This window comes from Channa argus, chromosome 19, assembly GCF_033026475.1.
Source record: "Channa argus isolate prfri chromosome 19, Channa argus male v1.0, whole genome shotgun sequence".
Taxonomy (NCBI): Eukaryota; Metazoa; Chordata; class Actinopteri; order Anabantiformes; family Channidae; genus Channa; species Channa argus.
The window spans coordinates 10,152,215-10,223,270 of record NC_090215.1 but is presented as its reverse complement, the minus strand read 5'-3'; the positions used below and the strand labels follow the sequence as shown (position 1 = coordinate 10,223,270).

The following is a 71,056-nucleotide window of genomic DNA, read 5'->3' as shown; positions in this document are numbered from 1 at the left end:
TCTGGACTAGAACTGGGATTCAGCACAACTTGAAAGAAATTGTGATCTAAAAAGAAAAAAATATTAGTTCACAAATCATCTTATGGTACCAAGAAGGCCTTCATGTAACCTTAGTGATGGGTTCAGAAGGATTCATTGAAAAACTCTTAATAATTCATTTAAGTAAAATCTTAAAGTAAATGTCATCCACCTTGGCCTCACATCCCTGAGGAGAAGGACAAAAAAACCTTTCTCCTTCTTAACTTTCCATTGAAAAAAAACATTGACAATTTCCTTTTGAAAGGAAGTTGTCCTCTTGTTTGTGCGCGTTGATGGTACTCCAGGTCGAGGTTGCATGTTCTGTCCTCTTGAGGCGCAGACTGATGAAGAGGCTGTGTAGTGTTTAATAGCTCTGTGGGGCAGTGGTTCCACATCAACCATTCAACCAGTGACCACAGACACCCTGTTCTTCTTTAATGGGAGAGCATCACTTCTACACACTCCAACCTTGACTGTGCCAGCACACAGCTTGGAATTCACCACCCACGACAGTCAGTGCAGTCTTTGCAATGCACACTCAGTCCTCTCTGTCTCACTTTTTTATCGTCTCTTTCCTGTCTCTCTCCTGTTGTGTCTGCATCTCTTTCCATCTCCCACACTTTGGCTTTATACCTCGTCTGTTCTACCTTTCTGTTTTTTTGGATCAGTCTCAAACATACATAAACACACTGCTTCCCCCTCCTCTCTCTGTCTCTCTCAGGCCATACATGCCAAGGTCAGTCAAAGTGATCAGCTGCCAATCATCCCAACATCACAAGAGGGTGAGGAGGAATTTGCATAAATGTATGTGTATATGAGATTCAGGGAGGGGGTGGTGTGTGTATGTGTGTGTGAGGGCGGAGTCTCCCAGTGTGAGGCCTAAAAATGAGACAGAAACGTCCTAGTGCTGGTGGGGGTGACCTTGCGACACAATAGCAACATCTGAGAGGCTATGAAGTCAAAAAGCAACATGAGACTAAGAGTGAACACACAAGTTTAGGGGAGGTATGAAAGTACTCCCACAGCCGAATGTTTGTAAAAAGGTTCATGTCTGGTAACTTTTGCAGCTGCTGTGTGTAAAGTGTAAAAAGCAGTATCTATAAATACACTCCCACAACACAAACACAAATTAACATATTGCTTTCTTTGAGAACTTTCATTGCTGCTACACTGTCCTTAAGTATTCTGAAAATGCCTCAACTAAATAATTTACAGTCAAGCTAGAAACTATTTCTAAAATGTTTGAGCAACTTTTTCTGTGCTTTAGTCTGACTAGATAATAAAATATGACCTCTACAACTCAGTTAAAGGTTGGTTTGCACTTATCATTGTTTTGACAATCTCTTTTAATTGACAATTAAGTTCATGGCCTATCATGGACTTTAAAATGAAGTTGAGAGCTCAATATGTGGCTCTCTGTCATACACATTTCTGAAAGGGGTACCAGTGTCTAAGCACCAGGCCCTGATTGGAGAGGAGAGGTCAATGTCTCTGATACCATCTGTCCTCAGCTCCTTGCTGATTGCACCAACCGAGGTTGCTGTGCTTTAACAGGCTGTGCTATAACAATGAAAGCAAAAAGGCATGGCGATATGTTGAAAAATGCACATATGTACAGTTTTTGAACTAATGCCAGCAGCATCGGGTGGGTGAATATACTGTAGGACCAGCAAAAGTGTGGAGGAGCAGCTGTTTACACCAGTTGCCCATCTCACTTGAACTAAGGACGGAGGGTCATGAGCTCAAAATATTTTAAATATTTCATGGCTCAGCGAAGTAAGCAGTAAGACCCCTCTTTAACTTTCAGTGGAGTCACTGCAGGTATTGGAAAGATCCCAAGAAAAATAAAAACCAGGTAAACCACAGAGAATCTGTTTAGGCTTCACAGCTCTGTTGTTGCTCATATGAGCAGCAGATACAGGAAGGCTGTGAAAGACAAACAGGACAATGCTGCCCTCCTAGCTAAGTTTATTCTTCTCTTCCGAAAGCTAGACATTGCCTTTAGAAGCCATAATGAAGATAGCTCAAGCAACCTCAGGATTTTTTTTTAAATTGAATTTAGTAATTTATTTTGTGAAGGTGAAAATTCATTGCTAAACCAGATGTATAGTTTTGGCAATGATTCTTTTATTATTATCTCCCACACCACAAACCCTTAAAATGAGCCCGTCGGATATGGTGCCGGGTGGAATCGTTAGTATCAATTGAATGGCTTTTTGCAACTATTGTTGATGAAGCATGCAGCTTCATTTCAGAGCAAATGACTGTGTACGCTTCACTCACAACATGGAAATGCATGAACATCTCCTTGGATTTGTTGATTGCGCTGAGATGGCTGATGTAGAGGGCATTAAAGAGTTCCAAAATGAGCGTGGTATATCCATGCCTGTGATTGTGTGAAGTTGTTGTTATGGCTGGGAAACTGGGCTGGTGCGGAGTAGTGGATGCACAAAGATAACCCAGCAGCACATAAGCTAAATTGTTTGTTAGTTGAAGCTTTGCAAAGTGAACAGAACAGCATCTGTTTTTTCTCATCATGTCTTTCACCAGATGCAGAAGCAGCTGGGATGCAAATGGACCTGTCAGCCTTGAGTGACACAAGATGGGCATGTAGCTAACATGGTAGCTACGAGGAAGTCAGAGTTTTATTATGATGACTCTCTCTGAGTTTACAGTTTCTGCTTCACAGTGTGACACTAGAACTGTGTGTGTGTGTGTGTGTGTGTGTGTGTGTGTGTGTGTGTGTGTGTGTGTGTGTGTGTGTGTGTGTGTGTGTGTGTGTGTGTGTGTGTGTGTGTGTGTGTGTGACTGTGTTGTACCACAGTCTGAGTCATCCATGCTGCATTCCAGACACTCCAAAAAGAAACTGTTCTTCAGACTTGCAGTGTTAATGCCTTTGATGCAGAGAGACCAAAAGACAGGTGGCTACACATCTCTCTTATCCCATAACTGATACACACACGCATGTACTAAACAAGTTGGCAAATGTAAATTCCAAGAAGTGTAGATGCTGTCCTAAAATATGTAATTTGATGTGGATCATGCTGCAAGACTGTGCAAACCATTTTTCCCCAACCATCTCCACCAGTGCTAACCTGGCTCGTGCTGAAATAGCACAGAAGCTACAGATGAACTGAAGTGAACTGAGATTGTTAAAAAACTGAATGACTCAATGGGCTTTTCCGTCGCTGTGTTCTTATATCTATTCTTATTCTCTGTATAAGCCCATCAGGTACAGGAAAAGGCCGATCCAGTGGTGAGGGACAGAGCAAGCAAGACATACAGTAGACAGATGGAGTGGGGGAGTAAGCTGGTGAGGGGAAACAAAAAGTGTGAAAGAAGCATGTGGAGCATTTTTTAATGAAATTCCTGGGACCTCTAGCTCCCCCAAATATAATGACCTGGCACTGCCTATGGTGTCACCTCATCATTGTTTGTTTGCCTTTATTGCATTCAGTCCTCCATGGGATATATGTACTGAATACACCGTGTTAGGCAAGAAGGAAATGAAGCACTTTATCTTTTTTCTCTTCTTCTTACACACACATAAACACATACACAGACACACACAAAGAGAAATCAGTTGTCATGGGGCATTACAGTGGATATCAGTGTTAACACAAGTAATTGCCTTCCACGTCCGGGGCTTTTGAGTGTTAATCCAGCTTGACAAAGTTTGCTGTTGAGTGCATGACTCAGAGCATAGTGTTTTCTCTGCTCTCATGGTTTCTGCTCCTTCCAGGACTGCATCCATTGGGTGGAAACAGTTCCAGGTACAAAGCTGTTGTTGTGACTACAAATTGTGATTCGAGCATTTGAGAGTCGTATGTCGTATGTGCATTTATCATTTAATATTTAGCTTTTGATTGTTCTTTGTAACAAGTTCAGATGGATCCAGATGTTTTGCTCCTACCCACATAAGAAAAAAAAATAATAAAGATCTATGAGTGAGTAGTTTTTTGTGTCCATATATTCAGACACAGGTTTGTGTTTTTTTTACAGTTATTAATCTTAAAAGGAAAACATGTAAATAACATTTGCACGATTCCCACTCCACACACATCAGTGACATGCACTGTATTTATGTTATAGCGAATAGCACTACTGAGGGCAACTCACTCCAAAAATGAAGTGAATTTATCATCTTTGGGATTAGAGAAGTGAAAAAGGAGTCCCAAAACGGCTGCTATTGAGACAAATTCTTCCTCTAGTATGTGAGATAAGGAATATAAAATCCAAATTTCATCAAATAAATACATTATCACATTTCCCTGTTGGAAGACGACAATGGTGGAATTACTATTCCTACAGCAGCTGTGGGGTTTCTTATCTTTAATCATTATGATAAGATAAAACATTCTCATTTCCTTTGTTTTACATTTCACACTTTGGAGACAAGGTGATCTCTCTTGGAGGTGTGAGCACCCATGTTAAGCAGCCTGTTAATGAAGGAAAGACGTCATTCATTATGAAAAATGCTTAATGAGATCCTACCCGATACCACCTTGTGATTTGAAAGTAGACCATGCTGCCTCTGAATTTTTAATGGCGATATTAAATATTTAAGATATGAATAAAGACTGAGTTGACAAAGCAATTAGATATTGACTGACCTTTTCAGTGTGTTTAGTATTCTGTATCACTCACTCAAGATTCATTTTACAGCCACGCTGAGAGGTGAGGAGAGGAAGCAGTGGTAAATGTGCTACAGATCTATTCCAATCAATCAGTGCCTGAGGAGTCTGGGGGACAGTCTCAAAGTTTTCATGTGACAGGCAAAGCTTATGCAATGAGACAGGGTGATATGAGATGGAGTTATGCTACCTATGAAAAGTAATAGAAGGACAATTTCTGCACTGCTGAAGTGGAAAAGATGGTGCCAGGTAATTTTGAATAAGAACACTCTCAACATAAATTTCAAAGCACCTCAGTGTTAGAGGCTGGAGGGAAAATTCCAGCCTGATTATTTCACACATCTTCATCACACCATATAACTAAGACAATGACAATGGTGTGAATTTCATCAGGTTCCAGCTTTGGACTAAAAAGGTTGCAATAGCAGGAAAAAGAAAATAATACCTCCCTGCCAGACTAAAAACTTCCATGGCTTTAAACCAAATTATTGGAATATATATATATATATATATATATATATATATATATATATATATATATATATATATATATATATGCACATACACACACACCGACAGAGAGAGAGATATTTTGTCATGTGAAGTATTCCTACAGATTTACTGCAGGGTTCTTGAAATCATATGAGTAACTGCGTAGCCTCTCAGTGCATGTCTGTGATTTTTTATTGTCTCATAGTGTTTTTGTAGCATTATTTTCACTTACAGTCAATGTAAGAGACAAATCTTATTGTCTAACAAAGGTGAACCACGTCCATCCCAGTCTATGCTACTGACAACCTTTGACTGATGGGCTTCCAGACATTGGAAGCCATTACATTGGTTTCATCACCTCCTCCACTGTGTAGATGAGGAGCAGAAGGGGAACAAATCACCAAAGCCTTATTTATGTCTGAAGGTCTTCAAACAACAGCTAATCCCCTTTTTCTGCACCCAAGGTCTCATGAGGAGTGGCCCAACACAAATGGTTTTTCACCTGGTCGCAGCTGAGATCTTGATAAGTCAGGCAGACAAGGGATCAGGGGGCAGATCTATTATCCAATACTCAAGCCTCTTTAACATGCACTAGAATCCTGATCTTCTCCAGATTTTACCCAGTAGCGATGTATGTTAGACGTTCCCGATGTTACCCTCTGAGCCCCAAGTACAAAGTCCGGATTATGTGCGTGAGCCCGTGCCTGGATACAGCACAAATCTGTCTTAGTGAGCGAATAGGTGTGCTGACAGCATTTTCATCAGGCCACTGCCACAGCATCTCTTTTTTGTTCTTTTTTTCCAAGGCATGTCCTCGGTGTGCTTTAAACAACACACTGTTCCCCACAGAATACTTTTTCATTATCATGTCGTGTCTCCTGTACATGTTGGCCAGGTACCACTCCCCACCGAAATCAAGCCGAGTTTTTCCTGTGAGATCCTTCTGACTCATACAATCTCTCACTCTGTGTTATATGTGTAAAATCATGTGAAAGACTCCTCAAGTCAGGCCTGCTGCCTCTATCTCAAGCTGAACCCAAAGCTGAGCTTTCTCATGCAGAGACTTGCTGAGCATGTGACATTTTGCCAGCACAAATAACAAACCACCAGTAATAGTAGCCTGTAAAATACCTTTTCGTACCTATTGTGAGCCCACGTCCAAAGAGCCCACTGTTTTAGCCAAAGAACTGCTGCAAGCACTTTTCCCCAGTGAGGTGAAGAATGAATACAAGTGTCCTGCTCTGAACACTCTACTCCAACAGCTCCAAATGTCCTTCAGTTCTGCCTTTGCATAGCACTGCTCTGAGCATGCAGTTTGGCTGGTGACTCAAGAGAACACAAAGATCACTCAGCATCTTAGCTGATGTTAAGGCCACCACTGTCCCCTCAGACAACAGAATGAGGGGGAATCAGTTGAGGATTTTTAAAAGGATATATATAGGAAGGCCTCGAGGACTACAGGCGGCTTCCAATGTGAGGTCGCTGCATATGTCACTGATCCTAACTACCCGAATCCTTGCGGGAAGATTTTAGCTGTAGACCCTCTGCTCAACATAACCAGGAAAGAGATGACTGAAGCTCATTTTTTGCAACACTAGGTTTTTGCTGTGCAACATGAACATGGTACATCTTTCTGCACTGACACACAATTCCCCGTGGAAAAACTGGTCAAACCAACTCATCTGTTAAAGAGGCCCTATAACTTAAAGTAGGGCTTATCTTTTATTCAGTGCCTCTATTAAAGAAATGATTTGAATTCTGAAATGGTTTGTTTCAGCTCCTGTGTCATTAAGCCCCCCACCCCGAGCCCAGTCTGTTCTCACTGGCCAGCTTGCTCAAGTTTTTCTTTTGGTGTACTTAGTGGGTGTGGAAAGCTGAAGACTTGTCTTCCGGGACAGTTGTACATCCTATGCTCCAGTGTGTAGAAATAACCTGATCAGACACAAGCCAATAGGGCAAACTGGAAGGCTTTTCACTTACAGCGAACACATAAACACTTATTAACCTCAAGCCTTGGGCCTTTGACTTAGATGTGTAATAATGACCCCCAACTTTGCAGAAATAAATATTTTACACCAGATATTAAAAAGCAAAGTATGGCCTCCTTAAAGAGAGAGGCAGCATGTGCCATTAGCATAAATGAATGACGGTGATGTTGGCACTGAAGGCAAGTTAGCTTTCTGCTACACTGCATCTTACAACCCTATTATAGTGCATAATGGTAGGGAAAGGGTGATAAATTATTGACTCATAGGGAGCTATGGATACGTGTGACAGAATGGAAGACATGCTGTGAACCTGAGGGCTTTGTGTGTCTATGCTATGCTTTGTAATAAACTGTAAACTGCACTAAATGCTGTTTATAGTCTATATACAAGCAGCGCTAATAAGGTATAAGGCTGGATTTTTCTTTGTTAAAGTGACAATATAAATGCATACCTGCTGAAAGGCCGTTGGCAAGACTCTTGTCTTCTCTGTCTCTTTCATACACAGCCACACATTCCCACACACATTGCTATGGCATGTGAAAGTAGAAAGGCCAGTGACACTGGTGGCTAATTAGTGACTTGCCTCATTAGTCGCCTAGTCTCCATCTCTGGCCCCAGCAATTATCCCTCTCTGGACCACAGCAAGGAAAGTATCCCTGTCTTCATCTCTCTCTCTAGCTTTCTCTCATACGCACCCACACCCACACCCACACACACACACATAGACAGAGAGATAGAAAAAGACACACAGACTTACAGTACCACTCAACGCTTTGGATTCACTCTATAAGACAATACATGTTTTCATAAGTATAGTAAATTGTCTGATAATATAGTGCTTTACATTGCTGCTTCCCATTCACCTGTTCACACACAAACTTGCACACCGATGACAGCAGCTGCAATGCAAGGTGCAAACGTGACCCATAGGGATCATCAAGGGTAATAACAAACCAAAAGGTTGTTATATTTATTACATATTTTATAGTTTCTTCGAAGTAGCCACCCTTTGCATTATTTACTGCTTTACACACTCTTCACATACAGTCAGCTCATCGCAGACTATCTTAACTGACTTTAGGTCATGTGACTGTGGAGGCATGGCCGCGTGATGCCGTAATCCATCACTCATTGTCATGGTCATTATTGACTTTACACAGCTTGGAGATTTATTTTGGGTCATTGTCCTGCTGAAAGCAAATGATGGTCCCACTAAGCATAAACCAGATGGGATGGCGTATTGCTGCAGAATGCTGTGCTGGCTCTGCTGGTTAAAAGCGTGTCTTGAATTCTGAATAAATCCCCAACAGTGTCACCAGCAGGGCACTCCTACACCATTTCACCTCCTACTTCTTCTCCGAGCTGGAACCACACATGCCCTTACTAATTGTTTATTTCCAGCAATTCAACCAACAGCCTGATTATTGCCGTCTTCTCCATACAGCTGATCATTTTTGTATTTGTACTTTTAGTTCTTCCAAATACAAATGTTTTTGTATTGACATTGTTGTATTAAAGTAATAATGGGCCATCATCTGTCTTTATTTTGTTGAGACATTCGTGCCGCCTGAGCACAAAACAACACGTTATGCAAGAAGACAGAAAATTCCTCCAATAAATTTTGGTTAATGTACACCTGACACACCAGACTTAAAACTAGTCCAGATGACTACCCCACGAAATTGGTTGAGATAATGCTAATAGTGGGCAAAACAGCAGCTATTTTGAGGATTAAAAAATACAAAACTTACTACATAATTACATGTGCTGTCTTGATGTTTTGATATTGGCAACAAAGAAAAATCAGTGGATAAGGATGTAGGTCACCCTTAACAAACAATACTGTGGCAGTATGTGTGGCATGGTGTCTTCTTACAGATGTTCAGGTGCAGTCTACAGCTGACAAGTAAGCCAGACTTTTATTTTGTTCACTGTATGTTTTTGTAATTTATTTCCCATCCTTGCTCCTATTCTTGGCAGGTGGTCGAACACAGATTTCTTTTTTCTTTTTTCCAGAAAAATACAACTGAGCTCATTCTGCTGTACATGTGTGAAACACGTTTGCAAGCTGAAGCCATTAATGGCCCCTTAGAACTACAAAAAGCCACTTCTCCCATTCAAGTGAATGGAAAATGTTTCCACAACACAGTGAGATGTCATGTGGCCATCATGTGCATACAAGCGCATGCCTAGGGTGGATTGTCTTGTCACATGCATGTCATACTGTCTGACTTGTTAACTTGAAATCGTCCAAACTAAAGATAAAAATAGCTGCTGGTGAGATAACTTTCGAGGTTCAAATCCAGTCCGTGATTGTTGTAAGAGAAGGTCCTGTGATTTGGCATCGAACAAGCCATTTAAAAACACCCTCCATCCTTCCAGGTGGACTTCCCACACAGTTCTAATGGTCCACTGTATGAACACAGCCTGCAAGCATTAACCAAACTTTGTCTTACAGTTGGTTCATTTTTGCCAGAACTGTGTGTCATTCCTGTACATCTGCACCTATTCAAAGGTATAAACAATGATCAAGTAAAATCTTGCAGCACTTATCTTACAGATGAGGAGGGAATTGGAAATATGGCAATGCTTCAATCAAACGCATTGGGGGGAGCAAGATATCAAACACATACTGCAGAAGTGGCTTCGCAGAAGAGCATCAATAAAATGCCATCACTCTGATTAAGTAGACACGAGGGTCAATTTAGGTTATTCAACCTTCACTGTAAGAGGTATGTCTTTCATTTCATTTCAAGTTGGAGTCTTCTTCAAGTGCAGATTAATTACTGGAATATTGCCCCCCCCAAAAAACACATTACACATTATGTAACAGGCCACAATCAATCATTAGACCTAATTGCAAACATTAAACTTGTGGTATTTTTTTCATTCCTTTTCCTGTGAATCTTGATACCTTTATTCCTCATTAAAACCCACAGTCGACACATGTTCACCAATCTTGTAAGTTTGGAAGCCGAAGAAGAATATTTATGTTTGCAGCTGTCTGTTGTCCTCCTTCCTCCCTATGATCAAAGTAAAGCTGGATTTTAAAGCAAACTATGAAATGGGCCACTGGGGTGGTCCAAGTTTTAGGTATTTGAGTTGCATATTATTTGGATATCACTGTGTGCATATCTGCCCTCCCATCTTATCCGCTTCACCACCCAGAGGAATTCATAATTAGCCGTCTCTGCTCTGCATGCTTTGTGGATCAGCAGCAGCAACTCACACAGGGTTAGATTAGGTCTATCGGTATCGGCTAGTTCCGAGCCCAAAGTAACTATACTTAGAGAGCTCCCCCCGGCCTTCCACAATCAGCAGCGAAACTGGTGTAGTGTCGATTCCCAACTTCTCCTTCCTGATGCTTGACTCATCTTTCAGCTTACAACTTTTTCACTTTACTTGTTATGAGGCTCAAGATATTTGTCTAAAGATATGAAACTATGTTGACGGTGCTCCGTTGCTGTGAGAAAACTGTTTGTTAGCAGTGGGACATGTCAAACCTCCAGGTGCGCAGTATGCGAGACAAATCAAGAAATGAGATGTGCTGCTGATTCCTTGCACGCAGTCAGGTGGAGCAATTTTCCCTGCTGCTGTGTCACTCTAGACTTTTATATGTGAGACTTGTTTGCTTTGATAAATAATTGTGATCCAAAACTGCATGCTTTGAAAGACACATTAGAGATTTGCAAGTAGGCAGAAGAGCTGCCTCTTATCTAAAATATGTGCTCTGAAGTTATTAGTGAGCGCCTGGACATTTTTACAAGCTGCTGCTCTATTAAGAAACACATTCTGGAAAACCCAAGGAAATATGTTATAAAAGCTTTGGCTGCATGCAATACCAAGTACATAGAGCAGGACGACTCAACCCTGGTTTTCAAGGCCCACTGCCCTGCCTGCTTTACAACCTACCCACTGCTTATTGCCTGAGTCAGGTGTGTTCAGTCAATTAGAAGCTGGACTGCACCGTTGTAAATGAGGTTGGAGTAGGGGAAGACAATGTGAACACACCGGACCCAGGTAGTCAGCAGTGCGTAGGTTGGACAACAAGCAGTGCAGTGAACCTTTGAGAAGCAGGTTGTAGGACCTTTGACGGCTTCACATGTGTGGTACTTAAGACATCCGTAAGCCTCAATTAACAAGTTTATTTTTTTTAAACGGGGAAACCTGACCTTTCTTCCACACTGACTGAAACAAAGGTCGAATGAAGCTTTTCTGTAACTTCAAGAGACAACACTAATTGCATTGTGTGGTCCCAGAGAAACAGAAATAACCTGAACAGAGGACAAGAAGCTGGATGTTCTCTCTAATTAAAACTAGAACAAAGAGAGTCAAGACCTTGATAAAGACTGTTCTTTGTCTTTATCGTGGGCTGCTTTAAAGTGCATTGCTCTGCATTTCTACATGACTGGTATGTTTTATTAATCTCCAGAATTATTATGCAAATATTTGCATAGTACTGCTGTGACATCTCTGGTACTTCAGACCAGAATAATAAAATAGTACAAAATTGCAACTGTCTTAAAAATGTAAGCAGCACTTTATCTTGTTTTAATTCCACTCAGCAGCCTTTGTACTTATTTGTAATCTTACCTCAGACTTTATTCTGTCCTACCACAATTCTCTAAGAGATGCAAGTCTTCTTCACCTTTTTTGATCTTAGTCTTGCTGTCAAGCCTCCTCTGGGTTTTGCAGGAAAATATTCTCAGCACTTAAATGTCTCACTCAGTCCCTCCTTTTCTCAGGGTGAGGTTCATGAGCTTGCATGAAACCCCAAGATATCTGTCACAGGCTGTGATTTATCGCAGAGCCGCAGCCAGTCTGCAGGTAAACTGCAAAATTTAGGCTCGAGCGGTTGTCTTGAGGTGTGTCTGCGTGTGAGTGCATGGCATACAAACATGCATACATAAGCATGTGCTTTAGTTCCCAAGGGAAATTTATTGCACACTCATTCAGCAGATGACTTTTCATTATTGTGATTACTTTTTAAAGAACGTAGGAAGACCAGTCTTCTCAATTTACTAGTTTTGATATTCTATAGTAACAATAAACAGGAGCAGTAACCTTGTATACCGAACCTCAAGGCACAGAGCCTGCTGGATTTTAGTCTAACTATCTAATCAGGGACTGATTTACACCTGGAAATACAGGTGATCACGATTAACTGCAGTTAACTAGTGAGTGGGAGAGAGATCATCAGTGCTGTGGGTGGACAGAGCTGTAATAAAGTGAGCAGCATATCACCATCGTATATTGCTGAAGTTTAGATGCTACAAAAATGCATATGAGCAAGTGGACTGAGTGTAAAGCCCCAGCCAAGGTGGTATTTTTGCATGGAGCCTGCTGCTGCTAAAAATTGGTTGCTTGTGGGCATGTTGACTAGAGAAATCAGTGTTGACTAGAGAATAAATCATCCTGATGGGCTGGATATTGCAGCTTGTATGTTGTTCCATTAAAGTATGACCCAAATATATCATCACTTGCTACACTGTTAGGTCTGTTATAGCGGCTATGGCAGAACAGCTCACACCTTTATCATTGTTATTAGTACTCAAGCAGCAGACCTTTTTGCACAGCGCATATTTTGACTTCATAGCAGACAAGGTTTTAAGCATCAAATTGTTCCATTAAGCCATGCACATTAATGGAGATGTTAACATTGCTTTACCAAAATGAAATTGAGACCTCATGAATGTAATTAGTTTCACCTGTCTGCTGTGAAAAAGGTGTGTTCCCAAAGCTCCAACCAGCTGAGATGTGTAATTAGCCAGAACAATTGGAAATACCTATGAGGAGGAACTTTAATAAGTCATCAATTAATGTGGACAAGTTAAAATGTCTGTGAAAGACACAGTAAGAGACTGAGCTATTTCTGCCAGATCCATTTATTTTTATATATATATATATATATATATATATATATATATATAGGCATATTATATATGGTTTGATATACTTTTTGAAAACAACCTTAGTAGTGCAGTTCTTGTTTGTTACAAACATACCAAATAAATGACACAAATCCCCTTTGCTGCTTTCATTTAGTAAAATTCATAATAATGCTGACTAATTATGGGGTAGACAGATGAAGTGATTGCATGCTGCTGCAGATCCAAAACATTAATCTGTGGGTTGTCTACAATTACTGATAACCTAATTTCCCTGATGAAAATACACATGGCTACCTAGATATTTTTTTTTTGGTCACGGAGATACCACTCTTAATTACTCTGAATAGCACTGTGGCTTTAAATGGATTGAAAGTGGCCCGCTGTCTATATTTTACATTTTACAGTGGCAAAGTCAAAGTAGGAAATAATCAAAGTAATGATGTCTGGGTTGCTTTTAGCCACATCTATCTCAGGCTCCTTGTGCTGTGCAGTCTTGCTAACACTATGTTATTAGTAACAACTTTGATTTTCAAAGTCAAATTGTATGCTGTAAAAATGACGGATAGCAAAGGCAACCAGGTGTTTTTATTTTTTTCTATTTGCCATATTTGCTTCAGTCAAAAATAAATTAGATTTTTTGTGAAATGTGGCAAAGTGGCACAAAATTGTGCCATTTTGGGAGAAATACTTCAGTGGTAGAAGTATTAGGTGTAGACTAATTGATAATTTTTTGTTTTATCATTGATACAGAAACGTGAAGTGCAAAAAAACAATGAGTTAACCAATGTAATACATCAGACTCTTAAAAGGTTTTCTTGGCTGCCTTGTTAAACCGCATGTTTACATTTTTTTATCCTGGATTTTTATAATAAAAATCATACAGTAAGTAAATTTTTCTGTTTAATATTTAAACAGATTTTTCTTAATTGAATGATTCATAAATGTAATATACATCAAAAACAAAATCTCTTTGATTTTGTTTGCTGTGTGTTAAGGTCATTTGAAAGATCAAATCAGCAGGTGAAAACAGCAGGTTGAAGAGCAGAGACTGTGTCTTTATCACTTATAGAATGTGCCATAGTTTATTTATTAATACCCTGAGATTTTAAAAAAAGGCTTCCGTCCAGAGCAGAGCTCCTTAGTGACTCTCTTCACTGAACTGGGGGACACACATTAGCGAAAGTCGTTTTTGTATTCCTTCATCATTACTGTCATAAGAACATCATCCTTGAGTCATGTCGTTGCCACTAATTTGAAACTAAGATCTACTGACTGCAAATAACTGAGCCCCTTTTGTATTAGTGCAATGATGAAAAGATCAAATGCTGTAGCGGTTACTTAGCAACAGTCATCGTAGTGTACTGTAGCACCACTACAACTCCTGAAGAAAACTGCCATGTTTAAGCTGTTTTTAATCACTCCAGTGTAATGGTTCTCTGGGAAAAAAAATGAAATCCTTAAGTGAGTGTGTGGGTGTGCATTTGTTTGGTCCTTTGATGTTGTAATATGATACTAACAGTTCACAAAGACAATTTTTGCCCATGACAAGTGTATCCAAGTTAAGGAGTACTGCAAATATCTTTAGGTTACTATGTACCTGTGTATTTCTGTATTGACAAGTTCAAACACCTTAGATTATACCTGGGCTGAGTTTAGATTAAAGGTGCACAAACGATTTTTTTACATGAACATCAGATCAAAAGGATGGCTGTAATATGAAAGGTGCCCAGAGGGTATTGTCACCCAATGTCCACTTACTGGCCATTTTATTAGATACACCTGTTTAACTGATTGTTAATGCGAACTAATCTAATCTAATCTAATCTGCCAATCACGTGGCAGCAATTCATTGCATTTAGGCAGATGAACGTAACCATGGTCAAAACGATCTGCTGAAGTTCGGGAAGAAAGGTTAGTTAAGTGACTGTGAACGTGGCACGGTGGGTTTTGCCAGATGTTCCGGTCTGAGTCTTTCAGAAACTGCTGTTCTACTGGGATTATCGCACGCAACGATCTCTAGGGTTTACAGAGAATGGTCTGAAAAATGTAAAATATGAGCATTTACTAGGCGAAAATTCCCTGAATGGCCAGACTACAATTTGCGAGCGCTCGCCAAATTTAGACAATAAAAGCCAGAAAAAAGACACTGTACGATTCCATCATGCCAGTATTAGCCCACTGTTTTGTTTTGTTCCCTCATCGGTTTTGTTTACTGTCATAAAGGTTTGTTTTTAGCAAAAACTTATTTGACTTTGTAAATGTCCTCGAAGATGAATTCAATTCATAACGTGTTAGGGGCACGTTCAAGAGGTGTCTATTTGTCAGCATTGTGTTCCCAGTCACTTTTTATTTAAATTAGTATTTTTTTAGGTCAGTAAACACGACTGAATGCATATGAATGAGTACCATACCTCGTGTCTGCTATTAGATGACTTTAAATTTTCACACCGGATCTTTAAATACCTGATCTTTAAACAACCGTGAACAGGATACGCTTTTAGGCTGTGCTTTCAGAAGGGGTTTTGTATTTCTTCCTTACTGTCAGTGAGGATCATTTGACCAGATTCTCAAACATGTGAACTCCATTCAAATCCCAAAAAGCCTTTTTTTTTTATTTTTAATTCAGAAGTATCAAAAGTTTGTTTTTAATAGCACAACTGTATTTTAACCACTTTTTAATCTCCATCCTTAACATGTGTACATCTCTGCATATCAAATTAATCGGATCTAAATGAACCCAAGTCATTTTCTGTGTTGATGCATGGTTTGTCTTAACTGCTGATAAACTGCAGTACAAACAGTTTATGCTGTAACTTGTGTAATGGCTCTTCGTACATATAGATTTTTCAATATAACAGTAATTACTGAGCAAAATCCCAGCTGTCCCATTACACGCACATGGGCTGTCACTTTATGGAAAGATGATTAATCACAAAAACCGTTGCTCATTTTTAAATACATGCTTAATGCATTCTTTTGCCTCTGGGGCTATATATATCACCTATTTTCCACCTTCTGTGTTTAATGAAAGTTTTTACACAGCGTCTGGACTCTTGTTACCAAAGAGAACCAGTTTGTGGTGCATCTTTTATTAATGTCCAAAAGTTTGTGTATGTTTTTGGGTGACTCTGAGGCCATCTCTACAGGAGACAAACCTGAAAAAGGGTCAGGCGATGTTGTAACTCACCCCAGTTCACCCCCCACTGCAAAGAAAGCGCAGTAATAAATTCAGAGTCAGGGACCTCTTACATATTGCTGTTGCACCCCTACCTGTTCCAGTTGTCACTCATTATTTTATCCTCCCTTTCTGCTCAGAGGAAAATTGTTTTCATATGCCTCACTCAGTCTCTGCTCTTTCCTATATTTCACCCAATTTTCTGGCTTAACAGTCAGTCTTTCCCTTTCACAATGTCCTTCTACTTTCTGCCTCCCTTTGTTCATCACATTCCTAGTGTGGTGCAGAGAGTACAGCTGGGCATTAATCTGCAACCAATGAGCCCCACTCACCAAACGGCTCATGGCTGCTTATCAGGCATTGGGTAAGATTAGGACGGTTACTGGTGCCACGATGGAGTTTTAGCAAGAGGGCACTGAAAAGACTTTGGGTAAAACACTGTCATTACCTTTTAGATGCCTCTATAAAGACCAAAAGCTCATTCAAGTTGAAAACAATAATTGTTATTGGCAATACGGTGAGCATCCTCCAAAATGAAGCATCATTACAGTAACACTGAAAATCCTCTCTCTGACTTCTTTCTTTGAAGTTTATTTTGATGCTTTATTGTCTTTGTATTGTCTGATTGTATGAAATATCACTGTGAGATCAAACTAAACTTAAGGTGACAGTTCCCCACCACATTTCTTTACAATTTAGTCCAGCGGTATTGTACAGATACTCTATGATAGAAAAAAGCACGTGGAAAACCTGTGTGACATTCAAATTAACTTTATGTGCATGTTTAAATACCTTATTGATCAAACTTGACGCTAAGACACATTCAGCATACCACACTCAACAAATAAAGACGAACGTCAAGTGCACGCAGGTTATCCTTCCATCCTTGTTTCAATCCATCTTTAGTTGCATACGCATCTCCTTTTTTGCTGAACCGTCTCATCTCAGCACTTAACCTCCAATTTGCATAAGTCATTATGGCTGTCAGAACTGAGGAGGCCATAAATTCTGCTAAAGGTTCATTCGTCGTTGAAAGTTTAAAAATGCCTAACCAATTTTTACATTTCTTTGACTAATGGAGACAGAAAGAGCATCCATCACTGAAACATCATTAATACATTTGATGAGCCAGGCAGTTTCAACTTAATTCCTTTGGATACACAGTACCTGGCTGGTATAAGGAATATTTCTTAAACAGGTCGTATTTAATTTCAGCAATTACATATTAAAAAAGTTATCCTGACATTTTTACAGTATTTTTTTCCTTGGTCAGTTGAATCTAAAATAGAAATCTTCCTTTAAAGCCTCAGGGAGAACAATGCCTTCTTATTGAATGCTTTCTCCACCTGCCAGCATCAATTATAGCAAATGTTTCCTTTACCGAATGGGAAGTAGGGGTATCTCTGCAGCTCTATCCATAAACAGAGACCAGAACAACACTGGCATCTCACAGTGAAAACAGGAAACTCAATAGAGGCATTGCAGCCTTTTTTAGAAAAACATAGATTTTCTTCCAGCACTCCTGACAGATGCTGGAGTTAAAGTGTTTGTGCACAGCTGGGTCTCTGGAGAGCAGCGCAAACTATGGTTTTCAGCGTGTATGTGTGTGTTCAGTAGCAGGGCTGTCATCCATGCCACATCAAAGAGCTGAGTTGACATTCCTGGGTCATTGGCTGTGGACTGGGGACAGCAGAGACAGAGTGGAAGTGTCCTTTTTAATGATAAAACACAGGTGAGGCAACTTGTAGAAGATGAAGATTTCTGCTGACTGCACTAATGGAAGAAGACTCCTCCATAGCCAGTGTGGGGTTCAAACTGAACGAAATCCTCAGCCTTCTGTCAGAAAATACAATGTGAGACCTCCACAACAGAGACTTTGCGAGGAGATGCAGACGAAATATGTTGTCAACCTTTCTGCTACTCTGGTAAAGTTGTTCAGATTTTATGGAAGCTGGAACCATTCCCTGAAACTTTGATTTTGCAGCTGAACTGGAAATAATAACCGTGCCAGGCATATAAAAGAGTGCGCCCATATTGTCATTGCTACCTCAGCAGCATGCTCACACACAAGACCGAAACCTCCAGAGTTTTGTTTTACAAGACAAAAATTGGCTTCTAGTTGTTGTTTACTCCTAAAACTACCGCCGCATTGTCTGAACTGCAGTCATGTCCACAGAACTAAGCCAAATGAATTGGACATATTGTCATTTGCCTAATTAAGGCGCCCGGCTGACACAGCTCATGGAGGGAGAGTGTGGGAGGTTCCGGTTACTCTTCTCATCATCAACACTTGTACTTTCTGCACCAAGGAGCCGAATGTTAAGCAGGTCTTTCCAAAATTTCCAAGCTCATTGACATAAAGTGCATCTCCCCCACTTGGCTAACTCTACGCTTCCATAATAACAGTCATTATCTTCAGCACACATCTTTCTGCTTCATTTAAGCCATTCTTAACAAGAGGCATCTATCATGGCAGTGCTACTGGTCCACGGTCACACTGACCTCCACCGCACTGATTTATTCCTGATATTCTCCTCAGCTGTGTCTTTCACCCTCGCTGCAGGACAAAACACGCAACTGCGAACCTTTTTAATTATGGGGACATAATTTAAAACTTCATCAGTCCTGGGTAGTTGCTGGAGAGAGTGACATAAGCAGCCGACAGGCTCACAAACTCACAGTACATTTGGGGTCATTTTTTAAAATGTAGATGAGGGCATGTTAATAGGGTAGGTACATAAGGGCACTTTAGCTCAAACTATACTTTATGGTTCTGAAATTACTCACTAATAACGATCACACTCACATGTCACTTTGATGAAACTTCCCTTCTTTTACAGCATGCATTACCCAGCAACAAATTGTTGTCTTGTACCGACTGAAAACCATGTATCATTATGTGTGTATGAAATGAGATTGGTGATGCTATTAGGCCCACACAGCATCATTATTTTGATGGTGTCCTCTTCTGCTACTGTGACTTGGTGTAGCAGCAGGACACTGAGGGATGAGAGTGGACAAACACAAGGACAGCTCTACCTCCGACAACACTGTATTAAACCAATTATTCACTATCAGGGATTGTTTTCTGTGACAATGTTTTGTTTACTTGGTTCAAAAAAAAAATGTAGCGAATGGGGTGTCATCTACAGTGCAGGCCGCAGAGATTGTAAACATGTTTTTCTCTCCCCTCCCTACAAGAGGATAAATAAAAAGACTGCTGTTAGAAGATTTAATTCTGAGAAGCCTCACTCAGGGGGCTCTGTGCTGCGCTAAGAAGCCCATTGCGAAAAGCCGTCAATTAGCGGAGTACGCTTTCATCTTTTGACCAAAGTCACCTTGAACAATCAAATTATCTCTAAATTTAAAACCACAATCACTCCCAATCAATCAGGGTTCATTATCTACCAAACAATTTCCATTGCCTGTCAAACAAACTTCCAGTCTCCCTTTATACTGTAAATGCTCATCTACATACAGTAGTTAAAAGACACATGTTCTCAAATAAAAGAAAAACAGTGGACACTTTTTTTTTTGAATGTCTTTTAATTCCTGATCACACAAGGCACAGTTGTGTTTACTTTAACCACAGTTAGTGAACTTTTCAAAGTCCTGGAAAAGTGAAAATCTCCGAACTAGCAGCCAGCTGGGTATGTGGGAGTAGACAGACACAAAGAAAAATTGCTCTGTGCATTTCATTGAGATTTACACCCTGTGTAGTTAAAAGCAAATGTCCTCATCCTTAGGGACTATATTTAGAAACGTTTTTCTTTATTTTTTATTTTTTTATTATTTAGAATCACATGCCTTCATGGTGACCAAAGCAGGATAAGAAGTAAGTCTTGGCCACAGAATTTGAATTGAAATATCATGACACTTCTTGCTACTGGAGCAAACCAATCAAGCTGACTTATTTTAAAATGTAATACATATTCATTATACCAAAAAAAAACAAAGATTTCCAGCAACAGATGTAAATGATGGTGCACTGTTAGCTGGCAGGGAGCTGGTTTGGCACTTTCCAAAAGCAGAAATAACCCATAAAAAAATGATGTATTTTGTCCCTGAATGACAATAAACAATTTACTGTGTTTGTTGTTTAAGAACTGCTGATTGCTGTGTTGTTTCCATCTAGATCAGAGTGATATCCCGCTCTCAGTCTCATCAAAATCGCACCATCACAACCGACAGAAGTAAATACCTTCTCCCCTGACAGGATGAAGGGAGGAGGCTTGTCTACACTAAAAGCATTTTCACACTGCAGGACCAATCTCCAGCACTATTGCCCCGACCAAGGTCATTTCTGTTCAAACAGCAAAGCCCAAGATGATGTAGTGAACTGATATCCCCGGGTCAGCATGGTACATTCCATCTTGGTATCGCTGGGTGGTGTAAACTACCTCTGGGCTTCAGCATCCAACATTTTATGGTTCTAGAGGTTACGGCTGAGCATGCTGATTTTTTTAAGGTGAAAAAAAAAAGCTCAGCAGATGCTGCAAAATGCCCTTATCTCCTCATCCGTTGTCAGGCCCAGATGTCCTGTAAGTAGCGTCTCTCCTCTCTCAGTCCTGCCAGTCTCTTCATGGCCTCCAGTTGGTCTACCTGAATCTGTGTTTTGATCATCTCCACCAGGGTGTCATTCACGTCTTTGGCCATGTTCTTAGCATCCCTGGAGCAAGCAAAAACAGTATGCAAGTGTTAGGGAAGGGATAACACAATCAATGGACGTTTCTGAAATAAGGCTAGGTGTCTCTTAGCACCATGGCAAGCTAATATTTTGTAAAACCAGCAAGTGCTGCCAGTCCAGAGTACACCCTGAAAGGAAATTGCTGATATCTCTATCTTGCAGTTGCAGCATATTGGGAGGACATTCACCATCCAGCAGTGATATATTCTGGGTCTGAAGAATTCACACAGGTCTGATGTTTCAAAAAGTCAATTACTTAAAGGTGAGTGAAGCAGCCTGGTAGTAATAAGAGAGGAGAAAAGCTAGACAAACAATGTGATTCTTTGCAGTACATTTGTTGCAAGACTTGATGTGTCTTGTATTTTTTACTGGCAGAAACAATGTGCTGTTATATGAAAAATGCAAAGAAGTGAATGTACAGTATGCTCTATAAATGCTACAAGCCAGGAACAGTTTTAGGCGCAGGTCACCTAGGCAGTTGCCTAGGGCGCCACCAGCTGGAGGGGGGCTCTTGAACTTTATCTGTCTTTGAATGTCTGTCGTGGACCTGACAGTTGTCAGAATTGCTCCATTGTGCAAAATTAAAACACTGAAGGGTTTCTGAGCAAGTGATTCACAAATTATGTCAAAAAATAATAATAATTAAAAAAAAACAGAGTTCCAGTTTCGCTTAAATAACAGCATGATTGAGGTCTCTGCACACCTGACAGGCGCATTGAAATAGTCATAGAGTCTCATAAATAACAGCAGCAAAGAATAAAGTGACATAGCAGGTGTTTTGCATGATTTCCAATGATAATTAAAAGGTAAACACACCTCCACAGTGCTCATATTAGTTTGGCATTTTTGTTCATGCAGAGGTTAATGAGTGTCTATCTAAACCCTGCCAAGACCTTCCTATTAAGAAACTGACATCTTCTCCCGTGGTATAGACCTTAAGTGAGCAGTGAATGTTGTATAATTAAAGAAGAAAATGTGATCTTGGACAGTCTAAAATGAAACATTAGCTCCTTGGTAGAAAAATGACAAAGACTGAGTGTGATGTAGATTCATCGGTAAAAGTAACCTTGTTAGAATAATACAAAGAGCTGAATAACCATGTTATGTTCTATATCATTTCCTGAACATGGATAAAACAGGATGATAAATAACAGGAATGGAAGAAATAAAGTATTCTAAAATAAGGCGGTAAGCTAGAAAGGTCAAAAACTGTATGAAGGTCACAGTACGTTGACATGATTCTCTTCTACCCACATAGTTTAGCAAGAATGACACTTGAGCAGCTATTGTTTCCTTTTCATGAGTACGATACCTTGATCCAACACAAGGTTATTCATAAGCCAAAAGATGAATCAGTCTGGCTGCACAACAACCTTACTTCCAATGACCATGGCAGTATTTCACTTCAAGTCTTCGAACAGCCTACAGTCTCTCTCCACACACACACACACACACACACACACACACACACACACACACACACACACTTAAACTCCCTGTCTATTTACACTAATTATGAACAGGGGTCAGTATGGGCCCTCTGACAGCTGTCAATCATAGCAAGCCTTATGTTATGTTTTTCCCTTGGTGGTCCCAGCAAACCACAAGGTGGACATAATGTGGCTAAATTGAAATGCTCTTTCGAAATGGTATTAGTCCACTTTATTGGGTAGGATAATCTTCAAGAAAAGTTCTAAGTGAAGTTTAAAGAACAATATTTACAACAGAATTACTGTCTTACCCACAGACATAAAGGCAACCGTTCTGATTGAGCAGGATGTCAGTAAGGTGCTGACTGTTGAGAAGCAAGTTGTGTTGGACATATCTTGGTCTTGCTGCTGAGGTAGTGGCGTCTCCCTCCTCCTGGTTGTCTCTGGAGAAACACACCTTGAGGTGGTTGAGGGTACCACTGGACACAAAGCCCTCCAGCTCCTCTCTGGCAAAAGAAGGAGGTATGCAGAGACACATCCAAACATTTCAGGTCAATGTAAATTAAATTTCCTGCATCATAAACAGGTTGTGGTTGATTTGAGGAACTGAATGTATCCCAAACTAGAAACAGGAGATTCACTTGCTGGTCTGGAGAATAGATCATAGGATAGTGACAGGGGTGTTTGAGTTTGTAGGATAGCCCCTGTCTGTGTAAAAAAAATACACACTTTTTTTTTTATTATAATCAAGGAATAAATGTAGAAGCGGCTGACCTAATAATGCCAAGTATTCCACAGTATTTTTACTGAGTGTTTATCCTTTCACTCCCAACACTCCCTTAAGATATTTAGCAACACACAAGACATGCAACACCCCAGAACATTTCCTATGAACAAAAACACCTGTCAAACTCGATAAAACAGAACTATGATGGGCAAAAGGTCTGAGCAAAACTGTGCCAGACACCCAATTTATGTTGTTTAACAAGCAAAGTGCAAAAAATATGGATTTCTTAAGCAAGGTCGAGTCACTGGTATAAGCATCTTTTTATAATCAATCCTCCCAGCCTTGCAGTTAGGGGTAACCTTGCTCCCCGTCTGTGGTTAAGTTGCCAACTTCTTCTTCTGCCTGACTGTTTTTACAGGGCCTGGGGTGCTATTGGAAAGGAAGGAAGGAGGAGGAAGGTTGTGAGGGAGTAAGGTTTACTGTGGCTCAGAGCATCTTGTTTAAAGTTAAGCAGTTGGAATGAGCACAAACACACAGAGACAGCACCAAACAAACACAAACTCATAACAAGCCCTGGCTCCAAGATCATGGGTGAAGGTCTTTGCCTTGGGGGTCCGTGTTTTGCTGTAAACCCTAGACTAAAATAAGGCATTTTTGATATGACACTGTGGTGTGAATACTAAAGGGAGAGAGTGCTATTGTTGTATTTGTTCTATGTGAAATGTCCAGAATTCTCCTGCAATTTTTAGCATCTAAGCTTTGATTGGAGACAGAGCCATTAAAGCAATTTTATGATCTGGATCGAGATGTGGAATTCTAAAGTCTGTTTGAACATGTGGGCAACACCAATAACAACAAAAAGAGGGATTGGTGGAGTCTTCTTTGCTTGACGTCCAAAAGTGAGTCATCATCATCATCATCATCATACCACCCAACATAAACCCAGTGGGCCTCCTGGTCACGTTCCTCTAAAGCATGAAGTCACGTGCCATAAACACAAATCTGAGTGGGTGAAGAAGAGTAAGTGCGGTGGAGGGGAGGACAAGTTTGATGTGACAAACAGCCCGATTGGCATCAACCTCTCACAGGGATGTTAAGTGCTGTGGCTGATTGAGGCACATCACAAGCTTTGTTTTTGTTCCTAGAAAATTCTGAGCGAGATCAGAACTTTGGGGCACACCCCGTTTCAAGATTTCATTCTTTTTATTAGCATAAAAGCTGTTTATGCAAGATTAAATTTTGACCCTTTCAAGTGTCTTCAGCTTAACTTTTCCTTAAAAATCTGGGATTCGCAGAAAAACGCAACAAACTATGCTAAGAGGGTCTCTGCATTTCAAGGCCAGACATCAAATTGCACTTACTTTTAGAGACATCCAGCAGAGATGAATGCAGCCAGGCACTTCAACAACTGCAGGTATGTTGTTCTCATTCTGCTAACCTATTTAAATTGAGTACAACTCTTTGCGTGTGGCTCATAAAACATAGACTAATCGCTTTGGTCAACGCTGTGGGGGTGTTCATCAGAGAAACCCACACTGTGAACAAACACTGCATACTACCTGGCTGTGAGCTGGTATTTAACTAAGGGATAGAGAAAACAAAGAGGAACCAACAACATCCTCTCTGATCTATTCTTGTGTGATTAAGGATGCTAATCCATTCATACTATTTAATCCTGCAAAGGAACTCAGTCAGTGCAGCAGCACTGAGTACATGCTCACTGCTGATACTAGGAAGTCCTGATCAATAGACAGCATGGAGCCAAAGCCAACTGATCAGAGCAATGATCTACTTACAGGGGGATGCCAATTAACAAAGCCTTACTATCGCAAGAGGTCAATGAAGAAACACATGCAGTATTTATTTTAAAGAATGACCAGATACTTCTTACAGACAGAAAACACTTTGATTGGTAATTCGATATGAGAAGTTACAGGTATATAATGAAAAGAATATGTAATTCCGAAAAACTGGTCAACATTAACTTATACATTTTCACATCACTCCAAGACAAACAGACAAGAAAATACTGCCCCCCTTCGGCTCCTACCTAGAATACAGTCTTGTGCCAATGATGAGCGCTGATCCAAGACACTCTGGGTAATAAACATTGGTTCAGATGCATTTTAAAGGACTCAGCATTTTAATGAATCGAGTGGCAGATCTGATTATCATTTCCATTATGGAATCTACTAAATTAAGCTTTAACTTTCAACAACCTTAAAATAACTCAGTCATACGTTACTTCAAATTTAAGAAATGAGCATAAAATATTTCTTTTTAAATGCTTAATAAATAAATGCAATACTTCACACTTAAACCTGAGTTAACAGGTTTTTTTTGACAAAAACAAGCTAAAAGACAACATCATAAACCTATTGACAGCTGGTGTTTTACACATCTGGCCTACATACATATGAAGCTACATTTCAAGTCCAACATTTATTTTTCTTTTAGTTCCACTGACTTGACAGAAAAATATGTTCACCGGGTATTTGCTAAATTATCTGGCTGTTGTGTTGGTGCAGGGCAGATAGTGTTAAATTGGCGTTACGGCTATTCTTTTACTGAAATCAACTGCTTAGTTAGTGAAAGCAGCTAGAATGGACCCTAAAGCTCGAGCTGTTGTCTGTAAACTGAAACGACCAGAAATTATGACCTGAAAGTTAGTTATGTTAATATCTGGTACATTTTTAAAAGTGTCAAGACAAAACGTTTAATTAGAGATTTGTGAAAACTGACTTTTTTAAATCAAATTCCTCAAATTAAATCCATGTTCCTGTCTTGAGTCACAATTACGTGCCAATGCCACAAGTACCAGGAGTTCACTCACAGCAAAAGAACATATGGCCTTGGCTAATACAGCAGTACATCCTTAAGCTGAGTGCTACTCAGTCATATAAAACTCGTGTATAGAACTGAACACGGTCCTCATCGTACACACAGCAAGATGTTATGCATGTCAGGGATTTAACCATGTGATGTGGATGTGGACAGCAGTATGTCTGAGTCTCAAAAGTTACTCTGTATACATCTGTATAAAATATATGGATATTTGAGTGTATAAGATCTGTGAGAAACCACCAAAACTGAAATTATAAAAAATAGCTTACCTGAACAGGTAGTCTCTGTCTTTGTGGCGACAACCAAAGAACAACCAGGTCTCGCCAAATACAGCCACAGGGTTCTCCTGCCTTTCCTTCTCTCTGAAAGTCAAACACTGGATGTTAGCAGTCGATCAATACTAACAGACGACCAGACCAGATGGAGGAGAGAGAGTCCTTCCTCACAGCAAAGGTTAAAGAAGAGTAGTGACACCATTAAGCACTGTCTGCAATGACAATACATTGAGTGGCACAATTGCCTAATGCACGGAAACGACTGTGCATTCTGCGGCGAGGACATTATATGTATTATTAAATTTCACCCAAACAGAAGGACGGATCCCATCACTATAAACAGTTACTGAAAATGAAACTGGGGCCTGTGTTTTTTGTGTGGGTGTGCTTCTTGTACGTTTATGTGTTTCAAACTGTGCTTGAGTGCAAAAAAACTGCTCTAGCAAAAGTGATTCCTCTTGTGGCTTGGGCGTTTGGCAAAGCTCCCAGAATCCTTTGCAGGCAATGGCAACGCAGCGGCACAAAGCGGCTCTGAGGATTCTGGTATCTATGCCACACACCTGCTGCAGAAGGTGACAGCTCTCTCCCAGATAACAACAGTTGACCCCCCAACCTTTCATGATGCCATCAGTCAGTTGACTCTCTAAAGAGCTTGGTATTTTCTGTTACCGCGTTCTGCAGGGGGTGGGGGGTGGGGGGGGTGAGAAAATAGATGCGGGTGTTGAATTGACTAACCTCAACTAGTGGCTGAGAGATGCCACACAGAGGCACTGAGACTGGGCCCTTTGTACTGTGCCTTCCCTTTGCTATTCACCAACACACTGAATCATGCTTTGTGTTTTTTCGCCTGTCACAAAATTAAGATGGCAGCCAACATTTGTGCTTGTTGGAGTTGTATTGTGAATAAAAAAGTAGGTAAACACAAATTTTGTGCCAAAATGATTAGTTTGTTTAACAGAACATTAACCAGAAACTAACATATGATTAGAGACTCCCCTCTAGATATTTTTAAAAATACATTTTAAAATTTCTTTCTATAATAATTAGTGTTCAAAATTCAATTACCTTATTAAAGAGTGTAAAATACATCAGTAGCTCTTAAATTAAAAATCCAGACACTATAAATATGCAAATATTTTTCCACTTGATGTACCTATTGTCTAAGTCTCCCAATTCACTAAAAGTTCATGCTTAAAATTTAAATCTTAACATGTATTATATTTGGTTGAAAAAACGAACAGTGATGCAGCTGGGGGGGGGGGCAGCGGCTCAGTTGTTTGAGTGACCACCTCCCAACCACAGGGTCAGAGGTTTGCGCCCCCGCTCTTCCTGGCCACATGTCAAAGTGTCTCTGGGCAAGACACTGATCCCCCAACAGCCCATCCCCACCCCCAGCCGTGCAGTGTCGTTCCCAAGCCCGGTATAAATCAGGGAGGGTTGCATCAGGAAGGGCAAAAACGATGCCAAATCGACATGCGGACAGATGATCCGCTGTGGCGACCGTGAACTCACAGGATAAACCGAAAGGACAAAAAAACATTTTAAATAAATAAGGAACAGTGATGCAGCTCTGCACTAATTTGCACCAGTTGAAAAAACTAAAATCAATACAAAACTATGACAATGAGTACAAAAACAAAGCTTAACTCTCCATTAATTAAATGAAAAAAATATATAAAAATTTGTTTAAACTTTGTGTCTGTGAATGAGTCCTGGTAACAGAGCTATCTGACTGACTTGATCCAAACTCTCAGATCTCATCCATTAGCATCCTGGACGAGATTCTTCTGATCTGCAAACAGCCTCAAGTAAAGTCATTTTAGTGGGCTCGTCTCTCTCCTCTCACCGCCTGCCCTAAAGGGATCAATACCAATATGAAAAACCTGGATTCCATTCTTACCCCACCGGCGCCGTTCCCTGAATACAAATCACATCACATCACATCACCTCACTATAACAGCCTGCAATACAGTCTCAAGGGGAAGGCGGCATCTACAGAGCACTCCATTTGGGGTCAAAATCAGAGGCTGTTGCCTTTCAGCACCATGCAGATGTCTTATCTCATATCGTTCATTCATTTCCTTTGTAGTTCCATGCAAGTGGAGTTGAGTATCTTTAGCCAGTAAATGCAACAAGAACAAAAAATAAATGATAAATAAATGAAAGAACTGTAAAGGTGTAATCTTTAAAATTTACACACATATAAATTCAATGTACTATTTTCAAAATGTTTTTTAATATGGAAAGATGCTGAAAAGCAAAATGCTGTAGCCCAATTGTAATCAGACTGATAAGTGGAAGCTCAATATTTGTTCACACAAACACACAAACTTTAATACAAGTTGTCATATTGAATGTGCCAAGTATGCCTGCTGGCATACCTAAGTATTAAACTGAGCAAACAGTTTTTCTTTCCAAAAGAAAAGCTTGTTAGAGCTGGTAAGGAGATTAAGGCTAACCACTCAGTTAAAATACAATATTTGTTTAACTGTCACTGCTCCAAGCTAAATAGACAGACACTGAAAATCACAGTCTCCATAAAATCCTTCCACACAAACTACAGCAATCAATGCTAGACTACTGGGGGCCTTATTAAAATCTCCTAGTACCACCAAGTGAGTTTCTGACCTTTAGAGGCTCTTATATTTGTTATCAGTGCTGCAAACTCATACAAAGTACTTTTGAAAACAGCCATTGATTAACAGTGGGGGTCGAAAGGGGGAGATGTAGGAAGATCGAAGTGTCCCCATGATATTTTGTTGCTAACAGGACCCTTCTCAGGCCTTGAGGCAGATACGGCATCCCGTTGACAAACTGGTGATTGTTATCTCCCGTCAGAGTGCAGCGTCAGCCGCCAAGGCTTTGTTTGGACTCTGAAGTTGGATTCTGTACAATGTTGCTTGCCACGACAGGTTTTTTGCAATCCTGCAGTACAATATTCAGCTAGCAGGGGAGAGGATGGGAGACACAAACATAGAGATGGGACTGAGGAGGGAGTAGAGTTGATTAATCTGTTCATGGTGAAGTGCCTCTTGAAATAAAAACATATATATATATAATATATATATATATATACTATGAATTTTAATTAAATACATTTTTATATGAAAGTCAGCAGAACAAGATATTAATAAAACAAATGTGTATTTTAATATCTTAGAATTCAGTGAGCGATGTTTGTGCACTGCTGTAAGGATCAAAAGTGAGACTTCATATCACTGCCTTGCATCAGAGTGCTGTCCCTCTGGCTCAGCCTTGATCATTAAAAAGAGGAGTCTGGTCTGTGAGTAGAGTGACCAGGTCAGTCTGAAAACACGTGCCATCTTCAGCTCTCCTACATCCCAAAGGCGCAAACACCTCTCACCCCAAATGACCACCCATCCTCCCCAGGATCTGCTGCAAACAATCCACCAGTGCGACCACTTCAGCCAGAGCTGTGTTACCTCTCAGAGCAATCACCCACCATAACAGAGGAGACGTCCAAGGAATTTAGAGACAATTAGAGTTGACTGGGGCACAACCTCATTTATACAAAGCCACCCAAGAGTTAGACATGTCAGTCTGACTAAAACGGCTTACTCCACTTTCTAACAAGCCATGGTGGCTGTAGGCCTGGTTTAACGCAGAGGCACCAGCCCAGATAGAAAAGCTTCAGTCACATTAAATCTATCTGACAGGTCATCTTCTTGCAATCTTGATTTAGCTGTCAACTTTGTAAATTAAACAAAATGTCACATTTTTTACGTGATATTTTCCTTCAAAATGATAGCACTCCTCTGGCTTTTGATGCTTGAAAAGCATGGCGATATCTACTACATACTCAGCTAACAGTCAATAACCTCACACTACCTCATCTACAATTACAAGCAACTTACTCCAGCAATGTGGTCACCACCTACTGGACTTTTTACTTTCAAAATCAATAATGCCCCGCTTTTGGCTTCTTGCTGTTCATTACAAACCAAGTCATGGACGCGTGCATTGGAGAGGGTCTAATTTATTCCTGCTGAGACGAATGAAGCATCTAAAATAATCCCTGACGTGATCACAGCCCTCACTGCTAGATTCATTATGCCTTATGAGATGTACATGACGCTGACTTTTATCGGCTTTGAGCAAGGTCTCATTTAATCGTCTATGCAGATTACTTGAAAATGTGCGCAGATGATGTGCACTTAACATCACTTCAACATTGTGAATATTCATTATGGGGATGCAGTCTATGTCACATGGTGCACCTGTAAGCACAGCCTGCATGTTTCTGATGCTTGACATGAACATTTGATTGATCTACTTCAGCAACCTATCTTGTAACAAATACAAAACGGTCATAGGATAAAGTACATTACCACATGCACTTGAATCCTCTTGACAGAGACATTTGCAAATTGGGGGATCTCAACTTAAGCCATGTTTGCCTCACTTGTGGTGTAATATAATATCATAATGCAGTGCTGAGTTTGGTATACCTTTGCTGGAGGAAACCAATGAAGGGAGCAACTCCTGTGCCTGGTCCGACCATTATGAAGGGCACTGATGGGTCAGGAGGAGGCCGAAATGAGCAGCTGGGCCTCAAACTCAAATGGATCTAGGGTCAAAGGCCATTGGAAAGCATTTTAAACAACGAGAGTAATTACAACAATGCTGAAAGGCCACTCTGGGCTTAGCAATCTATTAACTGGTCTACCTAATATTCAAGGACATACTAATGAGAAAACTCATGAACCTTAATTGGAATCCATAGAGTATGTGGCAGAGAGGATTTACTTGCTTTAATTTAAATGAATGTTTTAATTAACCACACGCAACTTGCCCAGAGATTCAGTGTCTTACACATTCAAATCCAGAGCAGAACATGTAGAAGCAACACGCTGAATCCATAAATGCCAGACACTGCACACTTTTCTAATATTCAGCCTTGTCTTTTACTCAAGAACCTCTTGAACTGTAATATTTGAAGGAGAATGGGCAGTCTACCTCTCTTGGTATTTTATTACAAAAATCAAAACAAGGGCAAAGAGCATAGCCTGCAGAAATACATGTATTTTTTTTAACTACAAGTGAGTGTTACAACGGTTACAGCAACTGTGGATGGTTATACTCACAAATTTGAACACACATATGTCAGGCGAGACCAAGAGCCCACAAATATTCACTGTCTAGTTTCAGTCCTCTATATTCCAGTGTACTCATTACCTTTGACAGAGACGGCCTGCTGGAGGATTCGGCCATCCCAGGGAAAACCAGGCCAGGATTGCTGAGGTCAAACAGCCAACCAGTACACAAGCCTCGCCTCCCCATGGGCCGCCCAGAGCAAGCCGCTAACTCCACCACATTGAAGACAAAATGTAGTTTTCCTGGGTGTCTAAGAAGAGAGCTATAGAAATGGGACCAGGGAGATTGAGATGGAGAAACACAGAGATGGAGAGAAACAACAGTATATGAGAATGTGTGCAAGGCATCCAGACAGACAGTGACAAGCAGAGGGACACACGGATGAAATTAAAAATAATAAAATACAGAGGGGAAAAACAGATGGGCACAGAAAGGCACAAGAGAGAGGATAACTTTTCAAAAATACACAACGGTGCTCTTACAAATGATTCACACAAGATTGCCTTAAGACAAATTCCAGTTAAACAACAGGTGTATAATGTAAAAAGGATACAGGGACATGTGACGCAATGCTATTTACAGTGGGCATGACCCTGAATCGTAACATGAGATGAAGTGTAAAGCACACATTTATCTGTTACCTGGAGCTACATCTTCGGTGCTGCTGGCCACAATATTTTATTATTAACATTGAAGCTACAAAAATCCAAACAATTATTTATAAATTTTACTTTTCCACTTTTTAATCGCTTACATTTTGCTAAGAACTCCAACTCCTTTAGCCATTATCTTAAGCTGTGGTACTTTTTTTGCTATTTGTTTACCCGGTACTTTTAATATTTTAACTCTTCTGCACCAGGTAATTATTCAAAGCATTTGTACATTAATTTAATCCAAGTTCTCCAACTGCTTCACCATTATCTTCTGTTATTACCAATTCCTACATACATTTTTAACCCTATTGCATTAAGTCTACCACTTAACACAAACATATGGATGTGAGATTAGAATATTAATGGTTTTACTTCGACCTAAAAGAATACTCCCAGAGAGTTTGAGGATCTAAAAAGACATTTGTTTCATTCTAGGCCCCCCAAAAAATCTGCTCAGAGTGACAAACAAATAACTTTCTGTCCGTCTTGTTTCAATAAAACTGCCTCTGCCTCATCTTCACTCCAGCCTTCACTGCCAGCTGAAGCACTCTCCTGCTCTCTCATCCCTCACTCTCCCGTTTCTGTGGGCCACTGGAGACCTCTATTGACCACAGCATCAATAATGCAGGCCTCTAATGTCTCTGCACCATCTGATAAACTACATCCACAGTCTCTCCTGTCTATTCCCTTTGCCTGTACACAAACACACACACGCAGACACAAATGCAACTAAGTGAGGGACTAATGAGAGGAAAAAGTTGTTGAAGAGGTGAAAAAGTTCTGACATTGCATTTGATGTTGCTGTTCCACATAAGCTTTAAAGCAAAACTAATGGATGCAGGTTTAACAATAAGAGCAAATCAATGACTGGCTAAGTGAGTCAAGAATTTACAACACTTCGGCTAATTTAAACTAAGAACAATAAGCTAATTCATATGCGATTCATATGTACAGTCCCCTCCGCCTAAACCACTGAGGGGAAAGAACCTAGGCAAACAAAAACACATAAAACATGGATTACAAACGTGGTCTGACAAATGGAAAACAGATACGCACACTCAGCGATGAGAAACATCCCCATAGCGTGAAGCCGCCTGCACCACACCTCACTGGGTGATGAGCTGGACATAGTGTTTTGCCGACTCTTTTTGTGTAATCAGACCAGAATATCTTTATCCTCGTGCTCTAGAAGTCCTTACAATGCTTTTTTCAAACATGAAGTTGATATCATTTGACCATCATAAAGAGCTGCCAAATTGTCCAAACTGTCTTTCTGGCAGATTCCCGTTTCCACAGAGGACTTCAGAAATTCTGTTAGCTGTTAGTAACTGCTGGATGCTTGGTCACCTCTCTAACCAAGGTCCTTCTTGCCTGAATGCTTGATCAGAAAGAAAACTCCCGAAAGAGTCCTGGTGGCTCCAGACTTTCACAATAATCGAGGCCAATAAGGAAATGGTTTTATATCATAAATACATACAAGTAATTCCATTTGCTACAGTTAGACTTCCATTAGGTTCTACACACATCTGAAAGAAAATTAAAGAAAACAGAATGCACCTGACAATAATCAGCATTTTTACAGCAAAGGAACTTGATACTTTGGTTAATGAGCCCTTTCATTTGGTGTCTGTCTGTGTCAGCCATGAAACAGACTGACGACATGTCCAGGGTGTACTCCACCACATTTGTTCAATTACAGCTGGGATCTGCTCTATCATCCCTGTGACCATTAACAGGGTAAGCTGTTTAGATAATAAATACATTATAGCTAAGTTCACTTTCACCTTATAGGTTATTGAGTCTAAATGATGGGAAAAAGTGTGAATTTTATTAGTTTAAAATTATATGCACAAGAGGGGGCTTTATGCTTTCTGAAGCCCACTATGTATGGGCTACAGATACATTAGGTAATTGTAGATGTAGACGATGTTGTCAAAGTACTAACAGTAGTAATGTATCTGATAAAAGAACTAATTCCCAGATTCTGCAAAAATAAGCGTCAATAAAGTCTATAATAGTCTATCATAAAATCTCTCAGCTCTAAGGTCACCCTACAGCTGAACAAAGTGTTCCTTTATCTCCAAAGTTCTGGACAACTACTGAGAGTGAATAGCACTAACAAGGAAATACCAACAAATGGCTGGACTCTTTTTTTTTTTTTTTGGTACTCCAGAACTGATATGGAATGGTAATAGGAAGATATGTCCACAGGTGCAAGCCTAGTGCAGACACCTCACAGTAGCTGTTTTTCTCCAAGAAATTCCTGATTGTGCTAACTAACTAAAATTCCGAGAAAGTTTCAATTACAAGTTTCTGCCAGAAGGAGAGGCTACAATTTCTAAGTTGAGAGGTTTTGTGTTCACTCGATACATTTCTCTCCTGGTGGCAAGGTGTTGTTGACCACAATAACCACCCAAAGGCAGAGCAGAAAGCAGTGCAGTGCAAAGGTCTGCAAACGTGAAAAAAGGACAAGGACTGTGCTAAGTGACAAGTGGCTGGAAAGACAACCATGCTTCAACCCAAGACAATTCATGGTAGTCCACCCTTGATCCTGAGGGCCTAAATATTTTTATGTTTGTTCCATGTGAGTTCCCTAACGATAAGATGACTTTGTTTTAGATCATGCCAACTGTTCCATATGATATGATGCTACTCATGATGGTAAGGGAGAGCTGCAGCAAAATATTCTCTGTGTGTGTGTGTGTGTGTGTGTGTATGTATATATGGGTTTTGATGGTTTAAGATTAGAAAATGCTAAGCTTAATGAAATTCCTGGAGCTGTTTGGATGTTATGGCAAACTCTCTCAAATGTCAGGTCATTTCAAAGCTCAGTTCACTACAGTGAAGGAGTTGGCAAGCAGCTCTTCTTTGGATAGTTATGGATGTCCTTGCTGACAATAGTGCAAGATCAATATATATTTTATCATGTCTACTCCGACTGTCTTGTCCAGTAGCACCTAATAAAAAAGTATAATATATCAAGCAATATATCAGGATGCTTGCACAAAAATAAACACCAACTTTTTTAACAAAAACATATACACAAAAAATACAATTTCCCCATTCGTCTTATTCTCGGAGGTATACTGTATCCTATTAATCGTATATAAAGAATAACTTCATATGTTACATGAGCACTGACAAATTTTGAAACAGAACTATATCCCCTCCTTCTATTTGGTCATCACATTGTCATTAAGGCCAAACTCTGTCCAGCTTTCATATGTAATACATGCAATCTGAGGCTACTAAGTAAAATTAATCAGCTGTCTTATAAGAAGCATCTATATAAATGAGAGGAAGGTAAAGTCATATTTCTGTTGTAATTACCTTAATGATAAATATGTTCCATCTTCAAATAAATTATATATAAATTGTTCCCCTATTATGCCACAATGTAAATGCATTACCACTAACAATACAGGTTTTCATAACTCTAAAAACGTTTTTTGGTGTATTTCAAAACTACTTTCACATTCAGGTACTGTTCTCTGGACCACTGGATTACATGGAAACACATGCAAAGATTACATTCTTCATCTACGAAAATCCCGTTGAAATTAGGAAGAAGATTTAGACCTGCATCATTTGATAAGAATCAAAAGGACATATGGCAAATAATCATTGAGAATTGTTATTTCAAATAAATTTCATGCAATACAAAATGTATGTTCCATCCTTATTTTTGTGCCACCTTACCTGGCTGCTGAATAAAGCCTGGGCTGCAGTTTCGGCAAATGCTCTGAAAGGCAAGCACAACTGTCAATCATCTTGCTGTCTTGCTAAGATTTTGTTACAGACGCCCGTGACAGGAGACAAAATATATGAGTCTTCTCAGTCCACTAAGATGCACTACCTCCCAATCTATCCCCACTAACCCCCACCCAGGTTACAGTCTTGTTTCTAGGACACACTTCTATATTTATGAAATTACAAACTCAGGGTTATGAAATCCCAAGTGTCCAGATGTGGAGCCAGTAGGAAACAGATTGCTTATGCAGACCTTATTTCAATGCCAGCCATGAAGGTGCCCTCTTTTGGGTAATATGTAGTGTGCATTGCATCCGTGAGAAGGTGTCTGACAAATCGGGAAAATAAGAGTCAAGAAATAACTGTAAACCTTGTAGCAACGGGAAAGGCTATTGGCTGCGCTGTGCTGACCACCATGAAGTGTTGTGATTGAGAGTTGTGTGATGTAATTGTGTTGTACTTACATTTTACTTGTATGTCAGTAATGTATAGACTTGGAGAAACAAAGCTGCACTACATAACAGCTGACACACATTTTTCTGTTAAATTGCTGGGAAAGACAAACAGTTGGACTAAATCTGCTTTTTCTGGATTTCTCTGACGTATAAACAGCTCAGGGTTTTAGGAAGACAGTGCCACACTTTGATGTCCATTTATCTCTTTGAGCTGGGAATATATTTAAAAAATGGTGAAGCACTGAACATTAGTAAGTTTGAAAGAAGGTTTGTGAGCAAACATAGGCCTTGTCCTAGCAGCTCTTGTCTACTAAGAATATATCTGCATGCCATCAGCTATCCACAAAAATCCATCTGATGTGTGGCCATTCAACTTTGTAACTATACAGCATGTCAGTGTGGAGGAGGAAAAGTACGATGTGTTCAATGTGCCATCTCAGTGATATGGAAAATAACTTTCATTTTGTTTTTAGCTCTTCCCATACAAAAACAAAACCAGTTATATGGAAAAAGCCCGGGGGCTTTAAAAAAAGGCCTTTGTCAGGATAAAATTGGGGCTTGTAGCATTTGTTTTCCTTCTTGTGCTTTTACGTATTAACAACTTTTGGTTTTGTAAAGTCTATATTATCATAGACTTGTATTTGATGAGAAATGCAACTAAATGTAATTTTTTAATTATTAGATTAATACATTAATTTTTAGTTCTTATTGTTTTGTATGTACATTTTTAGAAAACAGTCAAAATACTAAAACCACTAACATTTTCTACGTAGTCTGCTTGTTCTATTGGACTAACATTTAAAACTAAAGAGTGTTTTATTTATTATAATAGATTTATGTTTGGCATTTTTGCTTTGAATATTACTTGAAAAACAAAAGAGTCACCGGTAAATGTTATCTGAGTTAACACAGAAAATCAAGCTTCAGTGAAGGAGACAATTGAAGAGAAGTTCAAATGTCTGGCTTTGAAAAATATTTAATTGGAGGAATGCTCATTTTAATAATTATAAGATTTAATAATTTTAGATTTGGACTACAAGCTGGCCCTGCTTTGTTATAATCAATTTACCTTTTCCTTAGATGCAACACACAAAATAATTTGTAAGTAAATCTGATATTATTATTATTATTATTAATATAAAAAAAGACTAAGCTACAACAGAAGTAACAAAAAACAAAGGTTTGAAATTAAGGGCAGTAAGAATAACATCTGCCAATCAACTTGGTGACCCTATATCTATCACAGAGTGAAAATCAATCTATCATCTATCACGATGATATTTTTGGTATTTACAATGACCACCTCACTTTTAAAACTTATTGTTTGTTTAGTTTGTTTTTATGTTACAGTGAGTAATTCAGTATACATCTAAAAATACATGTTTCAAAAAAGGTGTCTTTTCCAGAAAAAAATACAGTCCCCAGGATCCTGCTATATTTGTGTAAATTATCATTTTCAGGAGTATCATCGATCATTCTGCACAACAATGTAATCTATTGCATCTCAAAAGTCTCTCTGTGCTGCAATTTATATGCAGAGGTACCATTTTAGTGGGAAAAAAATTAGACGGCAATGTAGCTGAACATAAAAGTTATATTTCTTAAGATATATGGATAGTTTCTGTGGCTGCAGATGAAATTAAGGAGGTTGTTAGCATTAAAGCGTTAAGAAGAATTCTCTGTGGGAGGGTTTTTTCTTTTGTTAACAGCCTACACATGCTAATTTGAAGTTACTTCTGAGAAAAGGACTTGGTCCTGGTTTTTCCAGACTCATTTAAGGTTTTTTTTTCACCAACGTAGAAACTGGGAATATATGTGACATGCACAATTTTCTCTGTGAGCAGGACATGTTACTTCAAATAATTTTAAGCTTTTCTGAACAGGGAAGAAAAGAGCTCTTGCCTTATAATGTAGGGACAATTCTTTAAAGGCTTTATTATAAGTTATATTGTTTTATCTTTTCTAAGGGTCACAATTGAGCTTAAAAAAAAGGAGACTAAAACTGCACCCTGCTACAATTTTATTTGAGCCCTGAGATAAAGTAAATTGAAAAAGATGTTCATAGACAGCATTTGGTTCCTTGGGGCTATGACCCCAACATTTTCATCTGGCACACTGTATGAAACAATGCCCATATAAAAAGAGACCTGACTGCGAAAAGCCGGTATCATTCTCAATTTATGCCCAGTATTTACCTTTATACAGAGTGTGCACTTGGCCAAAGGCACCTGGGCCTAGTTACATCTCTCCTCATTATTTATAGTTACTGTATAACAGCATAAACAAGGATCAGCAAACCCCTCCACTTCGGTCGAGGTAATGAACGAAGAAAAGGGTAAAAAAATGCAGCAATGTACTTTAACAGTGACTCACCGAGTCAGAGTTGCCCATTGACCCATGATCTAAGCTGAACCTGTGTACTTGTGTCCTTGAAAACCTCAGTGGCTCACCAGTGAATGGCCCCATGTCCCCCAAATAACAGCTGTTGCCCTGAAGGGACTCAAACTCTACATTTTTCACAAGGGCACGATTGTCCTGATTTTTGCCAATTTCTGCATCAGTTCACCACAGAAAAAGGTGCTGTGGTTGGCAAGTAGGGCAAAAATAACTGACATTAGAGTAGGCCGAGAGCTGTGACACAGCTGTTTTAGAGGACAACTCAACTTGTATGTAAAGCTGTAGCCAAGTAATTTCACTGTCTGCTAAGTTTTGGTCACAGTTGATTAGATCTATACTGAATGACCAGCCAAGTAAGTTAATGAGTTGAGGGAAAATGTTAGTTTGTCACCAGATGTGGGTTTAAAGGGTAAAGAGAAAGTTGGTGTAGATGGCACAGCGCAAAAAAAAATAAAAAATCTCTTAACGCAAACCTACAGTATCACCATTATATTCACAGAATCTGTGACACAACTTATACTGAACCAACATGGACCTTAAAAAAAAGAGACAAGGAAATAAGTCACCCTTTGGGGGGCCCCATGTCAGACCACTCAGTATAAATGAATGCGCTGACTTAATCTGCCCTGACATTACTGCACATTCTGAACTTGATTTACTGGGACTATAGTGACCCCTACTGGACGCGAATAATGTGGACAGACAGACCTATCTGAATAATAAATACAGTAGACTTGACATAACCTGAGGTCTTTTAAAAGTGAATTAAATAGCTCTCAAGTAAACTATTCCACTGATATTTTGTACAGGTGCAGTCCACATCCCACACGTGTCAATCACTGCAATTCCCTGTTTGCGTCAGGCAACATTAAAGGCTGATTTTAATTATACACAACTCTATGATAAAAAAAAAAAAAACATTAAAGAAATATTGAAAACAGAGGTCTGTTGTCTTGTTAAGTTCTGAATATGCATAACAGTAAAGTAAAATGGAACATGAAGTAAAATATAAAAAAGATAAATATGATGTTTTATCAGATTTTGTACTTCAGAGTTGTTTTAATGCAGCCTCTTATTTAATGCATCCAGCAAACATAGCATTTACCTACTAAGCTTGATGATCATTGACTACAAGTGACATGACAGAAGGAGTTCTGACCTATGAGGAGGTTGAGTGGAGGTGAGCAGGATGGGAAGGCTGTGAGGAGCTCCAAAATACTGAGACTCGGGTCCCTCACAAACAGGTTGTAGTCTGCAGCGCCTTGTTTACTGCAGAGTTCCTGCAGTCTTCTCCTCTGCAAACGGTCCCCTGTATGCTCCACCAACGCTCTCAGAAACGCCTGCCAAGGAAAGAAGGAGAAAAAGTATATAAAGTCGCCTCGAGTTGTTCTGCACCTCTGTCAGTAATAGTGGTCATGATTTATTTTTTTTTTCCAGGTTTTCTGGTTCAGGTACCTACTCAGAACCATAAAAAGAAACAAATATTATTTATAAGCAAATAACTGTAGAGGTAGAACTTGAAACCACCCTAGTTAAGGAATTCATCCATATTAATATGCACAATACATATTAATCAGTAAAAGTGGCATTTAGGTTTTACTGCATTTTAGGTTGCCAATAAATTAGCATCGTCAAAAAGGCTTTTTTTTTTATCCTGTAGCAAATTAATCAAAACAAGGTAATATAATCATTTAATATGTTGCATTTTAAATTGTATTTCATTAACTGCTCATCACTGTCATTGTAGGCAGTGGTTTAAACAATAAGATTTAAAGGGATCATAAAGGAATATTAAAGTGCAGTTTCTGCTAAACTTTTAGAGTAATTTGACTTTATTCTGCAATCATTTATCAATTCAATTCAATAATACAAGACCTTCAAATATTTGTCATGTCTAAGTGTTCTGTTTAATTTCACTGATTCATTGCAGTCTATGAGTGTACAGAGATTAGTGGCATACTCTTGCAGCTTGCACTATTAAAACTACTATGCACACTCCCATATCCATCCAATGTAGCCAGCACTTCACCAAGATGACTAATGTTCAACTAAAAAGGCTAAAGAAAGTAACTGTATGCAATTTCATGGTATTCTGGATAAATTTGTCATGAGATGTGAACTTTTCTTCAGCAAAGCCACAGTTATCAAAAAACACAATATTTATAAACTGATAAAACACAAACAGTCATGATCTCCAATGTCTTTACTGAACAACAATATTTGTGACTCTTGTGATGATGAGATCACATTTCATGGCCAAAGTTACTGAACTGAATAATGTATTCTAATATTTGTTTCAAAAGAAAAGGGTAAGCCAGCATGTGCATATCTATCTGTATTTGACACTACTTCTAGGATCCCAAATATCAAAAGGATTCAAAAAAATTAGAGGTCTTTTAAATGCTTTAGTAAAATAGATTAACTGTTTGTATCATAGTTAGGTGTAAAATAGAACTCATACTGCCTTGTAAGGCAGCCTTGTAAATAGCAGTGTGACCTGATACAATTAACTTGTGTGAAGTTAATCATGCAGAAAAAGGAGTTTGCAAATGTAGCAGAGACAGTTTGCAATTAGGCCAGTAATAATTCCCTGATGTTTTTAAATCACTCTGACCAAATACATCTGTGCATATTATTTTTATCTTATATAGACAGTAGTATTTACATTATGGTTAAACATGGCAAAATTTTAAACAATACTCGCCCTACAAAGGGCCACCTTTGTGCCGAGCCGGATAAAATAGGAGGGTTGCAGCAAGAAGGGCAAAAACCTCATGCCAAGTCAACGTGTGGAACCTGTTCCACTGTGGCAACTCGTAAAGGGAGAAGCCAAAAGCTGTTGATCTTTGACTTGCTTTTTTGTAATCACACAGCTACTGGATGTTTGCCATACTCTGATAGTTTTAAAAATGTCTTTTATCCGTCAGTATGCTGTTTACAAAGACCGGCAAACAACCAATGCAGCTATTACCAAAAATTTATGATTTTCAATTTTGTTCAACCATAATGTTTTTATTCATTAATGAAATGAACTTATAATGGAAATCAGGAAGAGAATGTATTGCTGTGAAAAAATAATTTCAGAGATGGAAATTAGAAACAACACAAGCAGCACAGTTTTACAGCGGTCACTACATTATTAGTATTATTAAAAAAAAATGTTTTTAATTAAGTGAGCTCATGAAGGCCACATCTCCAGCCAAAAGCTAAGCACTGCCAACACTCAAAACAGTAGCCATTTGAGTTTTCCATTCACCACATGTGAGAATCTCCAATACCCCAGAGGATCTGGCACGTTTAATCATTATTTTATGCTTGGACATTGCATGAGTACATTTAGTCTTGCCCAAGTGGACAGAACCAAACTAGGGTACCATGCAAATATTTTGGATCCAGACCATGTCCTGACATAAGTACCAATTAAGTACCAGTGGGCTTGTTCAGTGAAGAAATGTGTGGAGAAAGATTTTCAAAATATAATTGCACTTTTTCCTGAAGAGCTAGACACTTTTCTCCAAGCTCTGACAGCACAAATAAAAGCAGTGTGCTCCAGCTGGAGAAAACATTACACTTACAAGTACCTTTCCTCTTATTACGCTGATATGCTACAACAACAAGTAGCATATCACATGAAAAAGTGCTTTTACTTAGACTTTGCAGAGCAATGTGTGGACATACTACCTTCTTAGGAACACTTCTCACATCTAGACACCATGTGAGCAAGTACTGCAGAGAAACGTTGGGGGGGATGAAAGATGGCACCTGGGCACCTGTAGCCAAGGAGGAAAAAATGCCATAGAATTATTGTGAAATTAGTATGAAATATATCACCATCACATAAGTCTGTCATCAATACTGTGTTCTCACTGCTGTTTTATTTTGTATAGTGTCAATGCAATGTTATAATGTTTTGAGGTTGTTTTTTTTTTAACATGGATGTTAAAATGCACTTTACTTTTTTTCTTTGTGTCCTTTTTTAGAGAAACATGAACATGATGGTCCTTCTGACTCTGAAGGCCCAGTCTAAGGAGCATGGCATCCACTTCAGAGGCCTTGTTTGGGCAGAAGATCTCAAAAGAATCCCCCGGCTGATAGATCATTTTTGGGTAAGCCTCAAGAGATAAAAGAAACATAGTTTAAACTGCGATGAAAATGTATCAGTTTACAGTAAATGAAGGTTATGCTGTCAAAACCTACAGAGATATCCAGTTCTAGTAGAAGGGCTTTCTTAACGGAGTCTTCTCTGGTCAGCTGAACTGCCCTGCATATGGGCACCTCATGCAGAGTTTCTCTGTTTAACGGTACGTCACTCTGAATAAAAAGACAAATATGAAATGAAGTATGAAGCATTGCACAAATATTAGTTTTACCAGCAGGAGCTTCCCTCACCTGCTCTACTGTGTCCACAACCTGAATAGAAACATCCAGGTAGGAAGGAGGCAGAGCAGGAACATTAAGAGAAGACTCTGACAGTGGGGGCAGAGAGACTGTCAGTGAAGCTGCCAATGCCACATGGGAAACTCCAGCATCCCCAGCATATGTCTCTGGTGCAGATGCAGTAACACTGGCACTGTCACAAGACTGGGGTGCCAACTTTGCGCTCCCTCCTAGAGAAGATGGCCCGAGATGGGAAACAGCAGTCTGTGTAGCAGAAGCTGAATAAGCAGATGCAAATTTGGAGTCTGTGTATACTGATGGTTTGACTGATTCGCAGTTCAGATGGTCAGTAAGCTTTAGGAGGTTAAGCTGGACATCTGGTATGGATGTATCAGGAGTTGATGAATCCTTTGGTGAATCGCCTACATCCCTTTTCAACTGAGCGGTCCCATCAGAAGCCATTTGTGATAAGGCTTGTTTGATAGCGTTCCACAGTCCTTGAAGCCAGGGGTCTATAACTAACTCCAGCCTGGATAGAATGAAGTACAGATAATTATAGAATGAAAGCAGTTCAGTAAGAAGAGGAAAATAGGAGCTTTGTGTGTTATGAGCCTAATATAGTTGGACTTTCACTACAGAACTTACCCTACACCATCATCCGCATAGCCTGTCGCATAGAATTGTTTGGCACCAAGTTCCTGTAGTCGACGCTCAATTGTCTTCCCACAGTTGCAGAAATTTGAATAATTTGTGTCTCCCAAAGCTGTAGACAGACACAAGAAAACAAATAATGTTTGCCAGTAACTGTTCAGAATGTAAACATCATGCATGTCCACACATTTACAGATGAAGTGCAAAACAGCCACTTCTGTCTCTCACAGGGGATTTTACCTAAAAGTGCATAGGAAAGGTGCTTATAGTGGTCAGCAGAAAGGGTCTTCGTTCTGATGCTTCTTACAAATCGAAGGGCATTGTCTGGTGGTTCCCCATCTCCAGTAGTGGACACAATAAACACCACAGGGGCATTTTCCGTCTCCAAATTGTACTGAAATCAGTTTTATGATTAATCAATGACTAGTGTTCCCACAGTCGGTATGAAAACACTTAATTAAACAATGATTTCTGAAAAGGCAACATTTACTAAAATGCTGATGTGTTACGGTGTCATTCACCAAGCAGTGTGAGAGGACAGCTCTGCTTCTAGTGAAAGAGTTATAATCTGCTATAGCTACCTTTTCATTCTCGCTCAGGCAACTGAGCTCAGCTGCCAGTCCATGCTCCTCTGCCTCCTCAGCTACTCCCTCAGCTATGGACTGGGCTTGGCCTTTCTGGGACCCATACAGAACCACAAACCGAGGCTTCACTTCACAAGGCATACTAGAGCACTTAGAAGAACAAAGTCATTTGTACGGTAAAACGTTGTGTAACAAAAGACCCTCTACATAGCAGTCATGTTGACATGTATGGAAAAGTATAGTTGTTACTAATCATATAAAAATGGCTCCGTTCTGCAGGCACGTTCTAACATAATTTCATTATTTCATATTACCAACACAAGATTAAACCAGTGTGGAAGGTGACGTCGTGAGCTCCCACTTCCCTGTAGCAGAGCTCATCTAATAAATGATTTTATAACCAGGTCGAAATCTACAAGTTTCTACCTTTATATACAAGAAACACTGAGAGGTGGAGTAAGTCGATAAGTCGTAAGCCAATAAGGTGAAAGATATGATCATGATACCTCAGCCTAATACTAAAACTATTATATCTCAACTTAATACTACTGCAACATTTGACAACTAAGACTTAACAGTCACAGTGTCACACAATCTTTCCAGAATTGTGAAGCCTAGGAACCTAAAACCTGAACAGCCGACCCGGCAGCCGTCCTTGCCGGACGTTGCGTCGGTTTTCACTCTGACAGCAAAATGACCCGAAGTGCACGTGGAATAGAACATGTTATTTGTCTTTCCCATCTAAAACAAAATCGAACACGTGTTCTTACATTAATTAATGGTTAATGACAACTCTGTTAACATTGAAGACTTTTCCAGACTTGTAGACATCTAATCCGTGCTTACATTTTCAGCGAAAGTAGTATAGCATGATAAATAATAATAGAATACAGATTAAAATTTCAAAGTGAATTTATGAGCATGTGTAATTTTTACCTTTTAATATAACACTTCAACCCAGCACTTCCATAACAAGCCGTTCCCATGAATGTATTTAACTATGGAGGAATTCACGCGAGATTACAGCACGTTCTGATTTGACGTGATCGGAATAAACCACATTGCAGAAAATATATTTTTCAGCTCCATCATCTAAATATTGCGTATTAAAAACATTTAATGATTATTCTGAATTGTGTACAAAGGGTAAATATTTGTGCGTTGTCATTGTGAATAAACTGGTATGTAATAATAAGAAACACTTAAAGCTATTTGGTTCCGCCCTTTCCCTCTGTGGAGCCTTCCAGAAGTCGTCGGCAGACTCGTGTGGCTTCCAGCTTAGCTACATTCCGGGTTTCCATCAAAGATTTCATTTGTTTATACGCTGATCACTTGTTAAGTTTCCTAAACGCTCTGTCAACATGTCCTCTATGGGGACACTTGCTTTCGATGAGTATGGAAGACCCTTTCTCATCATTAAAGACCAGGACAAGAAGACACGGTTAACGGGCATCGACGCACTGAAGGTACAATGGGCTAGCTAGCGGTTTGGCATGTTGGTTAGGAAGTACATGTGCTCTTATTAGCATGGTGTTGGGCACGGGAATTGGTTACCTGGTATTATGTGTTAACAGTTGGGAATATAAGTTTTAAGTGTATATACCTAATGCAGTAGCATAACGTAATTTAGCTATTGGCTATATGATTAGCTAGTCATGCTAACATTTAGGCCCATGTGCTTTCTGTAAAATTCGTCCAGCCGGTGGGTGTTGCTGAGTAGCGTAATGCCTGCGCCCTTAATGCCATTGATGCACATCATCTGCATAGCATGCTGTTTCATTATCATATCAGATGTCAACTTTAGTTTTATTAATGAGGTATATAACCAGTGAACTCCTATATAGGATATGAGCTGATTATGTTTTTGTCTTGCAGTCTCACATTATGGCAGCCAAGGCAGTTGCATCAACGCTTAGAACATCTTTGGGACCTAATGGTGGGTATAAAATATAGCATTACCGTCATCCGAGTTCTTCTGATTACATTTGGAAATCAGTTGTGCTGATATGAATGATTAGATGCAGACCTTCTGTTTTTAGCTGAATACAATTAATTATAAAATTCCATAACCATAGATTTCTCCAATTTATTAAACTTGATCACCAAACACCACAACAGGTCTTGACAAGATGATGGTGGACAGGGATGGAGAAGTAACAATCACCAATGATGGAGCCACTATTCTCAGCATGATGGATGTGGACCACCAGATTGCCAAGCTTATGGTAGAACTCTCAAAGTCCCAAGATGATGAGATTGGTGATGGAACAACTGGAGTTGTTGGTAAAGATGAGAGGAGCTATAGTCATTTTTTTTTATAATTGCTGTAAACCTGGCTGAGGTGTATTGGTTACTCTAGCCTACAAATAATGTTGCCTGTCACTATTGATTTCCAGCTATTGTTCATTATTGTCCTAACTGCATTATATATCCACTACTCAGTGCTAGCTGGAGCTCTGCTTGAGCAGGCTGAACAGCTGCTTGATCGTGGAATCCACCCCATCAGGATCTCTGACGGTTATGACCTGGCGGCACGCATTGCTATTGATCAGTTGGATAAAATTGCAGAAACCTTTCCCTGTGATCCTAATAACACAGAACCTCTCATTCAGACTGCTATGACAACACTAGGATCTAAAGTGTGAGTGTGTTCTTTTGGCTGGTTCTAAAAAAAAAAAATTTACTTGGAGTTCTTAAAAGTTTTGGCATTAGAAGAGGCAATTTTAGCAGTATTTGTATTGTGGAGGTCTGCTCTGCTTAGAAACATCTTAAAGTTCTACTGTTGTCTCCTAGTATAAACCGGTGCCACAGGCAGATGGCAGAGATTGCAGTAAATGCCATCCTTACTGTTGCTGACATGGAAAGGAAGGATGTTGACTTTGAACTTATCAAGATGGAGGGCAAAGTTGGAGGCAAGCTGGAGGACACACAGCTCATCAAGGGAGTCATAGTTGACAAGGAATTCAGCCACCCTCAGATGCCCAAGGTATGAACAAATGGTACACCCTTCCCTAGGGAAGTTGTTGGCTCCATCTTATACCAAATCATTGATGAAGTGAAACCAAGAAGATGACAGTACAAAAGGATAAATTTAATCTGTAGCTCTGATATGTACCTGTATTGGGATAACAAAAAAGTTTTTAAAGACAATTTAGTATTGTTAAAAGGCAATTACTTACATGTAAAGTTAAATACTACAAGCACGTGTTGTATTATTACCTTCAAGCAATAACTTATAAGGACATTGTTAATTGGTTTACAGTGCTGCAGTCAAACACAACAATTTGTATTTCATTTTAATTTTGTGTGACCAGTGTAATATAATAATGCATCCATTAATCTTCTTCACCAATCAGGTTCTGAAAGATGTTAAAATTGCCATCCTCACCTGCCCGTTTGAGCCTCCTAAGCCCAAAACCAAGCATAAGTTGGATGTGACCTGTGTGGAGGACTACAAAGCACTCCAGAAATATGAAAAAGAGAAATTTGAGGAGATGATCCAACAGGTTAAAATCTAATGACCATTTAAATGTCACAACTACTGAAACTAAATAATACTAAAAAAAATTCAAAAACAAAAACTTTCATTTCACTTTTAGGTTAAAAGCAATGGTGCCAATTTGGCCATCTGCCAGTGGGGCTTTGATGATGAAGCCAACCACCTCCTGCTACAGAATGAGCTACCTGCTATACGCTGGGTTGGTGGCCCTGAGATTGAGGTAAGTGACACTGTCATATGTCAGAAATCCTTGGATTAAAAAATAGCCTCTTAGATAAGACAATATTTTACTACCAGTGGTTTAAATGTACACAATGTCAATTGTGTTTCCTCTGCAGTTGATTGCCATAGCCACAGGGGGCCGCATTGTGCCAAGGTTCTCTGAGCTAACACCAGAGAAGCTTGGCACAGCTGGTTTGGTGAAGGAGATCTCCTTTGGCACTACAAAGGACCACATGCTGGTTATCCAGGAGTGCAAAAACACCAGGGCTGTTACCATTTTCATCCGTGGGGGCAACAAAATGGTACAACTGTTGTGACTTTTTACTTAATTTAAGGTGCTCTATTTCTGTTGGTATACTATGTCTTTTATCTGCTTGATTAACAGATCATTGAGGAGGCAAAGCGTGCTCTCCATGATGCTCTATGTGTAATTCGTAATCTGGTCAAAGATAACCGTGTTGTCTATGGAGGAGGCGCATCAGAGATTGCCTGTGCTCTGGCTGTCAACCTGGCAGCAGATAAGGTGAGAAGCACTCAAAACCACACTAGAGAAAAAAATTGAGTAGTTCTAGACATTTGCTTTTAGTCAGTAAACAATAAAACGTTCATGCTGTTACTTAAATCCTCTTAATTCCCTCCGTTTTATTTTTAGTGTCCTTCATTGGAGCAGTATGCCATGAGGGCATTTGCTGATGCACTTGAGGTAATCCCAATGGCACTGGCTGAGAACAGTGGGATGAACCCAATTCAAACCATGACAGAGGTCAGAGCCAAACAGGTCAGAGAGAACAACCCCTTTCTCGGCATTGACTGTCTGCACAAGAACACCAGTGGTAAGGAATTCAATGATCTGAATTGTCTACTAACATCATTCCAGCTAAAAAACCCATCTGGATTTGAGATGGTGAACCATTATGCCCAAGATTACATGACTTAGTAAATGGCTTTTTTGTTTGCTCCTGCACAGACATGAAGCAGCAACATGTGATCGAGACATTGATTGGAAAGAAGCAGCAGATCTCTTTGGCTGCTCAGGTTGTTAAGATGATCCTTAAGATTGATGACATCCGAAGCCAGGGAGAGAGCGAGGACTGAAGCACTCTTGAACACAAAGATGTCTGAGCTGCTCTAGATGTTGTAGGCACTTCCCGAGCACCATGTCCAAACCGCACTGCATATTGCTATTTATCATTTGATACTGTGTTCAAGCTGTTGTAGTATCCAAGTCATCAATAAATGTCGCTCAGTAGAAATTTCCAGACTTTGGATTTATGATTTAAAACCCCCAGTGTTGAACCTGATGGTATTTTAATTTTATTTGTGGACTTCATGTCAAGTTTACGTACATCACATTTATTATAGAGCTTAACATTTAAAAACAAGAGGAGGTATAAAGAATCTTTCACATTTTATGAATGATTAAATGCTAGCACATTGCCATTTGAGGCAGTATATAACATCGATACAATTTTCATAGGTGACTGCAAAAAAGATCTAAAGTAAATGTGAAGTTTCCTGTACATTACACAATCCATTGCAATATGTAGCAGACTTCAGTTTGCGGGTTCTGATGTTGTCGTTTACATGTACTTGTTGAACCAGTTAAGCATGTCTTTTCTGGCTTCCTGGATGCTGGATTCGTCTGTGGGGTTGATATCTTCTCTCTTGCGGTGGACAAACCCATGAGTCTGACCGGGAAAGATCTTCACCTGATAATCCACTTTGCATTTCTCTTTTAGCTTTTCTTCAAGGGCATTCACCTGAACATCACATGTTGTTTGCAGTTACATAACAGATTTTATCATTTGGGAATTAGCTGCTAATTACTGATATGCTTCAACACGCTGTACGTACTTTGTAAGTTCCAGAGTATTGTGTTACTATAAAGTGAGAGCAAAACTGGACCTCTAAAAAATTTAGAAAAAGTAGAGTTTATGTATACAAACCTGGTCCAGTGGGATGACCGCATCTTTCTCCCCAAAGATGAACAATGTGGGACTCTTGAGCTCATACCGGTCCTCCTGCTCACGGACAATCCCTATACAGTGTCATAATGTCCATCATACAATAACTACAGCTTTCATATGGTCTGCCTTTCTAGACATCACAACTCGTATAGCTATGGCTTACCATAGACTGACACTCCAGCTTTGATGTCAGGATACTGCAAGGCTAGGTAATGTGTGGCAACCCCTCCCCAGCAGAAGCCCACTGACCCAGTATGTTTTACTCCACACTGTTCTTTCAAGTACTTTAGCACTGCATCCACTTCTCTAAGGAAAACAACATCAACAAGCCATTAAGAAATACTTAATGACCTTAAAGTAAATTACTTACTAAAGTAACTGCAGAAATACTCTTATTTACTTGTTTATGTTGGTTGGTTTTTTGTCCTCAAGCCACTCCTGAAATTTGGACCAGTCATTCGATGGACTCCACGGTTCTTTTCCAACGTAGAAGTCCGGACAAACGGCACTACTCAAATGAAAAGAAATCCAGAAGGAATCACAGTTACAAACTGACCAACAATACCCCCGCAGATTAAAAAAAAACAAAAAAACATTGGGGTTAAATGGGTATTGCAAGATGCCAAAAAACTGAAGATGTTATTTTCTGTGTATACGTGACTTTTAGAAACCATTTCTTACATGTATCCATTGGTAGCAAGCATGTCAGCCATGTATCTTGTGTTGGGAAGCTGCCACCCATATATGTCTTGTATGACAATAATAGCTTTGTCAGATGCAGTGGATGGCTTCACTACATAAGCTTTAATGTGATCTATCTGCACCTCCTGGCCGAGACCTCCATACTCCATCCGATCGCCAATATCACAGGGACATGGCTTGGCTTCGTTTGCCATCTGCTGACAGAGAGACGAACTTTAGTTGAGGGGCTTGACCAGGCTGAATGTCGTTATTTTAAGTTTGTTAAGTTTTTGAATCCTAAATGTGGTTTAAATATTGACAGCCACCACGGGCATCAGGTAAAGGATGAAAAGGAATGCTTCAGTTCTTTAATCCCTAAATTGCAACTTTATTATAAAAGGGGGTCAGAGGATGATTTTGCTTCATCCACGCACTCTCCACAAATCTAGCAACTCTGCAGCGCTGCAGCTACCGAACACGCCAGAATGAAGTAATGTAATGAAAACATCATGGAATACGGAGTCTAATTGGCTACAGGCGATGCAAAGAACCAATTAAAGAACATATCACAAGAACTGCCAAAACAGCTCCTAAATGGACATAAACCTACACTCAGTTATATCATTTTCAACAAAGTTACTTTTAAATTCTCCACTCTGGGATTACACCTGGGTTCAACTGATATGCAACACAACCAATAAGCTTCTGGCAGAATTAGCTCTGTGTTTTGTAAATTGTATTTATTTATTTATTGTTTGTTTTGCTTGGCTTGTACCTTACTTGTAAGTCGCTTTGGATAAAGGCGTCTGCTAAATGTATTTTTTCCAGCAGCTGAACCCCTTCTTAACTTCAAAAGTTCCGATTGTCATGTACATTCACAAACACATTTTGATATTAAACCACTGACTTACCGTGTTGTTCTCCTGATTTTCCGATGAGATAGGAGCGATCTAAAGTCTTTTGTAGGACTCAAAAAGTCAAAGTCCTTCGAAAACGCTTGCGTGTGACCAACGACGAGAATTTCATACATAATTCCTCCTATTGCCTTCAAAATAAAAGCTGTTTGTTTTTCAAAGCAGTTTACACTGAAATAGGTTAAAAGGTGGATAATCATATAAAAAATACAATTTTTGGCGTCGAATACCTTGGCACGGTTTAGACATTTTAACATAAAAACATACAATTTTATGTACGCAGGCTTTAGTTATTTTGTCAACCTAACCAGAACAAGCAATCTAAAAAGGAAACACCACTCTAAAACTGTTTAAAAAAGCATCGAAAGAATGAAGTTATTTCCCGTACTTGACCAAAAATGTATTCAGCTTGTTAAACATTGACAGCAAAACAAATTCAGAAGTTGCATCAACAGCAACTACAATGAGGTTCAGCGATTCTGAAAAGGCACCGCTGGGATTCGAACCCAGGATCTCCTGTTTACTAGACAGGCGCTTTAACCAACTAAGCCACGGCGCCGCTAATGGGTTCAAAGCATGACACGACAACACTTCGTATCTAAAAATCTTTTGTTTAAATATGTGGATTGAATGGAAAGTTAAAACTGTTATGATTAAACCGTGTATATTTATGTCAACATAGCATTTACAGTGTCAACGTCATCTGTCTCAAGCTGCGTAATATGTAAGGTTGCAGTTGTTGTGCAAAGGTAAAATCTTAACACACCCATTTTAACCAATGAGTACAATTCCCTCAATGCCAAATCTTCATCCAATACGCATTCCTCTTGGCAATCTAAAATATCATGACTGAACTTATCACACCTCCCCTTTGTAAGAACGGATCTCTTGCAAAGAATATCAGCTTTTTTTTTTTGCATCTTTTGGTAAACCAATTCTCCTTGTTCCCCCACCATTTTTTTCTATAGCTGCCTTCCATTATGTATCCATTCATCGGTTTTTGAGATAAACCTTCCGTCTCATGGTCTGAATCTTCAGATGTTAGATCAATGGCCATTTTTCTGTCTCTTTGCTTCATGTGGACCTTTTTGAGTGTGATCAGCACAAAACCTTCAAACTGCAATTATGTTGCCGCATAAGCAGAATTCCAAAATATGCAAATTTGTGTGACAGAACATTTTTCTTCTTTCCCCTACTTACCTTACTCTCTCTTGGTGATTAAACAATTTAGCTGAGAATATTAGAAGTACTACTAACTAATGGTTCTATCAGTGTACTATTAGTATTCATAGTCCAATAAAGTCATACGTAAATATATCACAGGGGATGTGAGTCATATAGACAATACTTTTATACTTAAGCATATGAAGGCATCGTCTTAGAATATTTGCAATGGAGTATTTATAAATTGTAGAAGCCCGCGGGTATCAGGATTTGACTGTGTCTGTATTTAATGGTCACTATATTTGTGTCACTACCTTTTATGTCTACGTTACACGGTCTGTACATTACTTCTGTATAGATTAATTCAGGAACACATTAGATAATCCATCAATACTCTGGATAACACAGCAGAAACGATAGACAAACAAAATTAACCGTTAAACCTCCATATTAGTAGTAATGGTTACACATTAAGAAACATTATAACATTTTGCATTATAACGAGATACTTTTCTCGTTGAAACGAGAAAGTTTTCTCATAAGGAAATAATTTACAACACGTTGGCATTCATTATTCAGAGCTGCAAGCCAATTGATATAAAATGTTTTATCGATGTTCTAGGTAACATGATGTCGCTGTACTACAGAGTGACCTAGAAAATAAAAATAAAAGAGACATGTTTAATTTGCGTTTTGATTGGCCTTTATTATCGAAACATGTGACGGTTGAGACGTTTCCCTGCCGTAAAACATGAGCTGCTGTTGTAAAGCAAAGTGTTGTGACAGCAGGTAGCAGTTAGTGACGTTAGCGCATACGTTAGCGACGTTAGCTAGCCGTTTGTTTTCAAGGTTTTAACTGTAATTTCAGAAACACGGAGGATGTAATGTTACTTAGGGTTGTTGTTTTACCTTAAAATACACGTTTAATATAAAGCATTTTATCTAGGGAATCTAGCGAATACACTCTGGATGTGAGAGGACACAACGAAGCAAGCCCTGGTGTTCAGTCTGTAGGGAAACCATTTTATGAATGTCAGTGCATCTGACACATAAGGATACCCTTGTCTCGCTAGCTTAATTTAGCCTGCAAAATAATATTGTCCGTGTCGTGGATGGGTTCACCGTACAGATTACTCCTAGAATTAACTGTGACCGGTGCTTAGCGAACAACATGGACACTGCTGAAGAAGGTAAATAACCAAATAAGTGTGTTGTAGCTTAGTTGGTTCCCAGTTATGGTTAACTAGCGCTATCTTTGTACGTGCATCATCCGCCAACCCAGCTTTCTGTTAAGCAGCTCTGCGAATGGTTAACCTAGCTTTATAATATACATATACAAGTTTTATAGTCTGTCCGTGATGGTAGTGTGTATTCAGAAATTCAGTGCAAGACTGAGTCTTTGTTTAATATGGGTAAGCTTAACATGCCAGCATACTGAGAAGCAGTAGCGTCGAAATGACCAGAAGTGCTGGTGATGTCATCGGTCTCCTGATATTTGGCCGGATGGCTGTATCCTACTAATCTAATTAGCAAGTTATATAAGTTACCAGCTGCACACGTTTGGAGTTAGATTTCTATTTACAGAAGACACCTGCCTATTAACACTCACGTTTCTCTTTCTCCTTCTCTCTCTCTCTCTTATTCTGTGCACATTTCTGAATTGGCAATGGTTGTCATATACCCACTGACATGATACGTAACGTTGTATGTATTTCTATGTATGTGCAGCGGATATTTGTCGCGTGTGTCGCTCTGAAGGGACGCCAGACAAACCCCTGTACCACCCCTGTGTCTGCACTGGCAGTATAAAGTTCATCCATCAGGAATGGTAAGTGTGTTAGGCTGTCACTTCCACTAGGCAGCTGGCATTTACGATGTTACAGGTTAACCCCCCTCCCCTTCTCTCTTTTTTAAATCTTCTCTAAAAGTAAATATTTTGTTCTTACCAGTGTTTCTGTGCACCACTGCAATTCCAATAGACTCCATGAAACCAATAGTGACGATTTCAGTCAACCCAGTGACCTATCTCATACATGTGTTGCTGTTTCTAATAATATTACCAGATTTTTCCTCCATATTTCTTCTCTTGATTCTGTGCAAACAAGCACTAAGTCTAAGAAAGCCAGCCTAAAAGTACTTCTTAAATCAATTCCTACATTTTTTTAACCTATTAATTTTTAATCTAGTAGTCAAAATAATAATAATGCATTTGTTTAAAATTCCATATTTTGGTTTTTCGTGGATGTTAATTAGATGCAAATAGCCTCAAACCTCAGTGATTTTGCCCCCTCAAGTTGGTTTGAGCATAGATTATGCACTGTGATTATTTTCATTGTGTGGGCTTGGTAACAAATGTAACAAAAGAATCATGAAAGGCAGAACGGGTTTGTCCTCTATCACAAGTTGCATAGTATCCCAGATTAGTGGCCTTAGGTTTGGTATTGGCATAGTGAAGCAATAACAGCCCCTAGGGGTATTTTGTAATTTGCATTATGTCCTCATCTGTTCTGTTTGTATGTGTGTTTGTGTGTAGTTACAAGAGCATCAGGTGTAAATTTATAGACAGAAGCAGAGGTCAGACCAAGGCTGTTCTATAGTAATTGAGTTGAGCCTCACTCAGTATTCACATTATTTCAAAGTCAACTCTATAAAAGTTTAGAATAACATTGTATTATCTCTAGATAAAATTGAAAACTAATCTTAACCTATTTGCTGTAATTTATTTAATGAATAAAAACAAACACACACAAACACAGATACTATGCTAAAATTTTATTCTCCAAAACAACACCTTAGCTTAATGGGAACAGCACTTGCTGCACATCCATTGTATGACTGTTGAGGGGCATTTGTACATAAAAGACATAGATGTATTTTTTTCTTCAGAAAATGTTCTGAATGAGTACAGTCAACATGACATAATGTGTTCCTTACACACTTTTGCTGCAATGGCTAATTGTGCTTGAATAGAAATTGGGGTTACTGTGGGGCCTTGAGACAGTGTTACCTAGCAGATTTCTGATATTGCCCTCTTTAGAAAATGACTGCCCACCTTTGATCAACCCCATGCCACGAAAAACTGGTATGGTCTTAATATGGATAACAGGTACAAATCAGCTCAGAAATTAAATGTGTACTGACACCACAAGCAATGACAATGTAAGTGCTCATCGTCACTTTCTTTTGGATCCAGACATCCTACAGAGGTCTCAGCTGTGCCTGTGTCTTTATCGCACTTCATTCTTGTTTAGTGATAATTGTGGTGTCCCTGAAAGCATTAGGTTTTTGGAGCACCATAGATCTTTGTCTCACCAAAGTCTGCATCTCTAAAGCACATCTTATGCCAAATACACATTTTTAAAACAAAATATTTTTCCACTGCTATGTTCTGTACCAATTTTGACCTTCTAAATGTTGTTTCACAGTTTGGTCCAGTGGTTAAAGCACAGCAGGAAGGAGTACTGTGAATTATGCAAGCACAGATTTGCGTTCACACCAAGTAAGTCCCTGTGACATTGACGGATCATTTACATTAAAACATTTAAATGCTTAACATTACCTAAACTAGTCTTATGGGACCCCACAGTTCTCATTAATTGAGAACTGTTTCTTTGTTGACACAAATGAACAATAATTTTGAATAATGCAAATAATGATATTACACAGAAAGCATTGAGAATGATTCCTCTCTATTTCCACTTCAGTCTACTCCCCAGACATGCCCTCACGACTTCCCATACAGGACATTTGTGCAGGCCTGCTAACAAGCGTGGGCACAGCCATTCGCTACTGGTTCCATTACACACTGGTGGCCTTTGCATGGCTTGGTGTGGTTCCTCTCACTGCATGTAAGTAATGTACTCAGATGCAAATGCAAAGATTAACAAAATAGATATTCAAGGCCACAGTGATCTCTTCTGGAAATACTGGATTACACTTTTTTGATTAACATATTGACGCCATACTGTTCTATCCTAGTGGACGTGAAGCATCTTTTTATTTTGTGCACACATGTAAGCACTTAAATACACAATTCCTCTCTGAAGCAGAATAACACAGTTTTTGATGAAGTGATCATGACATAAGCTTTACATATATATCTAAGCTCATGTTTATGGGTTAATACACTCATGGACTTACAGCTTTTGAGCCATTACATAACAGTGGACGCTGTTTTTGTTCCACTAAATAAATCCCCCTGTTGTAGTTGGTGTTGGGAAAAAAACCCTAGATCTTTTTATTAATTCTCACATTTTACATAAATTGGTTCATTTTAAAAATTATTTAATATATGCAGTTTGGCACTGATTTATTTATCTGGTCTCTCTTTCTCAGGTCGCATCTACAAGTGTCTTTTTACCGGCTCTGTGAGCTCACTTTTGACACTGCCATTGGACATGCTCTCTACGTGAGTATTCTGCTGCACTACAAACAATAACATAGAAATGGATTTCTCTGTAGCTTAGTTCTGCAATGTTTATACATGGATTTTTATATTTTTGTGTTGTTTCAGGGAGAACCTGCTTGCAGATTGTCTACAGGGCTGTTTTGTGGTCACTTGTAGCCTCTGTGCGTTTATCAGTCTGGTGTGGCTTAGAGAACAAATAGTCCATGGTGGTGCTCCCCAGTGGTTAGAGCAACATCAGCCACCACAACCTAATGCAGCAGGACAAGCCAATGAGGTACGATGCTTAATTGATTGGCGGTAAGGCCAAGTAATTTCTGTTGCCTAAATCCTGAAAAGTAAAATAATTTAAAAAGTATTCAATGGTGCTTTCATCTATGTATATGTACCTCTTAGTCAGTTCTTTTAGAAGGGGGTGGCAGGGGATTAGTTAGTCGAGTGGCCGCCCAGCGACCATAGGGTCGGAGGTTAGAACCCCGCTCCTCCCGCCCACATGCCAAAGTGTGCCCGGCTGAACCCCCAACAGCCCATTCCCATCCTCAGCTGCACTGTGCTGGTCCCAAGCCCGGTATTAATTGGGGAGGGTTACATCAGGAAGAAAACTGGTGTAAAAACTGTGATAAATCAACATACATACAAATGATCCGCTGTGGCGACTCTGAACTCACAGGATAAGCCAAAAGTGTTAGGAGACCTTAAAACATACCAAATGAAGACTGAATATTTTCTGGGAGCTCTGACATTTACACACACATGAAGCTATTTTTACACTGAAAAATCCCCCTTACTGTCATCTCTGTTAAGTCATGCATCTTGTCCTGTCACCCTCAGGCACAAGCTGCAGGTCAGGGAGTAGCTGATGAGCCTCCAGCAGCACAGCCAGTCCCTGCTGATCCTCCCGCCCAGAATGAAGTGGAACCTGAGCCTCCTGATGCACCCCAAGACCAGGGTGATGATCCAGAGGAAGAAGAGGAGGGAGCTGCTGCTGAAGATGCAGACCCCAACAATGGAGCACAAGGTGGGTCACCAGATGTTTTGTGCAACTGAAAATTAGGATTTAGTGAAATTAAATCCAATTACTCCCCTACAAATTTTTATTGGGCATGGTGGCAAAAGGACAAGGAATATTTGTGAGTTCTCAAAAAAATTTATTTATTTCTCTTGCAACACTTTTGGTTGGTAAGTTCCATGTAAAAGGTCAAGTAAAATAAGGTGATTATTAAGATGTATTTATTGCATATAAATAATATCTCCTGTATGTCTCACTGGGGGCCTTAATTAAAGCCCATTAAGATGTTCCTCTTGTAACTGGCTGCTTTTGCTGATACCATAAACACAAAACATTCTGACCAATCAAGATTATACCAGATATGAAAGACAATGTTTACTTGTACTATTTTTATAAACATTTCTTATCAAAAAGGGAATAAAAAAAAATAAGTTTAACAAATTTGTATTTAAAACTTTGTTTTAAATTTCCTCATATATGCTTAGTAAACACACCTGCAGAGCAAATAGACCACAGAGGAGCAGTTGTATTTATACAAGCTCTTTCCTGCCTATGTTGTGTGGAGGCGTGATTATGTTTGTGTTTTAGAAACAAACTATGTAACAATGAGAGAATAACATTTGTGCTCTGATTTACGGATTTGTTCTTGCTAATGCCTCTCCCCATCTTCATTCACTCAATGTCAATTTACCGCTGCTCTCACTCCCATCGAGCTGGGGAGAAGGGGGCAATTAAACAATGGGTTTAAGGACCGCAACAGAAAGAAAATCATACGGCCTTTAATAAGTGAACAATCTTATCTCTAAGGAATGGCTGGACATTCTTCATCTAAAAAAGGGAATAGATTTGATGTAGGACAGGCAGTGAAAATTAGGCACAATATCAACAAAAACTGTTCTCAGATCCCTTTATAACCACATCAGTTATGAACATAACTACTAGATTTAAATGTTTTTGGCATGTCTTGTAGGTATGGTGGTGGGGCTGTCATTGGCATTGTGGCCTCCTATGGCTGTATTATTGTGGGGGAAAAACTGAAATTTTCATTTTGACAAACGCTACATCATTTTCACTGGCATTGGAGCATATATAGCGTCCACAATATTCTCATTTCAAACCAATTTGCCACAGCATTATTTGTTAGTTTGAGAATGACCTAATGATGTAACCCTCATATCACACTGTTAAAATTTGTTTTTCTGTGGTTAATGGACTGATTTTGCAGGAGGTTTGGCAAAAAGCTGATCATCAATTTTGATTGTATTGTACATTATTTTAGATGTGGGATGTCACTACAGCTAATTGGATACAATGGTAAAGCATAATAGTGGCTGTTTTTTCCCCCAGAGCTAACACCTTTTTTCCAGAATAACACTAGTAATGTAACAGAAACAGGGTTTGTGCGAATTGTTTTTGTGTCTTTGGGCTAGAAGCCAATAAAAGACCAGACACATGGTTTCCTTTCTTTGTGTAATACTTATATTTATATATTTATATTATATTTATTTATATTTAATATGACTTATATTTAACCAGTAGGAATGAACAGATTATATTTATTTTAGAAATATGTTTTTGTTATGCAGATGATTTTTAAGTTCCAGACTGGGTAGTTGGTGTGTTATGCTTTATTGTATTTAATGTCTATCTCTTTCTTGATAGATGATATGAATTGGAATGCACTGGAATGGGACAGAGCAGCTGAGGAACTCACCTGGGAAAGGGTAACTTCATGTGATATTACTGGTCTCCAAACATCCTTATCCTGAATACAAACTTTGTAAATTACAGGAGGTTCTGCTATGTCTTTTATGAATTTACCCACTTAACATATTTCCAAATGCCTTTTAGATGCTTGGGCTGGATGGCTCACTGGTATTTTTGGTAAGTCTTGATATCCATAACTGCTTTGGCATAATTTTTTTCACTATGGACAATTTGGATGTGTAGTTTATATTTGACCAATAATAACTGCTGAGTCTTTGTCTTGTAGGAGCATGTGTTTTGGGTTGTATCTCTAAACACGCTCTTCATCCTGGTCTTTGGTGAGTAGTCTTAAACTAAATTGGACCATAAACATCAAGATGATTGCTTTGTCATACTAAAACCATAGACTTTAAATTACATCTTTTATGTAGAGGCAGCAATTATATAGTAATTATAGTTGTGTGCACCAATCAGGCATAACATTATGACCACCTGTGCAATTTAATGCAATCAATACAGTGTCTCTGCCATGAATCCTACTTTGACAATGTTTTTCCTCTCATTAGTTTTAAATATGGTGGCCAAAAGAGTAGAACCACCTCTTTTTATAATCCACTCCAGTATGACTCCTCCTAAATAATAAACGCATAGTAAAATTTTCACATTTTTTACCGTTTCAACCTAAAAACTGAGTAATTTTAAAAGTAAATGTATTGGATTGCATTAATTTGCACAGGTGGTCATAATAGTATCTCTGATTGGTGTATGGTGATTATATGCTACAGGGGAAAAAATGTTTTCTGTTGTTTTCTTCATCAGCATTCTGTCCCTACCACATTGGGCACTTCTCAGTCGTTGGTCTGGGCTTTGAGGAATATGTAAGAAAACTGCTTTTATCAAATCTGCTTTATTATGAAATGTTTTAATTCATTGGCTCGCTGACAATGGTGCTTTGTGAATGCTTTTTATTTCTCTTAAGGTCCAAGCCTCACACTTTGAGGGCTTAATCACAACCATTGTGGGATACATACTTTTGGCCATGACGCTGATTCTCTGTCATGTATCCTTACATAGAACGACATCAAATCCCCTGTACCTTACTGAAATGTAAAATGTTGGCTATAGTCTCACACAGTCCACAAAATATTATGATAATTCCTCCAAATGATAAGGATTTTAGAATAATGTCCTATCATGGATATTATGCTGTGTAATGATGTGTTTGTATATATGCTGTAATGTGGGTCTCAAATATGAGCCTGCAAACAGAACAAGTAATGGTGATGGGCTGTGCCATAAAACATGATACCAATCCAACCTGTTGATTATGGAAGACTCAAGTGGTTGAAAACAAATGGACCACGGATATTGCAGTAAATGAAATGATTTAGTCATATTCTGTTTTTTGCAAACAGAATATGACTAAATCTGTTTGCAAATCTCCTTGGTCTCATGTACTGTAGTCTTACCCCTAGTCTCAGTATTAGTATTACAGGTCCAGACACCTCATATTACATTTATTCTTTCAAGTGTGTACAGATGTAAATTTGTGTGTCTGTGTGAGATGCCAGTGTTGGTCCTTAATGGCTGTCACAGGGACTGGCTGCTCTGGTCAGGTTCCAGCGCTCCCGACGTCTCCTGGGTGTCTGCTACATTGTTGTCAAGGTAACACTCTTCTGCTTTGTGTAACTCAAGTCTGCTACCGAACATCACACTGACTCTGTTTATTTACAGTCATACACATAAGCTAAGAGGTGGAAATAATTCAATATAATGCAGCTAATAAATTGTAGGATAAACACCCACAGGCCTAAAATTGCCTTGTCATTTTTAAAGGTGCCCTGAATTAATAGAACAATAGCAAGGACAGAACTTTAAGAGCATTGTGATATCACAATCACTACTCAAACTGAAAGCGAAAACAAGTGTCACAATGTAATATTTTAACATGTTTTATTAGGATTTGAAGTGTAAACTGTAATTTGGAGACATCTCTGCTTCAATGACAGGTGTCTCTGCTGGTTGTTGTGGAGATAGGTGTGTTTCCACTCATCTGTGGATGGTGGCTTGACATCTGTTCTTTAGTAAGTATGACATACTTTTCATATGTTACACTTGAATCCTCTCAATCCTATTATCTTTTTTTAAAGCCCCAGCTCCTCACATGTTTTGTGTTAAGTTCAGATTGGGAGCCAAACTTTATATTTCTCTCTGTATATATAGGTACATTAATACAGTAGTAGTACATGTACATGTTTGTACTACTTTGAAATCTTTTCCCTAGTTTCAGTAACAACACACAATATTTTCTGAATTTATCCCCTTTCCTTATCAAAAATGTATTAGATAATTCTGTGTTGTTGTGTTTTGTTTTTTTTTTTTGCTGTAGCCACTGTGAGTTGGCTACTTTTCTGTCACATAGCTACTAAGGCCTTTTTATTTGTTTAGTTATTTTCAAGACTGCGCAAAGACAGAATCTGATACTATTAATCCCACCTTTGAAAACTGAACACTGAAAATCAAACGGATTTGGATGATGGGAGAGTTGTTCATCTCTCTGTGTTGTGAGTGTCTCTGTCTGTCTCCTTCAGACTGACCTGAATAGTATCAGAAAGTTCCCAGCTTCACCTTAGCTCGTGCACATTATTCATAGTTTGTTTTATTGTCTGGCCAACATTGAGTGCATTAATTGAGCAAAGAAAACTAATTAAAAAGTATCCAGTTTAAACCAACACTGAATTTCTGCACCATACAGGAGATGTTTGATGCCTCACTTAAAGACAGAGAGTTGAGTTTTAAATCTGCCCCTGGTACCACCATGTTTCTGCACTGGCTTGTTGGAATGGTCTATGTCTTCTACTTTGCTTCTTTCATCCTCCTATTGAGAGAGGTAAGATGAAATCATGTAATATTTGTTTTCTTTTGTCTTTGCTTGCCTATGTTAGTTCATTGCAGGTCTTTGTTTTTTGTTTTCCATCAGGTGCTGAGGCCTGGAGTGCTGTGGTTTCTGAGAAACCTCAATGATCCAGATTTTAACCCAGTACAGGAAATGATTCACCTGCCTATCTACAGACATCTGCGACGGTTCATTCTTTCAGTGGTGGTGTTTGGCTCTATCGTCTTGCTCATGCTGTGGCTGCCAATCAGGCTAATTAAACTACTGTTGCCCACCTTCCTACCATACAATGTCATGCTCTACAGGTAACCAGCAGACATGACAAAATATATATATAATTCCCCTACTGATAGATTTGCCTCTGAAATGATATGTGAAACCACTTCTGCTTCAGGGCATCTAGCAAAAACTTTTTTCCATTCCAGCATGTGTTGAAGTAAAGGGGAAGTGTTAGGCAATGGCCATATTGCCAACATAAATGACTGATCAAAACAAGAGTTGCAGTGACTTCCCCAATTGAGTCTAGGCTAACATAAGAGATAACAGATACTTTGACGAAGTCTTCTTTTATTCTTTTTTATTTTTTCAAATCTGTTGAGAACATAAATTTCAAGCATAGGAACTGTGGCAAATGCCCTGGCACACACTTTTGAGATATCCCTTTCTCATCAACCCTTTCCCCTTAGTGATGCACCGGTCAGTGAGCTGTCTTTGGAGCTATTGTTACTTCAAGTTGTGCTGCCAGCTCTGCTGGAGCAAGGGCACACTCGCCAGTGGCTGAAAGGCCTGGTCAGGGCCTGGACAGTCAGTGCTGGATATTTACTGTAAGCAAAGTTTGAATACATACATACATCAGTACATAATACATTTTCCTAATGACTGTTTGTAATTGACTGACCACTTGTCTTTGTCTCCACAGAGACCTCCACTCCTATCTCCTTGGGGAACAGGATGACAACGATACCAACCAGCCTGTGAACAACAACAATAACAACAATCCTCCCCCTGGTCACCATAACAATAACAACCCTGCCCCAGCGGTTGGCGAAGGCTTGCATGCAGCCCACCAGGCCATCTTGCAACAAGGTGGACCAGTGGGTTTCCAGCCCTACCACCGACCCCTTCGCTTCCCATTTAGGGTATGATTGTCCCACGGAAATAACAGTTTGCCACTGCAGTTTCTGGAGCAGGCTCCAAGGAATTTTATTTTGTATTGTTGTCATTGTTTAGTACAATATACCCATGCACCTAATTTTGGATTGTTTGTTACAGTTTAGAATAGCTGCTTTCACACTGCCCATCAAGGCAGGTTCACAACACCAATATGCCACCTCACCAATCTACAAAAGAAACTACCAAACCACATCCCTCTGTGTAAAATGGCAGAGGCAATATATAGAGTTGAGGCAGGTTTTGTTGACATGTTATTGTTGGACCAACATATGTGATTTTATTTTTCTTGGAGACTCTCACATTCACTGGAGAGGAGAAACTGCATTTACAACATAGTTAAGACTCAAGAGTCATGCACTGTGTACAACATGTTGAGAATGATGACCTCTACATTCGGCTTCTTTGAACAGTATATCAAATATATATCACTGCCCTGGAGAAGAGACAGGGAGACTCACAAAGAACTGTGGTTGGATGAAAAGAGGTGATGAAGGTGGTCAGTTTTTGCTGACATAGACCAGACATTTGTGTGTTACTGTGCTTACCTTAACCCTAGACTTATTCCAAACACAACATTATCCAATTACCTCTACCTATCTCAGGCTGTATGTTGTTGCTGTTCTTGAAAGTCTCCCTGTTTGTTGTCTCACCAAACACATATTGTTTCAGGAAAATGAATCTGGAATATAATCATGTATGGTCGTGTTGGAAAAATACTCAACTTAATTTGAGTTTGAATCATATCTTGTCCATCCATCATCCATCATCGTCCATTCAATCATCTATATTACATTTACTTTTGTTCTAAAACATCTCTTTTCTCCAGATTGTGCTGCTGATAGCATTCATGTGCATAACCCTGCTCTTGGCCAGTCTGCTGTGTTTAACCCTACCAGGTGAGATGTGGCAGCAACTAGTAGTTTATCTTCTACAATGTGGACACATATTTAAATCATAATTAATGGGTGTATCTACGGATATGAATGTTGCTGCTATTTAAATGGTTCTATTTTAGGCTCAAAGAGTAATTGACATATGCCTCAATCAGACCTGAGCATTACTGTTAACTTGCAAGGTGGTCACGTACAGTCTGTTGCTCCCATTTCAGTGTTTACTGGTCGCTGGCTGATGTCCTTCTGGACAGGAAGCTCTAAAATTCATGAGCTCTACACAGCAGCATGTGGCCTGTATGTCTGCTGGCTTTCTATTCGCGGAGTCACTGTGCTTCTGGCCTGGATGCCCCAGGGTCGTACCGTCATCATACGCAAAGTCCAGGAGTGGACATTCATGGTGAGTATCAGTGAGCAGTGTTGACAAACACCAAACTTTGCTTTAGAGCAGATGCTGTATTAACTATTCGACTCTTTACATAAATACAATTGTCTAGAGCTAGATTAAAATGTTATAATGGCTGGTTATTACAGTAGTTTATTAGCTGATGTCAAAATATATCAGTATCTGTCTAGTGGTAAAATCTCAACATTGTAGTTCAGCACGTTTGGATATCTTACTGTCTGCAGCTTTTTGACCAATGAGGTAAAAAATCCTGTACGATCAAAGGGCAATGACATTTGCCCATATTTGCTCCCTTACTTTGTTGAAGTAAGAGATGAGGAGGTACTGTATGGTAATGCACATCATCCCCCGTTTGTGTAGATCCTGAAGACGCTGGTTGTTGCACTGTTGGTCGCTGGAGTCATCCCATTGTTACTGGGCCTGCTGTTTGAATTGGTCATTGTGGCTCCACTGAGGGTACCCCTGGACCAAACACCCCTCTTCTACCCCTGGCAGGTAGGATTGTGTGCATGTATGGGGTTTGTTCTCATATTTTTCAGTGTAATGGACATATCAGACCCAGTGTTTTCCCTACTGTAGTACAGGCATGTCTGACCACTATGCCTACACGACAGATTTGAAATCTAGTGATGTTGTGTTTATGACTGATCCTCATCTTTTTAACGTCTCGTGGGTACTGTATGTATGTACGAGGGGATCTGAGAGCTGTTGATGTTGGGCTCAATTTTCACTGCCTATCCTACATCTACTCCACTCTCTTTTTTACATGAAGATTTGAGAACCAGTCTTCACATGGAGGTCCAAATTTTACTTACTGAAGGCTATATGATTTGCCCGTTGCAGTTCCTAAATGGACAATTTAATTGCCCCTCCTCCCCAGCCTGGTGAGATTAAGAGCCGTGGTAGAGTGACATAGTGAGTGAGTGGAGAGAAGGAGCAGTGTTGGCAAGAACAAATCCGTAAATCGGAGAGTTCAAAATTCTTTTCAAATTGTTACACAGCGGTAACTTTCTAAAACACTAATAAACATGATCACACCTCCACACAACCCTCCAGGAAGTATTTTGTATGATTACAACTGCTCCTTCTATCTGCAGGTGACTGTGTGGGGCCCATAGTCAGACAGAAACGCAGACCTGAAACTATTGACTACAACTACTAGAAATTATTTGCATGCAATAAATGCATCTTATTAATTATCACTTTGTTTTACTGCACCCTTACATGGAATTTAGCAACTAAAGTGCAGCACGAGAAATAAATAATCAGAATGTTTTGTGTGCAAGCACAACCTGTATAATCCTTGTCTCCGTGCCTGCAAAATTTTCTAGGGGAAACTCTAAAACAGAAGTTGAATGAGTTCATGTTCATGCATTTTTCTTGTTCGTAGGACTGGGCTCTTGGAGTGCTTCATGCCAAAATCATTGCTGCCATCACTCTCATGGGCCCTCAGTGGTGGCTTAAGACTGTTATTGAGCAGGTGCGTTTTAGATGGATGTTAGATGCAAAATAATATGAATGATGTATAATTCTACTTTAGATCAAATGCTAAGAATCACTGCAAATGGTTTTCAACTCTTAGATCAGTATCTAATTATGGATGGGTTTTAGATCACTTTGCTTCTAAAGAGTGTATTGATTGTATAAAATGATCAGTGGCAGGGCTAATAATGGGTTCTTGAGCAAGAATGTAAATCCCCACCATATCCATAGATGCTGTGTTGTAGCTGACATTGCAATCTCTCTTGCTTAAAGAGCAGAATCATGTAAGGCCAGTGGAAATTAATTCAATTTTAATTATCTTTTAAGGTATAATATTTGTAATCTTTCTCAGGTTTATGCAAATGGAATTCGCAACATTGATCTTCAGTACATCATTCGTAAACTGGCATCTCCAGTCATCTCAGTCCTGCTGTTATCCTTGTGTGTGCCATATGTGATCGCTGCTGGTGTGGTGCCTGCTGTAGGTGAGTGTATGAATACAATTTGTCTTTTCATTCTCTATGTTGGTTTGAGATTTATAAAACCAAATCTCTAATGGAACTTTGAAAGTATATAACTGATTGATTTTTTTTCTCCATAGGAGTGACCCCAGAGATGGAGATTCTAATGCAGAGGAGAATCTACCCATTCCTATTGATGGTGGTCTCACTTATTGGCATCCTGTCCTTCCAGATCCGACAGTTTAAACGTCTTTATGAACACATCAAGAACGACAAGTAAGGATTATTTTGCATAGACCCATCTGTAGACAACAATATCTATTTTAGGGGTAGAGTTCAACAGTCTGTGTTGGTCAGGAAAAAGAAATGCATTAGTTTATAGACAAAATGCAGGCCCCCAAATACAGAAAAACTCACAAGTGCTTCTGACTTATCACAAAGACAAAGAGAACATAAACAGAAGTCTGATAAATATCTCCACCATATTCTTTTGTGAAGGAAACCGAAATCAGGTTGGCAGGTTTAGCATGGACCTGGCCAGGGCTACCTCAGTAAATGCATATTGCTGACTGTGAAGAGTTTTTGAGTAATAGTACAAACACATGTAAGATGATGGCTTTGTATAATAACATAACTATTTTAAATGGGCCAGTTTTGTTCCTAATATTTTAGTGATATTGACCATGGGTAAACTTGGGTTTTGTTGTTTATTGTAATTATAATCTTTAAAGTTTCATTGCTAGAAATAATAATTATAATAAAATAATAATTATAATAATTTGCAGGTACCTGGTTGGCCAGAGACTTGTCAACTACGAACGGAAAGCTGGAAGAACAAGCTCAGCCCCTCCCTCCAACCCTGTTGCAGAGTAGATTTTTGTGTCACAGGTCACCGCACTTTTTGACCCCATGTGCAACCTACCCGTCAACATTTTTGATTTTCAACTCAGTCCTTGGACTGTAATCCTTTTGAATCTCCTGTGGATCTTGGTGGATTTAATGGATATCCTTTGATTTCTTAAATTCCCTTTCATGCCCATAAAACGTGGGATGGGAAATGATTATAATAATGGGACAGCTAAGTGATCCCCTCAGATGGAGTAGGCATCAAGGCGAGGGTTAGAGCATGGATTCGAAGCTTAACATCTGTATTGTCATTCATGCCTTGCTTTTGTAAAGTGCTGCCTGATAATTGTACATGTGTAAATACTTTGAACGCAGACTTTGTCTTAAAAAAGACATGGATTAATGCAATGATCATTGTACATCTTAAAAGTGTATGTATAATTTATTAAATCAAACTTACAATTTATCTTTTTTTTTGCTCCATATATTCCTAAAACAAAATAGTATGTGTTTTTTGTTTAACGGATACGGTGGGTGTGATCTTTGTAGTGCAAATATCAAGAATTATGCTGAAACCATACACCACTAACTGCTAGAAGTGATGTAATTATCTATTTTTGACTCAAACCTGAGTTTACAAAACACTGTCATTTTGTGTTACACAGTTCAAAGACCATTTACAGTCATAACAGGACATCTGACTAGTACATAACTGGGGGGGGTGTTATCACCTCATCCTTTGGTATTAGCGGATTTTTTAACACGATTCCAAATTTGTCTGCTAGAATACCAGGAATCTCCTCGTTTTTAAGTTCCCTAGTTGTGGTTTCCAACACGCCTTCTGTTTCCAGTGTTGGAAATGTAGTGGTGATCAGTTTGTGGCCAATAAAGGTGAGCCTTCCACCGGGTTTTAAAACAGTGCACAGAGATTTGCAGAAGAATATGGAGCTGGGGGAGCTCTGGTGGTACTGGCACATCTCCTTAAAATCCTCCAAACGCCTGGATTCAAGGGTGAATTTGTAGATCTCTGTCCAGTCTCCCTCTACACCCCGGTTTTCCTCCTTTTGCCATTCCAGAAAGTGCATCCCTCCATCCCTTCTTATACGGTAAACTCGGTGTCCCTGCTCCTGGGGCGCACTAGTCTCCAGTGAAAGGGGGACGCTGAAACCCGGAACACCGAACCCGACATCGCAAAGCCACCTTTGCCCCTCAAGGTTTACCATTAGTATCAAGTGGTCAAATGGCGGCCCGTAGCGGCCCGTAAAGGCGTTCTTCACCTGAGCGGAGAGCAGAGTGACCTGGAAGCCCAGCTTAGTCAGTAACCAGGAAAAGAGGCTGTTGTTCTCATAGCAGAATCCGCCTCGGCGATGGTTCACTATTTTGTCGTACAGAAGAGGAAGCTGGAGCTGGACTTGTCCGCCGCTATGTATTGTCAAGTCTTCAAACGGCACCGACATCAGATGACAGGTGTGAACCGACCTCAGCACGTCCAGGCTGGGCACAGCTGGGCACGAGAATCCGATGCGTGATAAATACTCCTGCACGTGCATTTCCGCCGCAGTCATCTTGCTGCTTAGAAGTTTCGTGGCACTATTTGAGCTTTAGACCCTAACCCTCAACTGGTAAAGGACCATAAACTATATCGTTTTATTAAAGGCCTATTGGGTGTTGGCTACAGTTTTAGCCTGTATGGAAAGCAATGACTAGTTTTAGTTTGAAACCCACACGTCATGGCTGTCGTGTGCTTCCTTAAACTTTTTGTTTTCTTCCTGTGTGTTTTTAGTTTTCTTCCTGTATAGCAACCCGTTTGAGCATTTATTACATATCTGTAATTTTTCTCTACTAGTTTGTCAAAGGACTGCACTCCTTGGGTATCTAACTGCACTAGTTCAAAACTTGGCCATACTACATTTAGTCATTTATCAGACGGCATTTATCCAAAGCAACCTACAAATGAGGCAAAAATTTTAAGTCAACAAAGTTGCTTAATATTTTACTATTGAGAGGTAAAAATGTGAACTAGTGAACTAGTGAACTAGTGAAGGCCAAAACTCAATAGTGGACCGGTTGAACTAATGAGGCACAAAATGTTTACCATTAGTACTAGTGAGGTCTAAAACTTGCAAAAGGTTAGCTAGTGAAATCTAAAATACTCACTAGTAGTACTAGTGAGGTCCAAAACATGCACCAGTTAAAGTCATTTATGACCTTACCAGTTAACTAGTTAGGTAAAGTATATACTACTCCAACTAGCAGAAGGCCCTATTGGGAAGGAGGAGTGGGTTGGTGCATCCTATTGGCCGTCCAGGTTAAACTATACAAAAACAACCAGTCAGGACTCATCAGTTGGTCACTGCGCCACCCAATCCACACTAGTTAACATATTGGCTCATGAAACTATAACCAGTGAGACTAGTGGCTGCATGTTGGGGCTTACATGTTAACAAGTTAAAGCAAAAAACTGATTAAACCAATTCACTAGCTCAAGCCTCTTCGTTCTTACTAGTTAGCTAGTGAAGAAGCTTAAAGTCTTTAGTAGTAATGCTTGTAAACTCCAGAACATCCAATGGATCACAAGTTAAAGGTTATTTTTCTTTACTAGCTTCAATAGTTGGGATCAAAGGTGATTAGTAGTTACCAAGTCAAATATTCCAGTGACCGCACTGGTTGAGTGGATTTCAACGAACTATTGAGACTGAGAATTTGTACTAGTACTAGTCAGCATTTGTCATTTTAGTCAACAACCCTTTCCTTCCCCCTCTGCATTTAGCATAACTAATGTGACTAATGCGCATTTTGGATCTCTAGTGTAACTTGTGGATTTTCTTCATCTCACAAGTTCAACTAGTAAGTATTTTGGACCTTACTAGTTACATAGTATATTCTGGCTATATGTCAAAGTGTCTCTTGGCAAGACACTGAACCCCAACAGCCCATTCCCATCCCCAGCTGTGCAGTGCCAGTCCACACCCGGTAGAAATTGATGAGGGTTGCTTCAGGAAGGTGTAAAACTATTCCAAATCAACATGCGGACAATGATCCACTGTGGCGACCCTGAACTCAAGGGATAAGCCGAAAGGACAAAAAAACAACTAGTTAATTAGTATGTCGCTAGTTAACGATGTTGTGGATCTTACTAGGGTTACTAGTAAATATGTTCAGCCTAACTAGTTAACTAGTAAGGATTTTGG

At 39.4% G+C, this 71,056-nt stretch overlaps 5 protein-coding genes and 1 non-coding gene across 8 annotated transcripts; 2 read left to right on the top strand and 4 right to left on the bottom strand.

Annotated features, from left to right (window-relative positions):
* Positions 1–19,731: 19,731 nt before the first annotated feature.
* Positions 19,732–45,231, bottom strand: mtrr (5-methyltetrahydrofolate-homocysteine methyltransferase reductase). 3 transcript variants are annotated; one of them, XM_067486073.1, is made up of 15 exons: positions 45,080–45,230; positions 44,141–44,293; positions 43,800–43,953; positions 43,554–43,671; positions 42,921–43,437; positions 42,729–42,842; positions 42,487–42,643; positions 42,213–42,301; positions 39,691–39,871; positions 35,629–35,671; positions 31,358–31,538; positions 30,631–30,749; positions 26,156–26,248; positions 22,627–22,821; positions 19,732–20,867 (listed from the first exon to the last, which is right to left on the bottom strand). In XM_067486073.1, the coding sequence occupies exons 2-15, from the start codon at positions 44,282–44,284 to the stop codon at positions 20,723–20,725; spliced, it is 2,250 nt and encodes a 749-aa protein (XP_067342174.1). In that variant the 5' UTR covers positions 44,285–44,293; positions 45,080–45,230; the 3' UTR covers positions 19,732–20,722. The 3 variants fall into 3 exon arrangements, with proteins under 3 accessions (XP_067342174.1, XP_067342175.1, XP_067342176.1); XM_067486074.1 differs by lacking the exons at positions 19,732–20,867; positions 22,627–22,821 and adding exons at positions 22,829–23,471; positions 25,093–25,138 and having other exon boundaries at positions 45,080–45,231; XM_067486075.1 differs by lacking the exons at positions 19,732–20,867; positions 22,627–22,821; positions 26,156–26,248 and adding an exon at positions 26,274–29,104.
* A 137-nt stretch (positions 45,232–45,368) lies between these two features.
* cct5 (chaperonin containing TCP1, subunit 5 (epsilon)) lies at positions 45,369–49,117 on the top strand. The gene is made up of 11 exons (XM_067486076.1): positions 45,369–45,609; positions 46,019–46,079; positions 46,262–46,426; positions 46,586–46,784; positions 46,937–47,129; positions 47,500–47,649; positions 47,743–47,862; positions 47,981–48,166; positions 48,250–48,387; positions 48,517–48,697; positions 48,832–49,117. The coding sequence occupies exons 1-11, from the start codon at positions 45,505–45,507 to the stop codon at positions 48,957–48,959; spliced, it is 1,626 nt and encodes a 541-aa protein (XP_067342177.1). The 5' UTR covers positions 45,369–45,504; the 3' UTR covers positions 48,960–49,117.
* Positions 49,118–49,165: 48 nt separating this feature from the next.
* cmbl (carboxymethylenebutenolidase homolog (Pseudomonas)) lies at positions 49,166–51,580 on the bottom strand. Its single transcript, XM_067486077.1, has 6 exons — positions 51,424–51,580; positions 50,513–50,727; positions 50,232–50,339; positions 49,995–50,137; positions 49,811–49,902; positions 49,166–49,624 (listed from the first exon to the last, which is right to left on the bottom strand). Exons 2-6 carry the CDS (start codon positions 50,725–50,727, stop codon positions 49,445–49,447), a joined length of 738 nt encoding a protein of 245 aa, XP_067342178.1. The 5' UTR covers positions 51,424–51,580; the 3' UTR covers positions 49,166–49,444.
* A 331-nt stretch (positions 51,581–51,911) lies between these two features.
* On the bottom strand, positions 51,912–51,985 carry trnat-agu (transfer RNA threonine (anticodon AGU)). Its single transcript has one exon. It is a non-coding gene; the product is annotated as a tRNA-Thr (tRNA).
* Positions 51,986–53,360: 1,375 nt separating this feature from the next.
* On the top strand, positions 53,361–68,331 carry LOC137104560 (E3 ubiquitin-protein ligase MARCHF6). Its single transcript, XM_067485932.1, has 25 exons — positions 53,361–53,780; positions 54,319–54,418; positions 56,016–56,089; positions 56,295–56,438; positions 56,926–56,998; positions 57,104–57,272; positions 57,827–58,013; positions 59,667–59,728; positions 59,856–59,888; positions 59,998–60,049; positions 60,531–60,589; positions 60,691–60,771; positions 61,308–61,376; positions 61,721–61,795; positions 62,467–62,601; positions 62,692–62,912; positions 63,294–63,431; positions 63,527–63,746; positions 64,607–64,676; positions 64,889–65,070; positions 65,437–65,571; positions 66,467–66,556; positions 66,911–67,043; positions 67,160–67,295; positions 67,805–68,331. The coding sequence occupies exons 1-25, from the start codon at positions 53,762–53,764 to the stop codon at positions 67,890–67,892; spliced, it is 2,745 nt and encodes a 914-aa protein (XP_067342033.1). The 5' UTR covers positions 53,361–53,761; the 3' UTR covers positions 67,893–68,331.
* A 113-nt stretch (positions 68,332–68,444) lies between these two features.
* On the bottom strand, positions 68,445–69,627 carry LOC137104562 (arylamine N-acetyltransferase, pineal gland isozyme NAT-10-like). Its single transcript, XM_067485935.1, has one exon. It carries the CDS (start codon positions 69,428–69,430, stop codon positions 68,567–68,569), a length of 864 nt encoding a protein of 287 aa, XP_067342036.1. The 5' UTR covers positions 69,431–69,627; the 3' UTR covers positions 68,445–68,566.
* Between the last annotated feature and the right edge of the window lie 1,429 nt (positions 69,628–71,056).

Excerpts from the sequence above, each read along its gene's own strand:
- cmbl (XM_067486077.1), bottom strand. The coding sequence starts at position 50,727 with ATGGCAAACGAAGCCAAGCCATGTCCCTGTGATATTGGCGATCGGATG. Across the intron at positions 50,340-50,512 it reads CTTGCTACCAATGGATACAT|TGCCGTTTGTCCGGACTTCT; the intron begins GTAAGAAATGGT and ends TCATTTGAGTAG. Across the intron at positions 49,625-49,810 it reads CGGTCATCCCACTGGACCAG|GTGAATGCCCTTGAAGAAAA; the intron begins GTTTGTATACAT and ends TGTGATGTTCAG.
- cct5 (XM_067486076.1), top strand. The coding sequence starts at position 45,505 with ATGTCCTCTATGGGGACACTTGCTTTCGATGAGTATGGAAGACCCTTT. Across the intron at positions 47,130-47,499 it reads GCCACCCTCAGATGCCCAAG|GTTCTGAAAGATGTTAAAAT; the intron begins GTATGAACAAAT and ends TTCACCAATCAG. Across the intron at positions 47,863-47,980 it reads TTGGTGGCCCTGAGATTGAG|TTGATTGCCATAGCCACAGG; the intron begins GTAAGTGACACT and ends TTTCCTCTGCAG.
- LOC137104562 (XM_067485935.1), bottom strand. The coding sequence starts at position 69,430 with ATGACTGCGGCGGAAATGCACGTGCAGGAGTATTTATCACGCATCGGA.
- mtrr (XM_067486073.1), bottom strand. The coding sequence starts at position 44,284 with ATGCCTTGTGAAGTGAAGCCTCGGTTTGTGGTTCTGTATGGGTCCCAG. Across the intron at positions 42,843-42,920 it reads TTGTGGACACAGTAGAGCAG|AGTGACGTACCGTTAAACAG; the intron begins GTGAGGGAAGCT and ends CTTTTTATTCAG. Across the intron at positions 42,644-42,728 it reads TACTAGAACTGGATATCTCT|GCTTACCCAAAAATGATCTA; the intron begins GTAGGTTTTGAC and ends TTATCTCTTGAG.
- LOC137104560 (XM_067485932.1), top strand. Across the intron at positions 56,439-56,925 it reads TGTGGTTCCTCTCACTGCAT|GTCGCATCTACAAGTGTCTT; the intron begins GTAAGTAATGTA and ends TCTCTTTCTCAG. Across the intron at positions 65,071-65,436 it reads TCCAGGAGTGGACATTCATG|ATCCTGAAGACGCTGGTTGT; the intron begins GTGAGTATCAGT and ends CCGTTTGTGTAG.